Raw genomic sequence first — 59,177 nt, forward strand, 5'->3', positions numbered from 1 at the left:
CCTGGTTTTCGCACACACCAGCCTGTCTTCCCGGGACCTGCTCGGTGTGGAGTCCCGAGCTGACGCCCTGGAGCCGCCACCAAGTGGAAAACCTGGACGGGATTTCAACGCTTCTTGGAGCGGAATCAAAGGGCACCTCGGAGCAGGCGGCCGGCACCGCGGCCCTGCGTTGCTTCGAAGCCGCTGCCACCGGGACCGGGTCGCACAGCGCGGCGGGACCCCAGGCTCCGGGCGCGCAGCCGGAGGGCGCGGCGCCCTCGCCGCGGGGGCCGTGGGCGGGCGGGGCGCGGGGCGCGGCGGTGCCCTCGGGGCGGCTCGGGGCGGCGGCGGCGCGGGCTGCAGTGCGGCGGGCGGCCGGCAGCGGGCAGCAGCGGGCACGGGCACGGGCGGCAGCGGGCGGGCGGCGCCGGCGGTGCCCCGGGCGCGCACTCACACACACACACACACACACACACACACGCACGCACACGCCTCGTACACACTCACACACGCTCCGGCACGCACACGCAGCGCGGGCCGGAGGGAGGAGGCTCGGCGGCGGCGGCGGCAGCGTGCTCGGCGGCGGCGGGAGGCTGGCGGGCGGCCCCCGCTCCCCGGCTCCGCGGCCCCGTGCAGCCCGCGCGGCCCCCGCCCTCGGACCCGCCCCCGGGGGTCGCCGGGCCCCATGCCCTGCAGCGGCGGCGGAGCAGCGCGCGGCCACGGGCGGCTGTGAGAAGCCCGGGGGCAGCCGGCGACGAGGGGACCATGTACCGGGACCCGGAGGCGGCCAGCCCAGGTAAGCGCGGCCCCGCGGGCGGGGTGCCCCGCACCGGCGGGCAGGACGGCGGCAGCGTGGGGCGCCGTCTCGGAGCCCAGCCCGGGCCGCCGGAGCCGCGCTGACTCCCCCAGGGTCATCCCAGCCGCGGGCCCGGGCGTGAGCGACCGCGGCTCGGACCCCGGACCCCCACCCCCTGGGGTCCGAGCCCTGCCCGGCGGGCTGCCCGGCGCCGGCTTCGCAGTGTCCCCACAAGGACCTCCCCCCGCGCCCCGCAGCCCAAGGACAGCGTGCGTGGCGGAGCGAGGCGCCGGCACCGGGAGCGGGCAGTGCCGCTGGCATCCCCGGGTCCCCAGCACCAGCGCCCCGAAGGGGAGGTGCCCGCGCCAGGAGACCCCAGGACCAGGATCCGGGGAAGCTTTTGACCAAGGCTGCGGGCGCTGGGGAGCGGTGCCATTGGCGGTGCCAACTGTGAATTGAGAGGGTGCCAGGGGGCGAGCGGGAATCTGGTGCAGCCGCAGGGGAGGGGGCTGGGGAGCCGCAGGAGCGAGGGGCGGGAGGCTGGAGCACCTGGGGAGAACGCGAGCAGAGATGGATGAGTGTGGGGGTGCCAGGGGGCTGTTCTCCTGGGCCTGGGGCGGGGGACGCCGAGAACCCCAAACTCACTCCGGTCCTGTGGGGGAGGGCGGGGGAGGGGCCGCTCCTTTGCGTTTCTCCGGAGCTGAGCCTGGGGAGTGGCCTGGAGCCCACGTCTGCTCGGCATCCTGGCATCCTGGCATCCTGGCATCCTGGCAGCTAAGCCAGGAACCCTCCTTCCTTCCTTAGGCAATTGCCCTGCCATTTCCTCCTTGGCTCCCGATGCCTCCTCGGGCAGTGCCCACCTGTAGGCAGGTCCCCTCCAGCTCCTGCCCAGGCTGGTCTCAGCTCCCTCCTGGGGTGCCCCACCCCAGGCTCGGCACTCCCAGCCTGAGGACTCGCTCTCAGAGGAGTCTCTGGCGTTACTGATGCCGGTGTCCCCCGGGGGTGGGGGCCCTGGGGGCGGGAGCAGGTCTCAGACCCCTTCTGTGGAGGCTCAGGGCACCAGTGGGCCCCTGCTCTGCCTGCTCTTGCCCCGGCCCCACTTTGCAGGTTCCCTCGGGGCAGCCTCCTCCGTCTGCCCTTGCCTCCTGAAGAGCCGGCTCTCGGCCCCATCGGGTCATTGCAGCTGCCTCCACCGGGGAGACCTGGTGCCAGGCATCACCCTCCCTCAGCACTCAGGCTCCCTCCCCGGAACCTCATGCCCATCTGCGAATGCCCTCTAGGGGGTGGCTGAAGGCACCTTGCCTTTGAAGATGCCTCCCTTCACCTGGACCCAGGTTACCTGCCCTGGCACCTTCCCCCAGGAGGCTGCCAGCTGCCAGCACCTGGACCAAGGGCAGAGCATTCTGCTGCTGGGCTCACCCGCTCGGAAGCAACTAGCTCAGTGCAGAGACCAGCTCTGGGTGTGAGGATGGAAGGGGAGCGGCAGGAAGGACACCCCGGCCCCTGCCCAGCCCGGCTGGCAGCCCCTCTTCTGTTAGGTTAGTGGCCCGGGGCTGTTCCCTCGTCCTCTCTCCATCCCTCCTCTCCTCTCCCAGGCCTGGCACCATGACAACACCGCTCCCCACGCACCCCTGCCCTCTCCACGGACGCCAACTTTCTGTGTTTGGCATCTTCTGGGTGAAAGGCCTGGAGCCCAGTGCTGGAGCCCCTAGACCATTCCCTCTCCCCCTTGGCAGTGGGCCTCCCTGTCTTGCCCACTCCCACTGCCGCTGCGGGCCCACCGGTGCCATGGCAGGGGCAGCTCGGGAAGTGACCGGGCCTGAGGTCTACTTCTCTCTGGTGTGGGCACTGGGCTGGGTGGGGTCAGTCTTAGGCTAGAGATGGCAGCCTCTGCTTTTGCTCCTGGTTCCCTGGGGAACTCTGAGGGACAGAGACCTCACTCTGGCCTCTGTGTCCCAGCATCCCTGCCGACCTCCCATAACCTCACAGTTCCAGGCTAGACTCCCCCTCCCCCCTCCAGCTCACCCCAGGCCGCCCCAGACTCTGCTCCCCCAGCCGGGCCTATGTGTCCCCTATTTCCGTCCCCCCACCTTTCCTTTGGATGGCACCAGGTGGGAGTGAGATACGCAAATTAGTTCCTGTGGGATTCAGGCCAACCTCTCTGGGCCCCCAGGACCCAGTACCTTTTATATCCTGAGCCCTTCTCCCCGCTCCCAGGAACACCTGTGGCCCAGCCCTTGAAAATGCATTAATCCCCTGTCCTGTCCCGCTCCCCTATGTCCCAAGCTGTCTCCAGAGGGTCCCTGTGGTACCGCCTTCCTCAGCCCACTCACTCAGCATGTCCCCGTAGGGCTCAGCCTCCTACGAAGACCCTTACTTAGGGGACAGGGCAGGCGCAGCTCCCTTCCCACTCGAGGCCCTGGTCCCCGGCAGTTCTTGCCCAGATCTCTCAAGGCTGGAGCAAGGGACTGTGGGGGAAAGCTGGAGCCCAGTGAAGAATGAAGGCTCCCATCAGCGTCTGTCCAAACTCTGCCTGCAGACTCGCCTCTGCCGCCCCCTAGCCATGCAGCCCTCTCCCCCCTCCCTGTTCTCAGCTTTCTCCTGTGTGTCCCAGGCCGGCCTGGCCTCCCTGTGTCCCTCCGATGCCTGTCCCCAGGCCGGGCAGGGCCTCCGCACGCCTGCAGGGGTCAGCGTTGCAGTGGGCAGGCAGGACGGCAGCAGGGAGGGAGGGAGGGAGAGGTGACCTTGCAGTGAGTGAGTGATCAGGGCCAGCGAGGGGAAGTCTGAGCGCCTGCAGCCCAGACCGGGTCCTGAGGGTGGCCTGCCCTGCCCGCCCGCTGCCAGCTTATCCCTGGGGGTAGCAGTGCCTGAGGTCCCATCTGCTCCACCTGTTAATGCTCTGCTCCCTACAGCAAGTCGGCCAGGCAGGCCCTTCCTGAGAAGTATGGGGGGCACACGGCATGGGCAGGGGGGGCCTTGGCACGGTGAGTCTCCTCTCTGGAGGCAGAAGGATCCACGGGATTGCCCAGGCCCCTAGGCACGAGTTAGGGCAGTGGCTACTGGGTGCTGTGTGGGGCAGGAATTGGGGGTATGGCTGGAAGAACAGATCAGGGTGTGCTGTGAGGGCCATCAGGGTGAGGGGCCAGGGCTGGGATGTTGGATGGCCCAAGGAGGCCTGGCTCTGTCTAACCATTTCACTGGCAGACTCTCCCCCTACCTTCATCTACCCATCCATTCCCCCCAGCCCTCCCCTGCCCCACCGGCACAGGCCCAGACCTCCCTGGCCTGTATCTGGGCTTGGGTCAGAGTCTAGGACTGAAGTTCAAATGATCTGCCAACAGGCCATGACCTAGAGGGGCCCCTGAGGCTGAGCAGGTCCGGAGCGCAGGGCAGGGCAGGAGGGATGGCTTCTGTGGGACTCTGGTTAGGGTGGCCCGAGTGATCACGTTTCCCACGGAGTCAGGACCCCTTGGTTCATGCTGTTCAGAGCGTTGTGGGGACAGCTTGGCCGATGGGCTGGGCGCTCAAGGCCTGTGGGGTGGTGGGAGGAAGACAGCCTCCACGCCCCCCGAGTTGGGGGAGAGGGGCTAGAACAGGCTGGATTGGGGTGGGAGCTCACAGGCCAGCAGGTGACAGGTGAGGCAGCTGGGAGCATGGGGACAGGGAGGTGTCAGGTGAGCAAAGACAGGCCCTGAGCAGCTGGGACCTGGCTGACCCCAAACTCATGCCCAGAGGTCCTGGGAGGCCAGCGTGCCCGTGAGGGCTGCCCCTCACCCTCCCGCCTGCGGCTGCAGGAGGTCTTTAGGCAAAGGCAGGGGAGTGGGTGGTTACCGCCTTTCTCCCCACGCCCTGCCCACCCCCGTTCTCTCAGGGGCTCTGAATCCTCATTGAATCTGATGGACCGTTTTCAATAACTGCTCCCCCCGGGGAGTGAGGCGGGAACAGCAGGGAGAAGGGTGGTGAGGGAGCCTCCTGGAGGTGGGCGGCCGGGGCTGGAGCAGGGCTGCACAGCCTCCTCAGGGCACCGAGGCCGCCCGGTGGGCACAGGGCGCCCTGCTGGGAGCTGGCCCCCTGCTCCATGGGCAGCGCCCCGCAGGTGGCACATGCAACTGGTGAGGTCAGCTCTCTGTTGGGGCAGTCGCTGGTCTGGCCAGGTGCCAGAGCCAGCCTGTGCCAGGCCCAGCCCGGGTGCCCGCCTGCCTTGCCAGGGAACCCCAGTCAATGGTGCCAGGCGGACTGTGCCAGTTCCATGGACATGGAAGTCGCTGACTTTCCAGGCAGCAGGGGCAGCCTGGCTGGGCCCTGTCCAACTTGTGTCTGGAGGGCAGGGCTTAGGTCTCACCCAGCAGGATCCCCAGGGGTCGGAACAGAGCTGGCAGGCAGCGCGGGACCTGTGGAAGGGGCTGGATGGCGCCCAGCGCTTGCTCCTGGAATTCTGGACCCAGTTGGTTGGAATGTGGGCTGGCATGCCGGGCCTTCTCCGGGGGGCTCTGCAGCTTCCACCTGGCAGGGCACGTGGGAAGGTGTCACCGGTGGGGCTGGGCTGGGAGCCCACTTGCATGGTGACTGTGTGGGGCCGCCAAGCAGTGGAAGGGAGGGCGGGGCCCGAAGGGAGAAGCAGCCAGCTCCGTGGGCACCTGCGTGCGGGCGGCAGCTGGACGGGCCACCGTAATCGCTGCGCTCATCTGCGTGCCTTGCCCGCTGTCAACAGCAGCTAATGAGTGTATTTGTCGCGAAGCTCGGGGAGGTGCACAGGGAGCTGTGACGGAAGGCATTGGGGGAGGGTGGCTCCCTGGCCCTGGGTCCCTGTCCCAGCCAGGCGGGGCCTGTGCCCTCCAGGGGCCCTGCCTGTCCCCTGCCACGCCCTCCCACCTGCCGGCTTGGCTGCCTCTGAGGCCTCCATCTGCTGGGAGCAGGGCCTCGCCTGGCTGTGTGGCATGCAGGCGTGCGGGGGTTGGAGCTTTGGTGTGATGGATACAGGTATTTTCATGACAGCGTGTGGGTCAGTCAGCATGTGTGTGTGTGTAAGACTGCACCCCCATCTTGGTGGCCCTGCTCCTTCAGTGCCCTTCGTGGAGTGCAGGAAGCTGGGGCTCTCAGACTAGCTGGGGAGAAAAGAGGGTGACCCACTCTGCCCTGCAAAGGAGACGGGAGCGAGAGGTCTGAGCCGCAGCCCCAGCGGCTCCCATATTTGCCACTTGCATCAGAGGAAGGGGAGAACTTGGGGCCCACAGAGCCCAGCCGGCCCTCTGGTTCTGGAGCCCCAGGATGAAAGAGGGGGGGTGTCAAGGCGCCGGTCCTAACAGGCGGGGGTCCCCCAACGCTGGATGGTGCCGTGCGCGCCCTGCCCCGACAGGGTAGGGTGGCATGGGGTGTGGGAGGCCACGAGGGGTGCCTGCGTGAGGCCCTGCAGGAGGGGAGCGGAAGAGAGCTGTGTGGCTAATATGTCCAATTAAATTACTTCAAACCCTGCCGCGGCAGCTGCTCCCGGCGGGGCCCTGGGTACAAATTGGATCCGGCTCATTACCACGGGGTAGAGTCAGCGGGACCGGAGAGTGGCCAGCTCCGCAGCACGCAGCATGCAGCACGCCCTCCCACTCCGCCCGCCCTGCCCGCTGTGGCTCCCCTCAGGCTCCCTGGGTCCACCGGGTCCTGATATTGGGGCTCCCTGCACACCTCTTTACTATCCTAGCCCCCAGAGCAGCTCAAGGGCTGCCCTGAGCCCTCACTTCCTTTCTCCAGGAATGGGGACTTCAGGCTCAATAAGGGGTGCGGCTTAAGGAAACCCCCTCAGGACACTCAGCACCCCCGGTGCCCTCCCCTGGTAACAGTGCAGTAAAAGCAGCGCGTGTTTGCTCGCTGAGCACTCGGCATGTGCTGGGCACTTGCGTCCGTGCCAGGGCTGACATGCTTAAGCTAGGTCTCTGCGGCCAGCAGCTGTCTGTCCGAATCCTGGCAGAGACACTTGCTGCTGTGTCCCTGAAGCAAGTGACTCTGCCACGCTGGCCTCAGTTTGCTCCTCTGTTTAATGGGTGTGATGGTGCTTCTTACCTCCCAGGGGTTGGAGGATGGGAAACGTCTTCAGCAGAGAGCCCGGCACGTAGTAGACGCTCAGCCAACGGCAGCTGTTACCAGCATTATCCCGGATCAAGTGATTGATGTGTGGGCTGAGGGTTCCGGAAGCTCTGAGGAGGATGAGGCTGGCTTCGGCCCTGGTGGAGGAGGAGGAGGGGAGGGCTTCACCCAGGTAGTGTTAGTCAGTTGTCATCAGAACAGCTGGAGGCGGAACTTGCCCTTAAAAGCCTGTTTGAGGCCTGGCCGGTGGTGTTCAGTGGTTGGAGTGTCAGGCAGCACACCACGGGGTCTCAGCTTCGGTTCCAGGTCCTGGGCATGTGCCTGGGTTATGGGTTCAATGCCCAGCCCTGGTTGGGGCTCGTGCAGGAGGCAACCGATTGATGTGTTCTCTCTCGCATCGATGTTTCTCTCCCTCCTCCCCCACTCCCTGCCTACCTTCCACTCTCTCTGAAGATCGTGGAAGAAATGCCCTGAGGTGAGGATTAACAACAACAACAACAAAATCAGTTTGAGCCCTTGCCCGTATGGCTCAATTGGTTGGTTGCTGGTTCAATTCCCAGTCGGGCACGTGCCCAGGTTGCAGGCTCGATCCCTGGGTGGCGTGTGCAGAAGGCAGCTGATTGATGTTTTGCTCTCATATTGATGTTTCTCTCTCTCCCTCTCCCTTCCTCTCTCTCGAAAAAATCAATTTAAAAATCTTAAAAAAAAAAGTCAGTGTGAGATTCCAAACCCAAGTGTGACCAGACCCAAGTGTGACCAGACCCAAGTGCACGCTTTGGGCCCAGGGCCCTGGGTCTTGAAGGAAGAGGAAGAGCTTGCCCTGTGAGCAAGCGGGGTGAGGCTTTGGGTGTGGAGGGGACCGCACGCGCAGAGGCCAGAGGTGGGACACGTCTCGGCCAGCGGAGGCAGCAGCGAGCGAGCGAGCGAGTGAGTGAGTGAGTGAGTGAGGCTGGAAGGGAGGTCCATGGGGTCGGGTGTAGGAGTGCAGGCTTGGGAAAGGTGGGTGGGTCAGGTTCTGAGGGGCCTGGCATTCTGAAACAGAAAAATTGGATTTTTGAAGGAGAGCCATGGAGAACCATGGCCGGCCTTAATGCCCGGCAGTGCGGAGGGCCTCTCCCCTGCGCAGGGCTGAGCTGGGCACCCACACCAGGTCTGCAGCAGCCACTGGCCTGGGCCCCTGCCCTTCCAAAGCTTGTGGTGGGTCGGGGCAGTCAGGGGCCGGCCTGGGACCAATGGGCCTGGATGGACCCCCCCCCGGGGACCTCCTTCGGGAGCTGGGGGCCGGAGAAAGCCTTTCCGAGAGGGATGCAGAGCCGAATGGGCAGGCCCGGGGCCCCGGTCACACTCCCGAGGTTGGATCTACACCCCACCCCTCAGCCTGGGCGTCAGGACCGGGCCCTGGAGGAGCCACATAACTCCTACTCCAGCTGCCAGACCCCATGAGAGCCAACCTGTTTCCATGGCAACGAGGCGGCCACCCCCCTCTCTGTGCCCAGGTGCCCATTCCCCTCAGGGCCTGGGTCTGTCTTCTCACTCCCTAGGGTCGCCCCTGGTAAACACTCACACCGAGGCGCTGGCCGCACTCTCCGTGCTGGGACTGGGGTCCCTGTGCAGGAGTGTGTGTGTGTGTCCCGCAGCAGGGAGCAGGGAGGCGGGGATGGCCTCCAGGGCGACCCTCCTTAGCTGGGGCTTTGCTCCCCTCGGGGGGATTGTCAGGGAGCAGCACCAGGGGGCCTGCTGCCAGGGTGAACTAGAGGCCCCTTCCCAGGAAGGAGGAGCGGTTCGGGGGGTGCACAGGTCATGGGAAGTGGCAGGGAGAACCTCCTGGCAGTGCCTGCGGGGTCCTCAGACCACAGTGCTCCTCCCTGCAGCTCATCCTCACCGCCGTCCTGTGAGGGGGTGTCGCTGGCACTGTGTACAGAGGGGGACACTGAGGCCGAGAGGCGTGGTGTCTTACCAGACCACTGAGTAGCACACAGTGAGATTGTTTCCAGTAACCACTGGCCTGCGCGGCCTGGCGCCTCCCTTATCCCACTAGGACCCAAGCCAGCCCGTCTCTCGGCTCATCGCGGGGAGGGAGTGCTGGAAGGGGTAGTGGCTGCAAGCTGGACGCCGAGGGTGTCCCCAGCGCCTGCTTCAGTGCTCAGGGTGTCCCCTAAAGCCTGCGTCCCCAGGCCTCGGAGCGGGGGGCGCCTCCTTCCCACCCTGTCTCCGCTCCCGCTCTCGGGCCCCGTGGAAGGATGCTCTGGCTCAGGGGAGGCACCCCTCACCCCTGCTTGGCACCTGCCAGCCCCGGAGGAGCCTGATGAATTGGCTGTGTGCCCCCCCAACCCCATTCCTCCTCTCCAGCCCCCGCCTCGCTGGGGAGGTGCGAAGGGAGCGATTTCACAGCCTGTCAGCTGAGGCCTAAAAATACCCAGAACTCCAAGATGCTTGGGCAGGGGGAGGAGAGAGCAGGGACCAGGGATGGGGTGGTGGGGGTGCAATGATAACTTGGCCAGAGGAGCCCTGATGGCACCACAGCCTTCCTGGGAGGGATGGGCCGAGGTCCCCAGGTCCCCCGTCTGGCCCCAGAGCTGGCAGCGATAAAAGGGGGACTGTCTCTAGGGTCCTGAGAACTCAGCTCTGGCATTCAGCCCTAAGGGAGGCTCAGTCTCAGACAGTTACCATGGCCTCCAGGGGCCCCCGAGCCTCCGGTCAGTGCCTCTCCCTCTCCACCCCTGGCCTGGCTGGCATCTTCGGGCCGTGGGAGCTGGGCGTGTGCCCGCTTCCTTCCTGGAGAAGGTGCCACTGCTGTGAGGGGCGAGGTGTGAGGAAGGCAGCGTGGATGGGGGAGCCGGCAGGTGCGCGATGTGACGTGTGAGTCACCAGGCGCTAGAGGGGGGCAGAAGAGAAGGGGTGTGGTAACCCACGTCACTGCCAGGTGGCTGTGTGCTGAGGTGTGGCCCGGCCCCCACGAGTCAGCCCGGGCCCAGAATGGGGGGCGTGCGTGCGAACCTGCCGGGCTGCCCTGTGCTTGGCGCTGGGGTGCCTGTGGGAATGTCTGAGCGAGCATGGCTATTCCCGGCAGCGACTGCGTGACAGCACGGGAGCAGGTGTGGAAGCAAGCACATGCCACATCATGCAGACACATGACGGAGTGTGTGCCTCTCATGTGGAAGCCTGAAGGCAGGTGTGCCTGTGCAGAGGGGCACCAGGCGGGGCCTGAGAGTCACTGGGGAGACAGGGGGAGTGACAGACAGAGCGGGGGCTCTGGATCCGAAGGAGCGGGGCTCGGGCCTCAGCTCGGCCTCCTATTGGTTAGCCGTGTGACCCTGGGCACGTCCGACGCGCTTCCTGCCTGTGCACCTGCCTCGGAGGGCGGCTGGGAGGCTCGTCTGTAAACTGCCTGGAACCGGGCCCGGCATCAGCGTTAGCGCCACGTGCGTACTCGATCCTGGTGTCTGGTCCTCCCCTTTGGTGACATAGGTGCCAGCACCAAGTTCAGAGAGGGCAAGAGGCCTGCCCAAAGTCACACAGCAAGTGGGGCAGAGCCAGGACTAGACCCCCGACTCCAGCACCTTAAGACAGAGCTTGTCTGTCTCGGCTCATCGCGGGGAGGGAATGCTGGAAGGGGTAGTGGCTGCAAGCCCCCACAAGGATACTGCCCCCCTTCAGGCCACCAGAAGCCCCCACAACACAGGACTGTAACCCCATTGGCGTCCGGGGCCTAGATTCTGCCCAGGGCTAGGCTGGGACTTGGGAACTCAGGGGCCTGAGCATCATTCGATAATGCCAGGATGGAGGCATCCCTGGGGCAGTGGCCAGCCACCTGGCAGAACCGTGGCACTGTTAGCCTGTGGGTTTGGCCACATACCCAACCCTCCTGAGTCTCGGTTGCCCCCTCTAATGGAATAAGAGTGGTCCATGCTTCATAGGGTTGTTGTGGGGGGTAAATTAGATCCCGCCTGTAGCATGTAAGTGGCTGTAGCACTGTACGTAGTAAATGCTCAATAATGTCAGCTAACCGACGTGGAGCCCTCCCCCTGTGCTCCCTCCGTGGCGACTTCCCCTGCTTCCCCTCCGGCCCCTGCTGCCCTCGCCCCCTTCCGCCCGCCGGCCCAGGCCTCAACGGATCCGGGACTGACTGGCTGGCAACCAGGACCTGCCTTTGTCTCCCGTTACTGGTTCTGCCCAGGAGGGAACAGGACCCACCTTTGGGACTTAGCCCCTGAGCCCTCTGTATCCGCCTCATCTCGTACTTGCTCCATGACCTTGGACAAGCACCTTTTCATCTCTGGGCCTTGATCCTCCCTCGGTGCAGTGGGAAGGCAGGACCACCCAGTCCTGGAGCCGCGTGGCCCAGGAGGGTCCCTGGCTCAGCCCCCGGGAGGGGGTGGCAGGTTGGCAGAAGGAAGTGGGCCGGCTGCCCTGGGTGAGTGGAGCATGCGGGCCCGAGCTGGCTGGTGGCCTGCCATATGCCTGCCGGTACCTGTGGGTGCGTAGGAGGCCAGGCAGGCCCAACTGGCTGGGCCCTGACATTGGGGGAGGCTCAAGGACAATGACAGAGAGAGAGCCTTTCCTGGGGCCCTGGGAGCTGCCACTCCAGCCGTCCTCCCCGGCTCTCCAGGGCTTTCCTCCAGCAGTTCCTCCTTCCTCCCTGCCCTTCCTCTCTCCTTCCCCTTCCTGGAGTCCCCCCCCCCCCATCCACCCTCCACCCACCCCCGTCTCTCCCGCTTCCCGCCTCTTGACCATTTTCCAGGTGCTTCCTTCCTCTCCCTCCCTCTCCCAAGAGGGGAGAGCCCCCTCTTGGTCTCTCTGCTTCCCGAGGTCCCTCCTGTCTACAACATGACATGTTCCCCATTTCTCTGCACCGTCCTGGCTCCCGGCTCCTGAGCCTAGGCCTCCCCTTGCCCTGCATGGCATGTCTAAGCTCCTTCCAGCTTCCGTCCCCTGCCTCTCCCCCTTCAGAGCCCCTCCCTCCCCAGCAGCCCCTTCCCTTCCTCCAGTTCCTTGGCCCTCGCTCCCTATGCCGCCACCAGGCCCCTCACCCGCCCTCCAGAGTTTCCTGGCCTCCTTGAGTTTCTGTGGCTGTGGCTGCTACCCTGTACCTCAATAACCGCCCCCACCCCTGTGAGTTGAGAAAAGGGGTCAGCCCAGGGCCCAGGGACTGGCAGCCTTGCCTCCTAATTAGCAGGAAGTAATTGCCTGGGAAAAAAAAATTTCATTTAGAATGAGAAATCGAGACTTCAAGTCAGAGCTGAGCCAACTGACAGCCCTAGGGAGCAGGAGGAGGGAGGTGGCCCAGGTCATGGCCTTAGGAAGCCCCTCAGGACATGAAGGCCCATTGGACCCCCGCCCCCTCCCTGGACCCCAGCCTCGGGGAGGAGGGCGGATAGCACTGGGCTGGGAGTCCCATCGGCTTCACTACTCATGGGACAAGCCACTCATTTCTCTGAGCCTTAGTTTTCTGTCCTGTAAACTCAAGCGAGGCCCTCAAGCACAGTGAGGGGGGACTTGGACGGAGGCTATAAAAGCCCTGGGCAGGCCGTAAAGAGCGGCGGGACTGCGGCGTCCCTGTCTTCCCCCGCGTGGCTGTCCATCTCTGGGATGTGGGGATGGTGGAGAGGTGGCCTTGGGAACCCCTAAGGGGCAGCGTGGCTTCCCGAACAGGTGGACCCAGCTGAGCAGCAAGATTCAAGGCAGACAGGTGCGGTGCCCGGGCCAGGCTCCACACGCACCAGCTGGGCCCCCCTGCGTGGTCCCCTCGCCTGTCTGAACCCTACTTCCGTCATCTGTAGGATGCGGGTCATGGTGCTTCCTACCAGGGGGGTTGTAAGGCCGAATGCGGTCATGTGGGCCGAGCTCTTACCGCAGTGCTCGGCCTGGAGTGAGCGTGCGACACGCGGCAGGGGCTATAGTATCCACTGTAATTAACGGCTATTGGCCCTACTCCCTCCTGGCTCCACTGAAGCTGTGATTTTGAGTGTTGTCTTCAGGTGGCTATTTGTTTTGCCTTTTTTTTTTTTTGAAGGAGAGGAATTTTTACACCCAGTGAGGCTAGTACGAGGCAGTCCTATATAAACACCAAGCAGATTTGCTTCTCAAAGAGCCCCCACCTGTGGGGTCGGGAGGCCGGACTGGGTTGCAGCTGTGGCCTTCTCTCACCCCTACTTTTTCCTAGGGAGGGGCTGTGGGCAAGTTTCTTATTTGGGTGGATGTGCGGTCCCGCGCCTCTGCCCTCAGGGAAGGAACATGACAGGCCTTTGTGTTCATCTTGGTAGGACTGGCCCTACAGTGGGAGGAAAGGTCGTGTTTAAAGAGGCGTATCCCACGCACCTTGGAGGAGGGAGCAGAAAGTTTGTCCTGGTCCAGTTGTCTTCGCGGTGAACTGGGCAGCATCGCACCCCAAGGCCACCAGACACAGTCAGACAGCCAGGAGCACCGGTGCTGGGCAGCGCCGCAAGCTCCAAGCGCCAGATTGCCCGGGGAAGGGTGAGGGGGCGGTGGGGGCGGGACAGTCTGCCACTCCTTCCCCATTCGCCCAGCACCACCAAGGAGGACCTCCTGTGCGCCTGCTCTGAGCGCAGTACCCGCGCCAGCCTCCAGGGGGCAGTGCCGCGGGCTCCCGTGAGGGAATGGGAAGTGGCATTGACAGTGGTGGGGAGGCTCTTTGTGTCTCAAGTTGGGCTGCTGACTGGGGACCTCACTGGGGAGAAGGGAGCTCCTTAGGTCCGTTGGTTGCTCGGCGGGGCTGCAGCTTAAGGCTGGTCTGGGAGGAATTGACAGTGGAAGGTGGGGCCGCTGTGCTGCAGCCCCAAAAAGGGTTCCTGCGGGTCAGATCCTACTGGCCAGGGGCAATGCGAAGAGGAGGGCTCAGTCCCAGGACCCTGTCCTGTTTCAGCACCAAGGACAGAGGCAGCGGGCTGGTGGCTGTGTCAGGACCACGGACAGATCTCAGGGCGCGTGCTCAGTGGCCCTGTCCTGATACTGGCTTGATATCCCTGAATATGGTAGAATGGCGCCTTGTTAGGATCTAGGGAATCTCAGCTACCCTCTGTCCTAACAAGGCGATTTAGGACCAGAGACGTGAGTTCGTTCTAAGGTCACACCGCCATCGTGACACAGCGAGTGTCCGAGCTGCACGCAGATCCCCAGCAGTCTCTTTCCACCGCTCCCACAACTGCACGCCCACTCGTTCCGCCCCTCCTTCCTACACACCTCTAGGATCTGCCCCTAAGAGCGCTCACGCGGACACAGATGAAGTGTATCTCCACCCCCGGGTCATCAAAGCCCCAGGTCAAGAGGCTGGACCTCAGGGTGGATGATCCCTAGCCCCCGTGGCTTTCGTGGCCGTGAGCCTCAGGCGGGAGGGTGTCGGGGAGCCCGTGACTTGGGGAGGTAAAGTCGAGGCATCTGCATGAGGAGCTCTTAAGTGCTCCGAGGACCTTGAATAAAATACTGCGTACCATTCCCACCCCAGCTTCTTTGCAGCCGTGTATTATTCATAACAATACGATGCTGATTTAGGCAGAGGCACAACAATGTATTATTCATAGGAGTAGCGAGTGGTCAAGGCCTGTACTTAATCATCACATGGCCCTGGTCCTGCCCCGCGGCACGCTCCTGGCGGAGACGCCCTCCAGCGGAGCCCTTCCTCTCCCGGGCTCCCTGCTCAGAGCTGGCACCTGGCCTGTTCGTCCTGACTTCTGGACTCAGTAGGTCCCTCTCCCCCTCTTTTTTTTTTTAAAAAAAAGTATTTTTATTTGATTTCAGAGAGGAAGGGAGAGGGAGAGAGAGATAGAAACATCAATGATGAGAGAGAATCATGGATCGGCTGCCCCCTACTGGGGACTGAGCCCACAACCCAGGCATGTGCCCTTGACCGGAATTGAACTTGGGACCCTTCCGTCCGCAGGCTCATGCTCTATCCACTGAGCCAAACTGGCTAGGGCTCCCTGTACCGCTCTTTTGAGGCTAAAGATTGAAGCCTTCCCTAAGCCTCGAACTGTGGGAGGTGGGAGTGGCTGTGATGTGGGAAGGGGTCACCAGGTAGAAGATACCCCCATCGCCTCCCTTAAATACGGCAGTGGAGGTGAGACCCTCTGTAAACTCCGGGCACTTTGCAAACTGTTCTGCACGGAACAGATGTGAGGCATTGTTACCAAGGCCATGTTCTCTGCTGGGAGGGAGAGAGCAGAGGTAGGGAGGGGCGGGTGAGGCCCTTGCAGCTCCCAGACCTCGCTCCCTGCTGAGGAGTCAGAGGGCTCGTGGATCCCGACATGTCCCCATCCAGTTTCTTGCTGGAACAGCTCCTGGCCCATCCGGATAATCCCTCATTCGCTGTTTACTCATTTAGCATCTCCTCTGAATTCTAAACCGTCTGCATCCAGCCGGCCTCGGCAGCCCCTGCCAGCCTTCTCTCCCTGGCTCGCTCACGCATTATCTGTTTTTATTACAGTCAAGGTTGAAGAGGCTTGCTCGTTCTGAGCCCCTATTTCCAGCTACTTTTAACTTTCCCAAACAATTCCCCGAGGGCCTCCTCGGTTTCCAGCCTCCTTCCCACCCTGGAGGGGCCCGAGGGGTTGTGGGTGGCACCTGGCTTCTGAAGGACACTCAGAGAGCCCGTGGGGAGGGCATGGGAGTGGGGCCAAGGCCCAGCTTTCGGGGGAAATGAGTGCCTGGCTCGTTCCCTTCTTTTCCATTTTCCCTTCTGCCCGCCCATCTCATTTTATTTTTTCCTGTAGGAAGACATGAGCTGCCCCCATTCCCAAGGTGGGTGGCCTCGAGCGGGGAGTTTCAGTGTGGAGAGAAGGCAGGGTACTCATCATGACAGGAGGCCTGGCGTTTTGCCTGGCTGTCTGGGTTCAGAGTTTAGCTCGTTGGTTTTCTGTTGCTATCTCCCAGCTAGGCCTTTTTCTGGCTTTTTTTGTGTTGGGTCGGTAGGAAGGAGGGAGGTGGGCTAGGCATCAAACATACCCTCCCCTTCTCATGCCCAGCTAGTCCTGGGCTGCAGGCTCTGCACCTGTAAATCACCTCCCATCTTTTCCCACTCCCAGCTGCTCACATGCACAGGAAGGGATGCTTCATATGGAGACCTGGGACTCTGGTTTTCACTGCCTTCCACCCGCACGTCATCCTGCAGCCACCAAAGGATGCGGGGAGGTGGGGTGCTGAAGCATAATACATCCTGGTGCAGAATCAGGTGGGAGCAGGTGGGTCAGGAGGGGAACCCCCTGGCAGATGTAGCCCCAATCGCCTCCAACATCACTCTGCTTTCTCTCCGAGATAGTAGGTGCACCCCAGTCAGCACAGCAGAGACAGGGTCCTGGGCACCCCGCCCTTCTCTCTGCTCACATTCTGGCCAGCCTCGGCCACTCAACCGCCAGCCTGTCCTGAGACCTGTAGGCTGACTGAGGCCAAGGTCTGGTCTGGGGGAGGGAGGAAGGAGCCGGGAAAGGTGTGTGTGTGAGAGAGTGGGAACCTCTGAAATGCTTGGGGTAACTTGGGCATGGCTCTCTGGTCACATTTTTGGCTGCTCTTGATTCTGTGTTCACTTGATGTCTTTCTTCTCTGCCTGCTCCTTCGAACGACTTGTCTGGAGGCTCAGCTCCCCGTGGGTGGAACAGAGAGAGAGCTGCAGGGTTTGGGGTCTTACAGGCTCTGAGTCCAATCCTGGCCGTACCTCTCTTCGGCTGTGGGCTCTTGGGCAAATAGCCCTTCTGAGCCTCGGTTTGCTTCTTTGTCAAATGAGCATAAGTGTTTCCCTTCAGAGGGGTGCTGGGGGCTGTGAACGTGACTCAGTGTTGCGTGTACATTAGTCACTGTGAGTACAGCCTCTGGGAAGGAGAGCAAGGGCCTGGGATATGGGGATGCAGGAGAGGGGAGCCGTCTAGGTTGGGAGGGGGTGGCGGTGCGACAGCTTTGGAAAGGCTGGAGAGAGGGAGTGTGCATGTCACCATCCGAGAGTACAAGAGCAGATTAACTCCGGGGGCAAGCGCCTATGTGCACAGGTTTCCAGCACATCCAGCAGCTTCCCTGTATTGTGTCCTAGTCGGTGGGCTAGGGGAGACCCCAAGCAATGGGGAGACAGGACTTTGCCCTATTGGCCCTGCTTGGGGAACAAGACGATTCTCAAGAAGGGGGAGGGTGGACAGAGGGGCAGTTCATTCAAGTTTGGAGAGGAAAGGGACGGCTGTGAGTGCATGTCATCAGGGAGGGCTTCCTGGAAGAGGCAGGCTTCCCTGCGGCCTCGAATAATTTCAGGCTTTTGTTCAGCCCTTGTCTATCCAGCGTCTCCTTCGTACCAGACCTTGGGCTACAGAGATGAGTGATCTGCGGTCTCAGCCCTCCCGGTGCTCCCAGTGGGGGAAAGACATAGAACGTGCTAATTATTAACTCAAAGAAGAATTGCCGTAGGTACAGGGGAAGCAGAAGGAAATGTGGGAGGGAACGGAGGCCATCTCTGTCTGGGGACCCTGAGGGTAGAGAAGAGAGGGAGGGGCATTCCAGCCTGAGAACAGTTTATGCAAAGCCTCAGGTGTGAGAGACCTCGGCCTTCCAGAAGGCAGGGTAAAGCGGGCTGTGGCTAGGTTGTGCCGTGCAGCGGTTTACAGAATCTCATCCCATCCTTCAGCTCAGAGGAGCCGCTGGGAAGGGACAGGCTCGGGCTGCCTTAATTCCCCGTGCCCACCTTCCTCTGTGGACCGGGAGGGACGTGGTACAAGGTCGTGGCGATCACACAAAACGGTGCGGCTGCACTTCCTGGCACAAAAGGCGTGCGCTCAATTAATGTGAACTGTTACGTGATCCTGACAGGACCCCAGCAGGGGAGGTCGGGGGTTATTATCATCATTTACAGGGAAAGCACTTTGGCCCAGCATGGGCCCTTCCAGGGTCACTGGCCAGGGCCGGGGGTGGGACTTGAACCCAGGTTGTCTGCCTTCACAGCTGGTTTCCCTCCCACTGCTCTGCCTCAGAAGGACAGACAGAATCTGAGTGGACAGATGCTGGCCATAGGGAGGAAATTCCAGGCTGAGGAAGTGCATGAATGCCAAGACCCCGTGGATGGCAGCGTGGGCTGGGCATCTGCTCATGGCTATGACCATGTGTGACCACGCATGGGGGGGTGTGAAGGTGAGCATGGGTGTTTGTGCAAGGAGTGAGTCTCCGTGGCTTGTGTGTGTGTCCATGCATGTGTATGTGTGTGAGTGTGAGCATGGGTATATGCAAGGAGTCTCCGTGGCTCATGCGTGTGTGTGTGCATGCATGCATGCATGCATGCCCATGCATGTGTGTGTGTGTATGAGCATGGATGTCTGTGCAAGGAGTCTCCGTGGCGCATGTATGTGTGTGTGTGTGTGTGTGTGTGTGTGTGGTGTGTGTGCATGAGGGAGAGAGGGAGAGAGGGAGAGAGAGAGAGAGAGAGAGAGAGAGAGAGAGAGCGCGCGCCATGGTGTCTGTCTGTGGCCTGTATATGTGTGCCTGCTCCTCTGGCTCCCTTCCCACTCCCCCTGGGTAGCTGGTGAGCTTGCCCTCAGAAGTCCATTCCCTCGCCACAGCTCCCCGGGGCATCCCAGCAGCCAGCGGCCCTGTTTGATTCTGTTCATCCATAAATCATGGCTTGCTGAGGAGATGAAAAAAATTGGGAGCGGGGGCAGATCCCTGGCAAGGGATGGGGTCAGGTCTTCAGTGCACACCTGAAGCCCAGCCTGGCTTCCAGCGGTCACCCCACCCCCGCCCCTCGCTGCCTCAGCCCTCCCCACTCGTTGCCCTACGCATTCAACTGATGCTGCTCTTGTTCAAGCCCTGGGCCCGTCCGTCATGAGTCAGGGGCTGGACGGGGGCGGGGTGCACGGAATTGAGTAAGACGTGACCCCCCTGGCCTCCACTGTCCTTTGGGGAAAACTAGATGTGTATCTAGCTCAGTATTTCACTTTCCGCTCATTGAGTGCCAACGCCGTGCCCAGATGTCTCCTGCGCGGAGAGGTGGCGATGCTATGATAATAGCCAGCACTTACTGCCCACTTATTCTGCATCGGGCACTGTGCTAAGCACACTCTCTGTGCTCATTCCTTTAAACCTCACAATTGTCCTGTGAGGCCTGGACTATTACGAGCCCCCACTTGCAGATGGGGAGACCAGTGCACACACAGATCAGGTCACATGGCTTGGAAGAATAAGAGCAAGAATCTGAGCCCAGACAGCCTGGCTCCAGAGCCCTGGCACTTAATCACTGCACCCTAACGGCAGGCAGGCCCCCTGTGCGGGGAGCCCCGAGGCAGGAGTTCATTCCCACTGAGGAGGTGACGGAGGGCTCCTGCAGGAGGCGCTTCTCCTCTGGCCTAGAAAAATCAGGGACTGCCAGGCAAATGCCCTCGCCCGTTCGGCTCAATGGATAGAGCATCGGCCTGTGGCCTGAAGGGTCCCAGGTTCGATTCCGGTCAAGGGCACAGGCCCGGGTTGCGGGCTCGATCCCCAGTGGGGGGCATGCAGGAGGCAGCCGATCCATGATTCTCTCTCATCACTGATGTTTCTATCTCTCTCTCCCTCTCTCTCTTCCTCTCTGAAATCAATATATTTTTTTTAAAAAAAGAATTGTCAGGCAAAGATGGGCACAATGGAAGAACGGAAGGGGTGTGTGTGTGTGTGTGTGTGTGTGTGTGTGTGTGTGTGTAAGAGAGGTTCTCAAACCCTGTCCCTGCAGCCCCTCCCGTCTCTGCTCTCCCGTCTTGTTTGGGTGACATGAGGTAACATACACAGGCATTGAACCTTCAACCAATGTTTACCGAGTGTCAGCCTGTCACTGAGGATCCTGGGACAACAGAGCAGGACCCCTGCCTTCTCGGACCTTGTAGTCTGGTACACAGTAGGTGCTTAACACATAGTAGCCTCTATTATCATCATTATTCCTAGCGGCCTGGGACTCCTCCCCACCCGTCCTGGCAACAAGCATTTATTGAGCACCGCCTCAGGGCTCGTCTCTGTCCTTGGAGCTGGGCGGACAGAGGGGAAGACAGTGGGTGAGGACCTCATCCGCCCTCAGAGGTGGGCCGCCTCCTGGGGCGCCCAGATCAGACCCCGCGAGCTCCTCGGGGAGTGGCCTGGTTAGCACAGGCTCTGCCCACAGGACGTGGCAGGGCCTACAGGTCTCCGTTAGATTGTCATGAATCCTGAGCTCTGACCGGCGGACACACCCACCACAGGCCTGGGCACAGGGTCAGCAGTGTGCCCGAGCTCACCCTCCCTCCCAGGACACCCCTGGGATGGGACCCAGGAGGCCTGGTCCTCCTCGCTCCTGCCTCCCCTGCCTCCCAGGTCTCCTGATGCCCTCGGTCTACCCTTGTCTGTCCCCCCCGCCCCCCAGGACCCAGGACACATCCTCTGCCCAGGGATAGGTCGTGGGACTCAGCGCTGTCAGAAGGCTGGTGAGGGCGAGGGTGGCAATATTTTCTTTCCTCAAATGTGAATATGCTGACGCTAAGGGGACTTGAAACCATGCATGTCATCGGAGGGAGGTTTCGAAGGGCATGGGCGGCTTTGCCTGGGGACGGCTGGAGGGGACATGAGAGCTGTCAGCAAGGATTTGGAGGCTGCGTGTGGCAGAGGGAGCCAGCTTGCTCCCAGCAGCTCGGAGGGCAAGCCCAGGACCACGAGGGAAGGTTCTGGGGAGGCGGGTTGGGCTCAGCACAAGGCTCGGCCGCCCTCCCCAACGCCCGTCTCTGGAGGCCCGTCTCCTGCGAAGCTGCTTCCTGTCGCCGCCCCGCCTGGGGGGTGACCCCTCACTTCCGAGGTCCCTCCAGCCCCAGACTCCAGGCCCTGGGGATGGTTCACTCTGGCTGGCAGGTGAGGACGTGCTTGTCCCCCCCCCCCATGGCAGCGCCATGCATTGGCCGAGGACGTCGTGTCACTTACTCACAGCATCGGTGCAATTTGCAATGGCAAGCGTTTCACCCCGGCCTCGCGGGCTGTGCAAGGGGTGCTGGGAGCCTGGTGGGGAGAGGTCACTGCCTGGAAGACGATGGCGTCCGCCATGCTGCCGGGGGGTCCCAGGGTCCCTGATCCCCGGGATGGGGCTCAACATTCCTCAGCAACACGCCCCTTTTGTCCGTTGTCTGCAACACCCCACGACGGGAAACAGAAGGAAATGGGCGGCGTGGGTTGAAGAGGACTGTGGGGCCGTGGCCTCATCTGCTCAGCTCCCCTCCCTGGCCCTTGAGGGATCCTGGGAGCCCCCGGTGTTCCTAAAAGTGCACAGAGCAGAGGCTAGGCCCCGAGCCAGGCTGCCGGGTTCAAACCCCGGCTCCCCCACCTGCTCTCTGAGTGACCTTGGACAAGGGGCTTGACCCCTGTGTGTCTCAGTTCCCCGATCTGTAAAACAGGGATAACTGTAACGCCGACTCCCGTTGCCGTGAGCACTGAGTTGTTGCCTCACGTGGAACATCTAGGACACCTGCTCATCATCAGAGCGAGAAGGGTGCGCTCTTGCACAGATGAAAGCACTGACCTCCTTTGCTCTTGCTGTTCCCTCTGCCCAGAATATGCTACCCTCACCTCAGCCCCACCCCCCAGACCACACCAAAGACCCTCTCCTCCGGGAAGCCTTCCCAGATAGCTCCCTCATCCGGCAGTCCATTCATCTGTGTGCTCCCAGAGCCCCCTGCTTATCCCTGAGACAAAGCTAACACCAACAACCTTAGTGAGCATCCCGATCTATTGCGTGCTAACAACCATCCCAGAGAGCGGATGGCATTTTTATCTTCTCTTCGGTATAAAGGAGAAAACGGAGACACAGCGGTTAAGGCACTTGTCCAAGGCCACACGGCTGTTAAGAAATAGAGGCTTGTCAACTCTAATTGGAAAATAAATTTAAAAGGATATATATATTTTTTTTAATGAAATAATTATTTTTTAAATGAGGCAGGGGCTGTACTCACACGTGGGTCCTTTCCCGGGTGTGTTGGAGTCTGGAGCTCCAGGCTGGTGGCCTGCCGCTCACCGGTTCTGGGGCTCCTGACGCGCTAGGAAGTCATCGCCGGATCCTTGCCTGTGCCCTGTGCCCTGTGCCCATGGTAGATGCTCAGTAGCGAGTAGTTGAAAGCTCAACCCGAGATGGAATTTATGTCACTGAGGAGGGAGTTCGACAAAGGAAGGTGTTGTGCCACCTGCTCTCCCCCTCCCCCAGGCCCTCCCCGTGGAGGGAGCTGGGCAAAGTGCAGGCCCTCTTCCCAGAAGGCACCTTGCCCATCGCCTCACCACAGCCCTGCCTCTCGGGGCCCAGGTGACGTGCCTGCGGAATTGTGGCCGTCACTCCTCCCCGCCCCGTCCTCCCTCGGAGGCCTGAGGTTGAAGATGGAGGCCGTCCATTTGGCCTGAGAACTTTGGCGAAGGTGCCTTCCTGCCCGCGGAGGGAAGGGCACTGGTTCCTTGGTGTCTGGGTGGCCTGGGCCAGAGCTCCCGGGAGCTGTGGGCCCTGAGGGTGACAGTCGACTGGCTGCAGGGACTTTTGAGGGCCGAGGCTCTGGACTTGGGACAAGAGGAAGTTTCGTTGGCCTGGCAGGTAGATAGATGGGGGACAGGTGAGGGCAGCCTTTTCCCACAGCTGGGAGGCTCCGGAAATGGGGAAGGGAGAGAGGAGGCTCAAGCAGGATTCCAGAGAGAACAGGTAGCGAACCAAGTGCCCAGGGCCCTGGAGTGGTGATGGGGGGAGCCCCGAGGGCCCTGAGAGCTGGGGGTGACCTCTGGGCCCTCTCTCTGAGGCCCCACAGTAAAGCAAGAGGATGAGCCCAGCACCTTAAACCACAGGAACCAGGACCAGACAGACAGCTGTCACCCACTCTCAGTGACCATCCCCCTGGCACCGGAAGTCCCACGCAGGCTCCTCTGTAAACAACCGCGTCTCCTTGACTTTCGGACGCATCCAGCGCACGCAGCTTCACAGAGCACGTGTGATGGTGCCGCTCTCACCTGACTCCCTCACATGACCGTTTCGGTCAAATTTCGCCTTCCTGGTGTCTGGTTTGGGCTCGTGTGCACAACCACCTGTGCGACGGCAGGGAGGAGGTTTATCTGCATTGCAGGGGAGCACACGGAGCGGGTATGTGACTCGCCCTCAGCCACACGGCGAGCAGGAGCCGCCATTTGCACAGAAACCTGGCGCTTTCCTCGCCGAGCAGGCCCACGAAGACTCCCACCCTGAGGTCCAGGACTGTGGAGAGCCGCTACAGCGTTTGGACAGGTGCAAGCCTGGGCCTAATGAGAGGGCACGATCCCCTCTCGTGGCAAAGCCACGTGCAAGTCCCAGCACAATTACAGCCAAAGGCTATGGCTGTGAGCTTGACCTCATGGCCCGAACCTGTGGCCCCACGTGGCTGAGTGATGTGGGCTGCGGGAGGGGCAGCAAGTAAACAAAGCTCGGTCATGTGCCTGTGATTGAGTAGATTCGAAATCCCCGAGAACGCTGTAAACATCTTGACCCGCCCTCACTGTGCCTCGTGGAATCTGCTATAAAATGAAGACTCGGTTTGCAGCCCGTGGCACTGTCTCTCTGGTCAGAGGACAGCGTCCCACCCCGCCCCAGCTTTATTCTCCCGTCTGTCTTTCCTAATCCTTCACGCACCCCCGCCCCCAGGTTCACCCGTGGCCGTGCTGGCGTGGCACACAGGACCTCTGAGCTCTTGGAATGGAAGCCACGGCGAGCGCTCGGGAGATTGTCCATCACGGGCCCAGCGACTCAGGGAGGGGAGGGGAGGGGAGGGGAGGGCGGGCGTGCAGACCCCGTTGGGTGGGCTAAGGGGGCCAGGGCTGGTCAGAGGGTTCCAGAGATCTCGTTCTGGACTCTACACGTGGCTGTTGAGCCGCGGCCAGACACTTAAGAGTCTGTCCGTGCCCACAGGGCAGATGCCTCGGAGGGATTGTAGGAGCTGATGGCCCTTTGGGCGGATTTGGCTGGAGTGGAGCTCAGAGCCTGGAGGGGGGCCTGGAGAAGCAGTGACTGTCTTAGTGGGGTGTGGAGGCTGGGGGAGTTGGGGGGGCTAGGGGCACGCTGGCTTCTCCCTTGGAGGGTGTCAAGTTTGGGGGGTGGTACGGAGCCTGTGGGCTCACACAGGCCCGGCAGGGAGAGAGCAGTAGAGGTGTCAGCCGGCACAGTTGCCTCCTTTTCAGATGAGGGAGAGGCGGAGCCCTCCAGGGTGGGCAGAGCTGTGGGCTCAGAGCTGTGGGCTCAGAGCTCCCAGGCTGGGGGTCAGCTGGAAGGGCGGGCAGCGTGGTTGTTCTGAAGGCTCTGGACTGAGGGAGGGTGGCTGGCCCTGGCCAATGAGGGTCTGACCTGTGCATGTCCTCCCTCCCCAGGGGCGCCCACCCGCGACGTCCTGCTGGTCTCGGCCATCATCACCGTCAGCCTTAGCGTGACTATCCTTCTCTGCGGCCTCTGCCACTGGTGTCAGCGCAAACTGGTGAGGCTCCTGCACCCCGTCCCCCGCCCTTCGCCCCCCCACCCAACTGCAGGCTCGTGAAGGCTCTCCAAGGCCCACCTGTCCCCTGAGGCAGGCGCACCTGAGGCATTCACACCGCACGTGCGCACTGCGCTGGCCTGGGTGTGGGCCGCGTGGGTCCCTGTGGACACTCAGAGCCACACCCCTGAGGACATTCGTGGAGAGACCGGGGTCTCGCGGGCGATATCACGCGCGCAACTCCGCGCACACGTGCCCCGCCTCCCGCAGAAAGAGCCGCAGGCACACGCGCTCGGTGCAGGGGAGCCCCCTCCCCTCGGCCCGCCGCCCTCCCCCCTCCTCCGGGGCGGGGCGGGGCCGAGCCGGGCATCCTGGCCAATGAGATGCGGCGCCAGCCTCGCCCCACCCCCGCGCCCGCACATTCATCCAGGCTCCCCGGGTTTGGACAAGCACAAGCGGCCCCTTTTCCTCGGTAGCGAGGCTGGGCAATCGGCGAGCGGATCGAGCATCAATAAGTAACGAGCCGGTCAGGGGCACATTCATCACCGAGGGCGCCCGGGGCGGGAGCGGCCCGCGGCCGGGAGGGCGGCTGCCCCAGGAGACCCTCAGCCCCTCCCAGAAGTGCGGTGGGGCTTGGAGGAGCTGCGGGGGCGCCCCCGAGGGTGGGCCTGGAGGCGGCCCAGGTGTGGGACTTGCCCGGGGTTGGGTGCAGAAGGGTCCCCGCTCAGCCGCAGAGGCGGGAGGCTGTGGCCGTGGGCACTCCTAGGAAAGAGAAGGCGCAGACGCCCCCGGGGGCCCCGCACGCTTCCTGCAGGAAACGCGTGCTCAGGAACTGGGGACGTGCCTCTCCTTCCTGCCCACCCCCACCCCCGTGCGCGCGTGTCCGCGGGACGGCTGTTCCCCGCAGGTGGAGCCAGGCTGGCTGCCCCGCATTGTTCCTGGATCTCCTGTGGCTGCCGCATCTCAGAATTCCAGGGGCAGTGGAGGGTGGCCCCGTGCCTCTGTGCGCGAGTGTCCTCGAGGCTGTGGGCGTGGCTGAGCACTCACTGCAGCCTGCATGTCTTGTTGGGCTGGCTGTCTGTCTGTCTGTCCGTATTGGACGGCAGGTGAAGGTGTGTGAGCAGGTGCTGCTGGTGCCCTTGAGTGCGTGTGTGGGCGGGGGGGGGGGGGGGTCTTTGTGTTGAGTGTATCCACTTTGAGGGTATTAGTGCAGTGGGTGTCTGTGTGTGTGTGTGTGTGTGTGTGTCTGTAGTGAGAGCCTCACCCTGTCCCCACTCATCTGGGGGCAGGAGTTCAAGGACAACAGCTTTTGTAGCAGGTGGGCAGCTGAGAGATGCAGAGCCCATCCACCCCCACCCCCTGTCCAGCCTGAGGAACTTCCCCCAGAGTCCAGTCCACACTGTCCTTTCTGACTTCTTTCTCCCAGCTGCCCAAGCCCTCAACCTGCTACCACCCCTCCCCTGCCCTCCACCCGTCCCCCCCCCCCCCGGGCTGCAGAGCCAGGGAGCCCCTTGCCCGGGCTGTCTCCATGCCCCATGCTTGCCCGCCTGTCCCCTCTGCAGCAGCGACGTGGTGCCCTCACAGCCCAGATCCCATTTCCAAACATTAACAACTTCCTTAACCTCCAGCTGGCTTTCCAGCTCTCCTGCCAAGTCCTCCCTGCCCAGCAGGCTGGTGGCATGGGGTCTCTCCTTGCCTCATGCACCTCCCTGTCCCCCAAACCAAGTTCTGCCCCAATGCCGATCCCCCTAGCTTCCCGGCTCCACTGCAGTGGCAGCTGCAGCCTGAGGGGCGGCTCTCTGAGCTGTGGAAGGGGGAGCGGCCCTGGGGACACCAGGGGCCAGCCCACCCCAGCCCTCCCCGTGCCTGGCCTGGGGAAGGACCGCAGCCGCCTCAGAAGGGGGTGCTTATGGGCAAGTTCCCTGCCAAGACTAGGAAGATAGAGGGGGAGAGAGAGGGGGTCCTCAACCAGGGCCTGGCACGGCCTGAAGTGCTGGAGTAGTGGGGGCGGGGCTCCCGCCTGAGGGTCACCCCAAGAAGGGCCCTGGGCCACCATGGACCAGCTGGAACTAGGAGTGTCTTGGGGTCAGAGCTGGAGCTGAGAACCGGTAGCTCCGCTGGTAACTCTTCAGGTTCTGGCTCCAAGGCAGCGGCCAGGATGGGGGGACCCCAGAGGGCGCTTCCAGTTGATGGTTTAGGGAACTGCTGGGTACCAGGTTCCACACCGAGTACGAGAGGCCGTACAGCCGTCCCTGGGGTGAACTGCCCAGGGTGGGAGCTGAAGTCGGGAGGAAAGTCACAGCTGTGCTGAGAGGCGGCAGCATGGGGCCCGGCTCTTCCCGTGACGTCACACCCACTCGGGAAGGAAGGGGAGGAGGGACCTGATCAGGCTAACACAGGAGCATGAGGCCCTGGGACCAGGATCCCGGCCCCCCGGAGGCCTAGGGGTGCTGAGGGGGGATGAGGCCCCCCACTCCACACACCCCTGCGGGGAGCTCCGCTGCCACTGTCCCTCTGCAGGTGGCCCTGTGCCCAGGAAGGGGCTGCAGTTGGCAGGAGCGCCAGGGAGCACAGCTGTCGCTTCTGTGTTGCTTTGGGGCAAGGGGAATGATTGACTATTGTGGCTCTGGTGTCGGTGCACACGACTGCACGTGGAGAAACGTGTGTGTGTGTGTGTGTGTGTGTGTGTGTCCGCTGGGCAGGGGCAGGCAAGTGTCCAGTGGGAGAATGGTCTGTGAGGGCAGCTCCAGCCCTTCCATGGCCCCATCCCCCCGCCACCCACACCAGCCCCGGCCTGGCCTAGACCTGTGGCCCCCGGGCGCACTGAGGACGCGTGGTGGCAGCCAGGAATGCTAATGGTGCCAGGCTCCGCATGAACTAAATTTAGAAACCCAAACCAAGAAGGTGAATGGCGCTCACCTTCTGGGCAGCAGGCCCAGTTGCCGCTGCAGCCACGGCCCTCCTTCCAGCCAGGGATGGGGGGTGCCCCCCCCCTGTTCCATCCTGCCCCTCCCCGACTCAGGCTGGAGTGAGAGTCAGTGGGCTGCCTTCTTACGAGGGAGCATGTTCAGGCCCTGCCCCGCCTCCCAGCCCCAGGCGCGAGGACCCCAGGGAGCCCCCAGACAGTGAGGGCCACAGCCTGGGCAGGACTGGGCACGGGCCTTCTCCCCACCCCCGCGGCTCACGTCACTGGCTGCTGCCAACCTTGCCCTGCAGGATGCCGCCCCCACCATCTGGGGGCAGTGACGTGGCCGGTGTGACGTAGCCAGGGGGATGTGGCCTGAGAGCCATCTGTCTGTGGCAGAGGGAGCTGCGCTTCTGGGAGCCTGGCCAGAGCAACAGGACGGGAGAGGCCCCAGCCTTGGGCTCAGGGATGGGGTGCAGGTCAAGGGGGTGGGGCAGGTCTTGGGACCCATTGAGGCCCAGGAAGTGCCAGCCAAAGAGCAGGTACTGGTGAAGCTGGCACCCCACAGTTGTGACACCCTTGACCTCTGACCTTGTTGCCAAGGCTGGGCTCCAGTCTACCCCGCTACCCCAGGGGAGTATCCCGCTACCCCAGGGGGAGTACCCTGCTACCCCAGGGGAGGACCCCGCTACCCCAGGGGGAGGACCCCGCTACTCCAGGGGGAGGACCCCGCTACCCCAGGGGGAGGACCCCGCTACCCCAGGGGGAGCCCGTTCTGTGGAGGCAGGGAGGGTGCAGCCCTGGGTCCCGGGAGTGACGGGTGCTGTCTCCGTAGGGCAAGCGCTACAAGAACTCCTTGGAGACGGTGGGCACGCCCGACTCGGGACGTGGGCGCAGTGAGAAGAAGGCCATCAAGTAGGTGCCAGCCTTGGGGTTGGGGATGGGGGTGCAGGCAGCCCAGGTGGGAGGAGCCCCTGACCCTCCCTACGTCTGCATCTGCCACAGACATCAGTCCCCCTCAACCCTGTGCCATGCTCCCCCACACACACACTCCCTGTGCCTCGGGGTGGCTCCAGGCCCCGCCTTCTCTGCCGGTGCCCCCCAGACCCTCACCGTGTTCCAGGCCCCCAGCCGCATTTCTGGCTGCCCTCCTGGCACTGTGTCCTCCCTCAGCCCGGTTACTGGTTCCTCCATCCACCTTCACGTCGCACACACCCCGCCCAGCCCCCCACTCTTTTCTCGAACCCTGTCAGTGTTCTCAGGGTCACCTGGAGGGGTGCAGCCCAGCGCTGGGCTGCTCAGGGGACGCTGGTAACGGGGAAGCTCCCCTGCCCCATTCCCAGCGAATGTCTTGCTGCCTCTGACCCCCCATTTTGCTCTAAGAGGCCTTTCAAGTAAGCAGGTCAGCCTTCCACTGTGGACCACCTGGGCCAGTCCACTGCGGAGGGCCCCTGGGGGACACCAGGAGACGCCCCTCTGCCCCACCCGGCCGGGGGCTCTGTGCCCTCTGGCCCATGGCCTGGTCCCTAACTCGAGCCGAGGCTGTGGGGCCAAGGGCGCCGCCATCTCAGCCTGCCAGCTAAGGGGCAAGCTGCCCCCGGCCTGCCCTGCCCCCTCCCCTCCCCTCCCGCCCCTTCCCACTGCCTCATCCCCCCACTCCCTCCTCTGTCTTCCTCCTTTTCTCTCCTCCTCCCCTTCTTCCTCCCCCTGCTCCTCAGGGCTCCCCCTCTGCCCCTCCTGCCCCTCCTCTCTTTCATCTCTAGCTCTGACCCTGTGGGGCCTTCACAGAAGCTGAGGGGGCGTCTGCAGGGCGGGTTAGTGGAGAGGGGGCCCGGCCAGGTTGGGGGTGGGGAGGCACGGGAAGCCTTTGAACCTGGTTCGGCTGCACCCGCTCCAGTCTTCAAAGCCGGAGCCCGCAGGTCTCAGGGGTGGTGCAGAGCCCGGCTCCGCTCGGGGCTTCCTGAAGGCAGGGGGACAGTGTGGGGGGTGGGGGAGCACCGGGCCAGCCCCCCAGCTCAGCACCTGTGCCGCCTGCAGGCTGGCCCCTGAGTGTGCAGCCGTGTTCTCGGGGTGGGGGGGGTGGGGGCGGGGGGGGGGCCTGTCTCTGCCAGGTGACCAATAACCTCCTGGACGGGGGGGGGGGGGGGGGGGGGGGGGCGCGGCAGGGCCCAAAGTCTTGGAACGGGCCAGAAGCAGAGGGGATTCCACACAAGGGGACGGGTGGGCAGCAGGTGGGCAGCTGGCCCTGCAGGCTCGGCCAGCACCTGCCAGGGCTCTGACAAAGCGAGGGCGACAGTGGGCTGTTCCCCTCCTGCAGCCCATGCCCAGCCCCGCCTGCTGCATCGTCAGACCCTCTGCCCAGGGGAAGGAAGCCACCCTTCCTTTCTCGGTGCCCCGGGTTCCTAGGCCTCCCCTCTGGCCAGGGCCCAGAGCCAGGGGAGGGGCAGGAAGCGGGGCCCAGGGCTGCACAACCTGCCGTGGCCTGGGGCCTCCTTTAAGGGGGGGGCTGGTCAGAAGTCCTGGGGAGTCGTCCTTTAGCAGCGCTCCCCACGCTGTTCCTCAGAGCACTCCTAACAGCTTGCCACAAATCAAGGGTTCCGTGACCGACCAAGTTTGGGGAACACTGTACACTATTATTGGCACCTTAAAGGCGCTGGGTTTTGGCTTCGACCCTGGTCACGGGGTCCCGGTGAGACCTTTCCAAGGTGCTCTACAGACAGGCTGCCCACCAGGGAGGCCCAAGGGGCGTGTGGCGGCTGCTCAGCGCCTGTCTGTCTGCTCTTTGTTGAGAACTGAGGTCAAGGTCAGCTTGTCCTTGGCTCCTGGGGTTTCCGGGCCAAGCCTCCCGGCAGCTGGGGCTTCTGCCCCCGGCCTCCCACGGAAGGGCCCCCATTCTCTGTGCTTCCATAGGAGGCATCCCGGAAGGGGGGCGGGGGGGGCGCCGACATAGGGAGACCCCGCGGCCACCTCGGAAAGGGGCCTGGGCACAGGGAGAGGCTGCCCATTGCCCCTTCACACAGGCCCAGTACAGAGGACCCGAAGGGCCCCGTCCCCTCAGCAAGGCCCGAGGCCTGGAGATGCTCCCGTGGGAAGGCTGAACCCCAGCGTTTGCCGTGGAGGGAGAGAGCAGAGGAGGCTGGGGGACCCCGGGCCAACGGGAGGGGGAGCTGGGCCTGCCCAGAAGCGCTCAGTGGAGGCAGGTGGAGAGGGGAGGATGTGGGGTTCCAGGACTGGGGCCTCCACACGCCATGGGATAGCTGGCGGCTCAGCAGCCACAGCAGCAGTGACGGACAGGCGGGGAAACTGAGGCCAGAGGACGTTGGCAGCAGGGTCTGATCTGCATTTCAGCTCTTTCCAGCCAGAAACCAGCACCCCCTCCGCCTCCCACTCCCCCTGCATCTCGCCCGGCCTTCTCCCCAGGCCCTCTCCCCTCTCCCCTGCTCTCTCACCATCTTTCTCTCTCCCACCAGCTCCCCAGGGTGCCAGGCTCCAGTCGCCCTCCTGCAGCGCCTCCTCTGCACCGCTCCTCCCGCCCGCCCGCGTGTGTGTGCCCCCGTGAGCGTGTGCGCGTGCACGTGTGCAGGGGCGCCGGCTGGGAGCCCGCCTGCCTCTCTTCCTCCCGCAGGAGCCAGCCCGGGCCCACCTGCCCTCTGTGTGCCCAGACGGGCCCTCTGCCCCCCAGGACTGGCGGTTCTTGTTTCTTCTTGTATCTCCCTGTTTTCTCCCCTCTCTCTCTGCCCCTCCAGCGATCTAGACAGAGACTTTTGGAATAACAATGAGAGCACAGTGCAGCAGAAATGGAGCTCCTACCCTCCCAAGGAGTTTATTCTAAACATTTCACCCTACGCCCCTTATGGCGACCCACGACTGTCCCTCAAGTGAGTGACTTTACCTGGTTTGATCCTATGTACCCGAGTCTCGAGTCTCTGCGCACGCCCTCCTCCCTCCGGTCCCTGCCCTTCACTCTCCTCCCCCACCCCCCTCCCCTGCAGCCCATGGGCAGGCTGGCCATGGAGACGAGCAACCCCTCCTGCCCCCCTCGCCTGCCCGCCCCTCACCTGTCCCCACCCCCAGGGCCGCCAGGCAGGAGAGCCCCCTCTGCAGCCAGCAGCCACGCGGCCCCCACGCTGGTCCCCGCGGCCCCGCCCCTCGCAGTCAGGATGGGGTTGCCCGTGTGGGTCCCTCCCCCCTGGTGTGGCTCTGCTTCCCTCCCCGCTGTGTGCTGCTGCCCTGGCTGCTGGTGGTGGTGGTCGGTGGTGGTCGTGGAGGTGGTGGCGGTGATGGTGCTGGTGGTGATGAACTCTGACTAACACGGCTTTCTCTCTCTCCCTGCCTGGGGGCCTCCTGGCCTGGACAGCCCGCTCTTCCTCCGTCGTTAACCCTCCGTTGTCCTGTGGGATAGAGTTGGAGGTGGCTGCCCTCCCCCACCCCCACCGCCCCTGCCCCAGGCGGTGGGGAGGGGCCCCCTCCACTGTCGTGGTGCGTTGCTCTCCAGCCCCCGCCCGCCGGCCCCTCTCTCCTCTCTGCAGGCTCCGCTGTTAACACACTCGCAGTGCTGATGTCTCTCTCTCTCTCTCTCTCTCTCTCTCTGTCTGTCTCTTGTCCGTCTGTCTCTCTCCTCTTCTCTCACTGTCTCTTTTTTCCTTTTATCTGTTATTGTTTTTCCTCCTCTTCTACCTTCCCACCCCCACGTGTGTCCTGCCCTCTCTCCCCCACCGCCACCCCTGGCGCCCCCTGGCCTGGCTGCCTCCAGTGGCACCCTCCTGTCCGGCGCCAAAGTGGCCGCCGCAGCGGGGCTGGCGGTGGAGCGGGAAGGCCGGCTGGGGGAGACGCCAGCGCTGGTGCCACCACCCGGAGAGGACGCCTTGAGAAGCGGCGGCACTGCCCCCAGCGAGCCGGGCAGCGGTGGCAAGGCGGGGAGAGGCCGCTGGCGGACGGTGCAGAGCCACCTGGCCGCAGGGAAGCTCAACCTGTCCAAGTGAGTGATGGCCCCGTGGCCGCCAGAGCCCAGCGCTCAGGCCGCCCCCGCCAGGGTGGACAGCGGGACCCCTAGCATGCCCGCTGCTGCCCCCAGAGGGGCCGTCCTCGGCCCCTGGCTCATCCCATCCCTTCACGAGCCACCCCCCATCGTCCTTGCCATCAGCACAGCTAACAGCCATCCGTGTCGCCTCTCGGCCTCTGGCTGCTGCCCCCGTCAGTCTCTTCCTTTGCCCCATGACCAGGTCATTTCATTTTCTGCCCCCAGGCAGCTCCATTTCAGTCCTCGGGTCATCCCAGCCTCTTCGATTGGCCCCCCCATAGCAGCAGCCAGGTCACCCCTCCATGGGCGGCAGGCCCGTAGCTGCTCAGCCATCGGACCATCCCATCCCTGGGGAGCTGGCCCGCTCCCCGCCTGTGTTTATGCCACTCATCTGCCACTCACCGGGCCTTCCCTCTTACGGCCAGCAGATGGCTCTAGACCCAGAGGTTGAGCCCTGCCCATTCTGACCACCTGGTGACTCCATTGGCTTGTCTCAGTCTTGCTCACATCATCGCACCGCCTGTTCGCAGGCCCCACAAAGGCCATCCTCATCTCAGCCATCCCCACTGGCTGTCCCCGGCTTGGTCAGCGGGTTGGCGGCTGGCGGGATGCTGTGTTCTTGGAGGTTGGGTTGTCGAGCCCCAGCTGGCTCCTCTTTTCTGACGAGGGTGGTCCGACCTCATCAGACGGTCAGTCCCGGTCCTGGGCGATGGCTGTAGGGCTGGCCCTACTCTCAGCAGGTAGCACGCTCCCCGCTCCCCCACTAGGGGGCAGCCTTGTTCTCATCTTGGCTTTTAGACCCTCCTGTGGCCCCAGGCTCTCAGGCCCTGGAACCATCCTCACCCGCTGGGACATAGGTTCCAATCAGCTCCTTGAACTGCCTGGCTCCCGGCCGGCTGATGGGGCAGCCTCGCTCTCAGGAGGCCGGCAGCCCTGAGCCCTGCTCAGCTCCTGGGCCCTCCTGGTTCTCCCCCCAAAGCCCGGGATTGCTGCTGTTGGTGCACGGAGGCCCCCTGTGCTGAGAGCTCTGTGCTTTCTGGCCTGAGGGGACACTGGCCGAGGCCCCCTGACAGTCCTCGCGAGAGTCGGGAAGGAAGCCCCACCCCGCCCCCTCTGAAAGCAGGCCCAGCGCGGCCCTCCCCAGGCTGCTCCGGCCACTGACCCCAGGCTGGCTGAGGCCTCCAGGCCACCTGCCGGCTCCGGGCCCCGGGAACCGCTTTTCGTTTCCCGTGACTGAGAGGTTGTAGACGAGACTAGTTTGGGATATGATAGGAAACCAAAGTGAGGTCAGCAAGGAGGAGGCGGCGGCCCCCACCTCTGCCTGCCCCCGGGGAGCTGCGGGCCTACGTGGCCGCCCCGCCCGGGCCTGCCCCTGGAGGGGGCCCCCACTCCAGGCCGGAGCCTGGCATGGCTGCTGCCCTCCCTAGGACCCCAGCGTTTTGCTTTTTGCTCTCTCTTTCTCTCCCCTCTTTCTCTTTCTCTTCCTCGCTCTCTCTCTCTTTCTCTCTCTTTCTTTCTCTCTCTCCCTCTCTCTCTCTCTCAGCCCACAGGGGCAGGCTAACTGTTGTCCTTTGGTTCCCAGGGAGGCTCAGGGCGTGAGCAGAGCTGAGGTCTGACTGCAGTGGTGAAAGCGGCTCCAAGGGCCCCCCCCGCCCCCCCACCCACCCCCCAGCAGCTCAGGGGTGCATGGCTACCTGTAAAGGGCCAGCTGAGGAGTAGTTGGCTTTACAAGTCTCTCCCACAACCACTCAGCCCTGCCGTCGCGGCCCAAAGCAGCCAAAGGCCGATGTGCAGCAAACCTTGGAGATGAGCACTCCCTGCCAGACGTTCTCGCCATAGAGCGAATGTCGCAGTAAAGTGGGTCCCACGCCTTGTGCGGCGGCTCCCCGGTGCGTACAGAAGCCACGTTTGCACTCTGCCGCGCCTAAGTGTGCAATAGCATTACGTCTGCAAGGAATGTCCAGGCTTTAATTGAGAAATACTTTGTTGCTTAAAAAAATGGCGCTGATAGACCAGCTCAATCCAGAGTTGTCACAGACCTGCCGTTTGTAAAAAAAAAAAAAAAAAACAACACAGTGTCTGCAAAGTTCGCAAAGCAAAGCGCAGTAAAACCGAGAGGCTGTAAATTAATGACAGCGGCCGTTTCCAGTAAAACGCCGTTTACAGAAACCAGGGGCCGCGAGCCCATCTCTTGCCAACCGCTCTCCTAGCCCAGGGGTTGGGAGTCGGAGGGAAGGGGCAGAGGGGGAGGTTGAGATCTCGGGCTCCGGCCCTGCCTGTCCGATGCGCTGGAATCTCCAGCCGGGGCACAGCAGCAGGGCGTCCGGGAGGCCAGGGCTCTCTCACGCCTTCTCCCTCCGTCTCCTGAGACCTGGGCAGCTACCACTGGCCCGGGAGCGTGGCCTGGACCGCGCATCCCTGAGTCTGGCCTCAGCAGGTCCTCACAGCAGCCCTGTGACAGAGGCAGCTCGGATTGCTTCTCACTCCCATTTTACCGATGGAGAAACTGGGAGGTGGACTCACCTTTCCAAAGTCCCGAAGTTCAGAAATGGCAGAGAGGGGGTTTGGACCCAGGTCTCTGACCTCACCCTGCCTCTGATCGGCCGTGTCCTGCCTCCGGTCTGTCCTTGTCCCCCGCCACCCCCAATCCCAGTGTTTTTCTGAGGTGCTGGTGGGCCCGTGCGGTGCCCTCTTTCAGATGCACACAGGACAGGGCAGCCATGCTGTTTTCCATCAGAAACATGCCAAGTGGCCAGACAGGTGGTTCCTGGGGCTCCCACCTCCTCTGCTCCTTTGCTGGGTCCCCTCCTCTGATGAGGAATCATTGCCCAGGAGACCAAGAGGGAACACTTGCCCTCAGAAACGGGAACCCAGGAAGGAGGGCGAAGATGGGCCACAGCTGGAACCCTGAGGTAGCCCTGGCCACGGCGCAGAGGTCTGGGGGCCCGCGGACACCCCTGCCTCCGTGGACAAAGCACAGACTGGCCCTCCCCGGCCCTGCACCACCAGGCCAGCTCTGCACTGGCCTGGATTCCGCGTGTCTCCACGGCCAGGAGTGCTTAGGACACAGGGCAGCCTCTCCTGGGGTCCCCAGCGAGACGGCAGGAGCGGGCAGCAGGAGGTCCAGCCACCCCCTCCCGTCCCAACATGACAGGCAGCCACGGGGCCTTGGGGACCCGCCTTCACCACGCAGCAGCCTCTGACGCTTCCGTGGCCACGCAGACCAGCCGAGAGGTCTGCTCAGACAGGAGGTACCTGGGAACTAAGCTGAGCCAAGGCCAGGGGGCGGGCGGGGCGGGGCCCTCGGGGCCCTCAGGGTGGGCTGGGTCGTGGCGGCCTCCTGGGGGAGGTGGCAGCAACAGCAGCGGCGAGGACTGCGATGGAGGCCTGGCAAGGTCCGGCAGCGCGCGCCCTGCACCCGGGCCTCCTGGCCCTGGCTCTGGGCTTCTTTCTTCTCCACTGTGATCCCTTCACCTGCTTCTCCTTTCTCTCCTCTCCTCCACCCACCCCAAGTTTCGAGGACTCCACCCTGTCCACGACCACTACCCTTGAGTCTATCCCCAGCTCCACGGGAGAGCCGAAATGCCAGCGACCCCGCACCCTGATGCGGCAGCAGAGCCTGCAGCAGCCGCTGAGCCAGCACCAGCGGGGCCGGCAGCCCAGCCAGCCCACCACCAGCCAGAGCCTGGGCCAGCTGCAGGCCCACGCGGCCTCGGTGCCCGGCCCCACCCCCCGGGCCTCTGGCCGGGGCCAGGCGCGGCAGGGCGCCTCGGCCGGCTCCAAGTACCGGGCGGCCGCTGGCCGCAGCCGCTCCAACCCGGGCAGCTGGGACCACGTGGTGGGGCAGATTCGAACCCGAGGCTTGGACATGAAATCCTTTCTGTAAGTCCCCCCCCTGAGCCGGCGGCCCCCACTTCCCCGCCCCAGCCTCTTCCCCCCACATCTCCAGGGCAGGTGCCAAGCAGGCTCGGACACCCCTCCAGTCTCCTGTAGCTCATGCACACGCCCGCAGCCCCCCATGGAAGGGTTCATAGCTGAGCCGCCCCCCTGAGGACCCTGGTGTCTCAGGGCTCGGAGAAGGTCCCCCCTAAAACTCAGTGGAGACACTAGAGAAGCTGCTGAGGTCCCCAGATCGGTCTCCTCCTCCGGGCTAGTCCTGGGGGCTGCTCGTGGCCTTCCTGCCAGACTCCCCCTCTCCTCCTCCTCTGACCTCTTTTCCTCCCTGCTCCCCGGTCTGGCCTCCTTCCACCCCTCGCCCAGGCCCTGCCTCCTCCCCTCCAGGTACTTCTCTGCCCTGTAACTCGACTCTGCTCCCCTTCCTTCCCGCACCTCCTCCCTCCCCTCGCTTCCCCTGTCCCTGCCTGGGCCCTGTCCTCTGCCTCTGCGACCTTCCCGGCCACCTGCCCTCCAGCTCCCGCCCGCCCGGCTCCCACAGTAACCCCTCCCCTGAGGACGAACGTGGGATGTTCCTCCCGAAGCTTCAGAGAACGTTGTTTCTGAAAGCAAAGCCTTGTCTCGCGTCACAGATCTGAGAACCTCAGCCGTCCCCCAGCCCCTGCCCCACCCCACTGGTTGGGCCCCCGGACCAGGGCACCCTCTCCCCCATCCCTCTGGGCACCTGTCTCCCTCGGAGCCCAGGGCAGGTCTGGGCGTCCGTCCCTGCCATCGCCACCTCCGGGGCCTGACATCACCTTCCTTACAGGCTCTGGGGTATTCCCTCACCCGGTCTCTCCCGGGAGCACTTTTCCCTGAGCAGGCGGCGGGCACACTGAGCCTGGGAGAAGAGGGGGAGGAGCAAGGGGCAGGCCCAGCTCCCTGGCACGTGGTGGGACCCCTGGGGCAGCCCCTCCAGCTGGACCCCGGCCCGCATTTCCAGGGCAGACGGAGTGCTGCCTCTGGCAGAGACACCCACCAGGAGCAGCTGCGCCAGCCAGCTTCCCACGCTCCTGCCAGGGGCCCGGGCCCCACCCGGCGGGACATGCTACCTGGGACTCTACTTGGCAACGCCGGGCAGGGCATCTAATGGGGCTCCCCCCGACCCGGGGCCCTGGGACCCCGCTGGACTCCCGCATGAGAAGATGCCCAGCAGAACCTGCTGGTCTCCAGGTTACAGTTTGCATGGAGACAGGTGCTGGGGCGCCGGCGAGGATGCGGAGCGTCCAGGGAATCGGTTCTGCCGACGGGGAAGCACCGAGAGCCAGCCGGGCCTGCCGCTCTCCTCCTGACCGCGTGGCTCTGCGCACGCCCCCGCCGGGGGCCGGCCAGCTGTGTGAGGGCCGTCATAGTGGTTCAGGCTTTGCGGGACACGTGTAGTCTTGATCACAGTTTTTAAAAATACATCTTTATTGATTTCAGAGAGGGAGAGGGAGAGGGAGAGAGAAACATCAATGATGAGAGAGAATCGCAGATCAGCCGCCTCCTGCAGGCCCTCGACCAGGAATCAAGCCCGCAACCCGGGCCTGTGCCCCGACCAGGAATCAAACCTTGGCCTCCTGGTTCATAGGTAGATGCTCAACCACTGAGCCACACCGGCCGGGCTTGATCACATTTTTAAATGTACAAACTGTTCGTGGCTTGTGGGCTCTAAAAACATAGGGCACCACTGTAGTTTCTCGACCCCTGACCCCTGCCTGATGGTTTAGTTTTCGAGGCCTCTCATTCACCCAAATGCTGGTGGCCGGGGTGGAGGGTCAGGGTGAGGGCTGGCCAGGGCCACCCCCAAGACCCACCCCTCTCTCGGGGAGGGAGGCGTCCCTCCTGCTCCATGGATGTGGCTGCCCACCACCACCAGCTCCCACCACCAACCTCCCCCTCCTGGCCCCCCTGCTCGCCCTGGCGGCCTGGCCTGCAACCTGGAGAGAATGACAAATTGGGAATCTATGCAGAGAAGCCGTTTGGTGTTCAAGAGGAGCCGAAGGAATATCTGAAAAATGCATTAACCAGGGAACAACGTGTTGTTTTCACTGGTTCGCCTTCCTCCCAGCTCAGCCAGCTCTCAAACAGCCAGATGGAATTTTACCAACTCCAAGACAGTGCCGGTGGGCAGGGGCCGGAGGGAGCGAGGACTCGTCCTGTCCCCAAAGGCAGAGGCCAGCGTGAGTGTCAGCCGGGAGTGACCGTACGCAGGACAAAGAGAAGGCCGTGGGACCACCTCCCTCCCTCCCTCCCTCCCCAGGCTCCCACGTCCGAGACCTCTGCGCCCGCCCGCCCTCGGAGGCCCAGCGCACCCGCCACAGTTCCCTTGTTGGCAGGCTCGCTGGGACGGAGCCATCGCCAGCTGCCTGTCACCCCCCTGCCCTCCCGGGCCCGGCATTGGCCTCCCCCCGGAACATGGAACGTGCCGCCAGCTTACCGTCTTCCCCTGGACCTCCTGGAGATGTTTCTGTGCCCGCCCCGTCTGCGCACCCCTCTCCTTCTGCCAGAGGAAAGACCCCACGCTGGAGGAGCTCCACGCGGCACCCAGGAAACGCTGCGAACGCCGACGCTGCTGAGGTCCCTGAGAAATGCGGGCGGCCCTGCGGGTGCCCAGGGATGCTCTGGGAACGCTCCCCACTCGGCATGGACCCCTTGGCCCCCGGCCCCACGCGGCCGCCCACGGCCACTCCAGGAGGTCCCCGCCGCCTCCTCGTCTGTTCTCGCGGCTCTGCCTGGACCGCGCGGCCTCCTCCACACCGCCGTCTCCTCGCTGCTCGCACAGGCTCCCTGCCTGGACTTCTCCCGACTTGCCAGCTTCCTGCGCTGCCCAGACTCCGTCTTTGCTTTGTGGTGCCATCTGGACCGCTTCTCCACGGAACGGCTGGGCAGTCACCTCCGGGGACACAGAGGGCCCGCGTGGCACATCCACCGTTTGCCGGAGGGACTCCCATTTCCCCCTGATGGGCTGCGTGTCCAGGCCCCCGGGCAGGACGCCTCCGGGCATCACGCACGCCTGGCCGGCCAGGATCGGGAGATGTCTTCGTGCGGGGCTTCCATAGGCTCAGGGTGCGGGCCCACTGGGCTTGCACACTTCCTAAGAACCTCCCCGCTGGGAGCCACAGCTGCCTGCACAGCCCGGAGCAGGTGGCCGCAGAGCCCCTCCTCTCCTCCCAGGGCCCGATGTCAGAGCCAGAGCCCCTGGCCTCGGTTCAGCGGGCGGCGAATTAGCCTTGGACATGCTCCGCTCCCCTCAGCCTCCCCCAGGGTCCCCTCAGGAAGCCCCAGGCACATGCCCTTCCCCGTTCTCCTCCAGAGAATCTTGCTCTGGCCCCTGGTGAGCTGGGTCTCAGGCCACGGACACCTCCCCTCCATCCCGCCCCCGCCTCCCCCGCTCCACCCCCCTCTGCTCTGCAACTGTTGACAGTGCTGAAGTTTGGTTTCTCTCCTGCAGGGCCAGATTCTTACGCTTTTTTCTTCTCTCTTTTTGTCTCTGTCCCTGTCTCTCTCTCCTTCCCCTCCCTGCCCTGCCCCGCCCGCGGGGCCTCCTCCGTCCCCGGCTGGTGGGCTGCCCACCCGGGCAGGGAAGGCCGGATGGTGGTGCTATCCTTGGTCTTAGGGCTTTCCGAACAGGATGACTTTGCCAATATCCCTGACCTGCAAAACCCAGGAACCCAGCAGAACCAGAACGCTCAGGGGGACAAGAGGTACGAGCTCGGGCGGCGGCGGCAGAGGAGGAGGCGGAGGCAGAGGGCTGCCTGCCTGGGCCACCCGGCCGCTGGACCTGGCGGCGGCGCCTTCAGCGGATGCTGGAGCCGGAGGCCTGCCTCCCCAGCCGGCGCCCTCACACGCGGCCACCCCGGGGGTGTCCCTGGGTCTGAGGCCAGTGCGGCCGGCCGTCCTGGGACCATTCTGGATCAAGCCTGCTCCCCGGGCATGCCCGCCCTCGCCCGGAGCAAGCCAGCCTTTCTGCCCATCCTCCCGCTTGCTCCCCGCTGCCCCTCATCTTCCATCTCCCCTGGCCCAGAAATCCCGTTTCCCCGGGGGTTGGTGGGCGGGGGGGATGTTAGGGAAGGGGCGCCGGCCCGTTCTCCCTCATCCCCGCCACCTCAACCTCCCTTTTTCCTGGAGTGATGGTCCCCTCAACCCCCAACCCCCTGCTGCAGAGGTGTGGCCGGCTGCTCTGCTGATGGGAGTCCCTGGTGGGGAGAGGCAGGGGCAGGGGAGAGGCCTGGTGACCAGAAAGGCAGCCCTTGAGCCTGAGGTACCAAGAGGAGGGAATGGGAGGCGGGGCGAGAGCAGCTGCTGGCCCCCGGGACCCTGTGGGGACAGGGACAGGCCCTGTGGCCACAACACAGGCTGAGCCGAGGGCTGGGCATGTAACCGTCACCAGCTCCCAGGGAAGTACCTCGGTGGGGTGCTCTGGGCGGGAAGCGGGGTGTACAGAGAGGTCCAGGGCTCGGGCAGCATCACAGGGCAGGGCAGTCCTGCACCTGGTGGCCGCCTCCTGTCACCTGGCCTTGAGCTGGGCAGGCCACACACCTGTGTTCCTGGGAGAGGCGCATCCCTTCGGTCAGGCCCGCTGGTCAGGCTAAAGCCCTCACTCTGTCCAGCCCGGGGCATGTCTCCGCCCCTGGGCCCGTGTCCTTGTCCGTCAGATGAAGGACTGGACAGGGTGGCCCCTTCCAGCTCGGACATGCTGAGCGTAACGAGGGAGCCGGCCCTCGGCTGGGGCAGCGGGCAGACCCCGTCAGCGGGCAGGGACCCCCTCTTGCTCCCTGAGGCCCTCTGGTACGGAAGGGACTGTCCCACGCTGCTTGGGGGTGAGGGGAGGGCAGGCCGAGTTAGAGAGCTGGCTCGCTGCCCCTCCGGTGGCTTCTGGGGACCAGCCCTGTGTGCTGGTGGCCGGGCCACACCCAGGGCCATGGCTTATGTCTCCATGTCTGGCTCTGGTCTCACAGCTGTTCTACCGTAGCCTGTCCCTCTCGTGTCTTCCCGTCCGAGCCCACAGTGCATGTCTGTGGTGGGCAAAGCGACGTCCCCACAGAGGGGAGAGCGGGGCACGTTCTTTCACTCGGGGTCACACCCGGAGCCCAAGGTCTGGGGGACGGGAGCATCCGATCCTGCCGCCTCCAACTCACCCGGCGCCAGGGGTCCCGGCTTCCCAGGCTGGGCCAGGGGAGGGCCATGCTGAGGGCGAGAGGCTGCGGGAGGGGGGCTGGGCCCCCCAGAAGCCTGCTGAGCTGAGCGCCTGGCCCGGCAAGGTGTGCTGCGTGAGGGAGCGATGCAGGCTGGAAACGAGATTTCGCATCCCCCGTGTCAATTCCCGGCTCCATTTCCACCCCTGGCCTATTTTTACCCCTTGTCCCTCAGGTCTCACTCCATCTCTTCACACCCTGTCCCTTCTGATCATGACATCAGCCCTCCCCTGCCTTCCTGGGAAAGGTGGGGGTGGAGGTGGGGGCCAGGCCCTCGCCGAGACCCAGCCCGACTTTCCCGGTGGACCCATGCCAGTCCTGCCCGGCCACCCCACCCACCCCATCTGGGACACTCATGGCTCATGGCCTGGGGGCGGGGGCTGGCAGGGCGCCCCGAATCCAGCACTTCCTTCCCAGCACTCCCCACCCAGCTTGGCATTGCTTCACCCGCGGGGCACCAGGCCCCTTAGGGCTCCACCCTCTGGCCCCTGCTCCTTGGGCGTCCCAACGGAAGGCGTCGGTCAACTGTCCCTCCCTCTTCAGCTCCCGCCTCCAGGCCCAGCCCCCCCTTTCCCACCCAGTCTCGGGGTGAGGGGTGGGAGCCCCTTGGCTGCTGTTGGGGAGGACATTTGGGGAGGATGTTCAGCCCAGGGTCTGTGAGCACCAGTTCCCGGCAGAAAGGGGGAACAGCAAGAGAGGTGGGGGTCCACCTAGCAAAGAACTCGAAGACGGGAGGGTTGGTCCCCGCCCCTGCTTCCAGGATTCTTGGGGCCTGGGAAGCCCCCATCCAGGCTCTCCCGGCCCCTGGGCCTCCAGGCCATGGCCCCCAAGAACCTCCGAACGCTCTTGGGCCCGGGAGGGAGCGGGGAGGCCCAGGCTCCCCCGCCCTGCATTCCGCCTTGACCCATCGGCCCTGCACCCACCCCGCCTCATCCGCTCCGCATCCCTTCACCACCGCTTCTCGGGATCCAGATGGTTTCCACCATGGCCCCACCCCCGCCCGCGTGGGGCCGGGCCAGGGCCTGACCACCCCATCGCTGTCCTTGCCCAAAGCCACCATGTCTCTCCCGTCACGGTGTGTCCCCCCGCCTCCTCTCCGCCTCTCCTCTGGCCGCCTCGCTCCTCCTCGTCCCCCGTGCACCCTGCAGCCTTCACGCGTCTCCAACTAACCTTTCTTGGCCTCTCTCTCCTGCCTCTTTCCTCCCATCTGCTCCTCACAGGGAAGGCCCCGGGGCCGCGAGGGGCCCCTCCGCCTCCCCCGCCTCTCTGCGCACTTTCTCTGTCCCGTCACCTCCGACAGCTTCAGTGGCGCTGACCATCTCTTCCCAGGCGGCCCCAGTAACCGACTCATACCTCCAGCGTCAGCCTCCGCGCTCCTCCTCTCCTATTTCTAACCTGACTTTACCTCTCCAGCTGTTTCAGCCTCCTCTTCCTCCCGTGCCTGCCTGCGTGAGCACGTGTCCACCCGTGTGTCCATGTGTGCATCCACGCATGTGTGTGTGTGCGCACGCGCGCACGTGAGCGCTGCTGTGGCCGCGCCTCTGGGAGGGGCGCCCTCGTGTCCCCGGGTTGGGTGGGGTGTTGGGCGTGGTCCAGGGGAGGCCACGCCTCCACGGCAGGTGCCTTGTGCATCCGACTCCTCCCTGCCTCCTCCGCACACCGCGGCATGCTGGGTCTCCCCACATGTGTTTCCTCTCGGGGTCCCGGTGTGCGCCTCCCTGTGTGTCATCGCGCTGCTCTGGTCGGCCTGCCTGTCGCTTGTGCCATTCCCTCCCTGGTCCCCTGGGTGTCTTCTGGGCGTGTGTGTTTGTGTGTGTGTGTGTGTACACGTACGTACGTGCACACCCTGCTCCTGGGCCCTGGTGCCCCTCCAGGACCTGCATACTCCGTGCATGCCTCTGTGCCTGTCGTGGCCAACTGTGTGCTGGTGGCCGGGCCACACCCAGGGCCGTGGCTTATGTCTCCACGTCTGGCTCTGGTCTCACAACTGTTCTACCGTAGCCTGTCCCGAGCCCCACGCTGCCGTCTCCCCATCTCCATGCTGCTGCCCCCCTCCTCCTCGTGGGAGGCTCCAGCTGGTCCCTGGGGGCCTATAGCACCCCCCCCCTGTCCAGAGCCCCCAATGGCCTCCCTCCCAGCTGCCGGTGGGAGAGCCTGGCTCCCTGGAAACAGCATGGAGGCAGGGTGCAGACAGGGCCTCCCGTGGGACGCTCAGATCCGGGGCTTCTTGGTGGTACCCCGACTTTCTCTGACGCTGGGGGAGCCTTCCCGAAGGTGCGCTTGCCCTGTCCACTAGGCGGCTCTTTACATCTCAGCGAGTCTCAGTCCCACGGGTTTCCAGCTCTCAGCCATACTGGCCACTTCTCACACGCTCAGCGGCCACACAGGGACAGCGCGGACACGGAACACGTGTCGGCATAGGCAGTTCCGCTGGGCAGAGCTGCGAGGGCAGGGGGCCTGACCTCACCCGGTCGGTCTGGCGTCCGAAGGGCACCTGTGTTCTCGCTGAGCCTGGGCCAACACAGGTGGGGTGTCCGGGGGAGAGGCACCCTGGGTGCTTGCAGAGGGTAATGATGCAGAGAGCGACGAAACAGAGCGTTCACCACCCGAGCCTCCGCCCCTGCCCCCCGCCTCCCGCCCCCAGGCTCCCGCCCAGGCTGGGGCAGCAGGGAGGCGGCCCTGGGGAGGGAGGCAGGCAGGGATGGAGGGTGGGGGCTTTCTGGGGAACAGGTACAGTCCAGGCAGCTCACACTGGGGCGGGCGGGGCGGGGCGGGAGCAGGCCTCCCGTGGACAAGAACACAGTTCCTGCTGGCCTGCAGGCGGCGCTGCTGGGGGCTGGGAGCGGGCCTGCCGCCTGGCGCCCAGCCCTGCCCGCCACCGCCAGGCTCGCTCATTCGGACCCCCCGGCCCCCAGGTTGCCTGCAGGAGGGAAGGCGGTGAACACAACCCCAGTGCCCAGCCAGACGCCGCACGATGAGTCTGACCGCCGGACCGAGCCGCGCTCCTCCGTCTCGGACCTCGTCAACTCCCTCACCAGCGAGATGCTCATGGTGAGAGGCTGCGGGGCGGGCAGGGGAGGGGCGCGTGCGGACGTGGGTGGCCCCGTGGGAGCTGTCCACGCAGGCAGGGGACCCAGCGTGGTCACCAGCTCTTTCATCACAGCGGCCTCTCGTGCCTCAGTTTCCCCATCTGTCAAGTGAGAATAGGAAGGCCCCTCGTCCCCCCGCCTCTCTCTGGACTGAACAGGGGCCTAAGGAAAGCTGCTCGTGGGGGAGGTTTTCAGGGCCCTGGAGGGAAGGCGAGCGGACAGAGGACGTGGGCAGAAGGCGCCCTTCCTCTGAGCGGCAGCCCAGTGAGCAGAGCGCCCTTCCCTCCCAGTGGAGCAGGTCTCAGATCCCCCTCCCCGGGATCTCCCAGCCTCACCGCTGCGGGCCCCGCTGAGGTCCAGAGAGCCGAGCGCAGGCACGGCCCTGGTCCTGATCCCTAGGAGGGGACAGCTGTGCTGGTTCTCCTGTCTGCGCCCCCCACCGGGGTCGCAGCCTGTGGTTCTGGGGTGCTGCTTTTTTTCACCAAGGCAGAGGCTGTGGCTTCACCTGGCACCCCCTGGTGGCAGCATCCGTGGGACACAGCTATTTGCCCCTCTGCTTTCCAAAGGCAGGAGCTAGTGGGAGCTGTGGCAGCTCAGATGCGCCAGGAAGGCTGGGGGAGGAGGGAGACCCAGGGCCAGCGGGGTTCCTACTGGACATGACCTGGGACAGGTCACTTCCCCTCCTTGGAGGAGGCCCCCTCCACCTCCCCCATAGCGAGCAGGAAGGGGCTGGGTGGGCTCCCAGGCCCTGGCCAGTGCTGACATCGGGCAACTCAGAGTTCCCTGCCCACGGCCTTGGCACCAAAGCCTCCGCCCTCCCTGAGGGCCCCAGAGCCCCCAGAACCCTTTGCCATTTGGGGTTCTGGCCGGTTCTAACCATCCATCCCCACTGCCCTTTTGTAGCCCAGCCCAGGGATCTTGTGAAAATGCAGATTCCCCAGCCACCCTGGCCTGTGTGGCTCAGTGGATAGAGCATTGGCCTGCTCACCGAAAGGGTCGTGGGTTCAATTCCGGTCAAGGGCACATACCTGGGGTGCCGGTTCAATTCCCAGCCCCAATCGGGGCGCATGCAGGAGGCAACCAGTTGATGTGTCTCCTCACATCGATGTTTCGCTCTCTCTCCCCCCACCCCACCTCCCTCCCTGCCTTCCACTCTCTCAAAAAATGAATGGAAAAAAATACCTCTGGGTGAGGATTAACAACAAAAACGCAGGGTCCCAGTCGGCAGGCCTGCGGTGAGCCTACGCGTCCACATTTCTCTGGGGTGCAGACTAGAGTGTCCGATCTCCCTGCTCTAGACCTGGTCTCCCTCGGGCCTCCTCACCTGCCCCTTTGCCCCGCCCTCCAGGCCCTTGCAAGCCTGGCTCTCCACTGCCCTGCTGCCCTCCCGACTCACGCGGATGGACAGGCCTTCCTCTGGACAGGCCTGCTCCCTGCACAGGCTCTTAATCGGCTCCAGCTTCCCGGTAGCCCGGTTCCCAGAAGGGACAGCCTTTCCCAGCCAGCCCACCGGCGGTGCTGCTCCCAGGGAGGGCGCACGGCCCAGCAGAGGAAGGCAGTGCAGCCCTCTGCCCTCTCACGGGCCCCGTGGACCCTCTGGGTGGCCAGCAGGCCTACTTGCCCAGCCACAGGCAGGTCATTAGCGTCAGCCGTGCAGATGAAGGTGCGCAGGGCAGACGTAAGCTGCTGTCTGAGCCCCCGGCCCAGGCTGTCTGAAGCTGGGGGTCAGGAGAAGGCCTGGGCACCCACGGTTTGGCCAGCGAAAGAGTCGGAGAGGAGGCTGGGCCACACCCCCACCTGAGTCTCTCGGCCCTGGCACTGCCCACGTGCTGCTTTTAACAATTTATGGATTGATTGATTGATTTGCGAGAGGAAGAGAGAGAGAGAGACATCGATTTGTGGTTCCACTCATGTATCCATTCATTGGTTGATTCTTTTAAGAAATATTTTCTTTTTATTGATTTCAGAGAGGAAGGGAGAGGGAGAGAGAGATGGAAACATCGATCTTTGATGGGCTGCCTCCTGCACGCCCCACGCTGGGGATCGAGCCCGAAACCTGGAACCGTGCCCTGACCAGGAATCGAACCGTGACCTCCTGGTTCATAGGTCGATGCTCAGCCACTGAGCCACGGCGGCTGCGCGGTTGATTCTTATCTGTACCCTGACCAGGGATTGAACCCACAGTCTTGGGGTATCAGGACGATGCTCTAACCAGCTGAGCTACTCCGCCAGAGTCCAGATGCTTTCTGATGCTTCTGCCGGAGCAGGGGCTCCGGCAGCACCTCCCTGGGGGCGTGGTGGGGGTGGCCTGCTTGGTTGCCATGGAAACAGCTCCTGGAGCTGTCCCAGCTGGTTAATTAGGGCCCCAGGCTCTGGTTCTGAAAGGCTGGGAGCAAGCACATGGCACTGCCAGCGTCCATGGTGATGCCCACTGGCCCCTCCCCCCAGGCCACCTTGTTTGGGAGCCAAGAGCCAAGTGACCAGAGGGGCCTCAGGTGGGCGGGGTCATCTGGACTCCAGTCGCCCGGACTCCGCCCCAACTTTTGGAGGAAGGGGAGGGGGCAAGAGGTCTTTGCAGGCCCCAGAGCAGCAGGGCCAGGGGCCTGACTGCAGAGCAGGACCATGGAAGGGACCTGAACTATTTAACCCTCCCAGGAACCCCGCGAGCTAGGTCTCACGGTCCCATTCTGCAGATGCCGAAACTGAGGTTCAAAGGGAGTGGGCTGGTGTGAGGAGAGGGAGGGAGCACCAGGGAGAACTGCACCGGGGTAGGGAGCCGCACTCGCGGGGGCCTGGGCTGGCAGGGTCGCCTGGAGAGCCCTCCCGCTGGGAGGAAGAGCAGGGAGGCAGCTCCGCCCCGTCCAGCTCCAGGCGGGACCAGGGTGTGGTCGGCACCGTCCCGGGTTTGAGCTTCCACTCACCACTCGGCGGCTCGAGGCCAGGTCGTGACCTGCCTGGGCCCCAGACCAAACTGGAACGGGCCGCGCCGCCCCCTCCGGATGCTGCAGAGAGAATGAGGCCAGGCACCCGGCTCAGGGCCCGGCCAGGTACGGGGCAGCTACTATTTCCTGGGACTGGGATGCCTCTCACCTGGGCCGGCCAGTCCTCTCTGGCTTGGGGGGAAGGCTCAGCCTTGCCCTGGGACAGGGACCTGCTTTGGTGGAAAGAGTGGGCCTCAGAGGCAGAGAGGGTTCGTGCTGCTGTGCGATCTTGGGCGTGTGACTTAACCTCTCTGAGCCGGTCTCCTCAGCTCGAGTGGTGATCACGGCCTGGCCCGCGTTGTCAGGAATCGGTAAGAAGGTGACGTAAGAGTCTCCTGTCATGGTAGGTGCACCCTCCCCGTATTCTTACCACCGATATTACTGAGGGTCTCAGAGCTTGGGGCCACCCTCCAGGAGGGAAGAGGGGCCGCAGAGATGGCTCCCGTGGGGCAAGTGGGGAGAGAAAACGGGGCTCGGCAGTTTCATCTGGGCTGCCCCTGGCTCATCCCCTCACCCGAGGAGCTGTTTGTGCGGGAGGCCTGGGCTTGGGGAGCGGTCTGGGCTGGGACCCAGGAGGCCGGAATGGGCAGTATTCTCAGACCTCCCCAGATATTCCCCATGAGCAGCCACAGCTGAGAAGACTTGGCTGGAGGCCCTCCCCCCAGTCCCTTCCTATTTCGGTGTTGGCCTGGGAATGGGACCCCGCGCTGCCCTCCATGCACCTGTCCGTCTGTCCGTTGCTGGGTCGGCCCAAGTGCCCCCCCTGAGGGGTGGGGACTGAACCGGCGTAGTCTTCCCTCCCAGTGGCCCTCGCCTGGTGTGCATACTGGCATCTGAGGCTCCTTTTAAACAACTCTGCTGCCCACCACCACCACCCCCGGGTCCCCCAACCCCGTCACATCAGGCTCCCCAAACTCACCTCTCCTTTTGTAAACCACACCACCCTCAGAACCCCAGCCACTGTCCAAGGAAAGGCCCCAGGGGTGCACAGTCCCCTCCTCTGCTGGTGGTTGTGTTTCACAAAACACAAGAGCCCGCAGGGCTGTGGGGTGGGAAGCTGGCCGAGGGAGCTCAGGGCCCCAGGGGAGGCCGGGGCAGCCTGGGGTGGAGCAGGGGGGGCAGCGGACATCCAGGTGAGGCTGGGAAGTGGGGCGCGCACTGCCCTGGGGTTCAGGAGACGGGAGCCGAGCGGCTGCGCCCTCTCTCGCTCCCCCTGTGAGCCTGCGCAGGGCTCCCGCCCCGTCTGACATCTTCACCTGGGTGGGGAGGTGGGCGCCTCCCGAGCCCCGTGGGGACCAGAGGGACAGAGCAGCTCCCAGCTCTGGCCCGGTTTGGGGCGCGAGAGGCCTCCTGACGGGGCGGGGCTGCAGTGGGGGCTCCGGGAAGCAGAGCCCTCCCAACCCCGCCGGCCTCTCCCCGCCAGCTCTCCCCAGGCTCCGAGGAGGACGAGGCCCACGAGGGCTGCAGCCGAGAGAACCTGGGCCGCATCCAGTTCAGCGTCGGCTACAACTTCCAGGAGTCCACGCTCACCGTGAAGATCATGAAGGCCCAGGAGCTGCCAGCCAAGGACTTCAGCGGCACCAGCGACCCCTTCGTCAAGATCTACCTGCTGCCGGACAAGAAGCACAAGCTGGAGACCAAGGTGAAGAGGAAGAACCTGAACCCCCACTGGAACGAGACCTTCCTCTTTGAAGGTGAGGCTGGAGCCGCCCCGCCCGCCCGCTCGCCCCACACCTGGACACACGCGGCCACGGGCACACATGCACGTGTTCGGATACGCACCCAGGAGCATGCTTGCACACGCCCCCGCAGCACGTGTCTTGCCCAGCTAACCCGCTGCATGTGCGTCGCGCTGGGAGTAGGCTGTCGCGCCGAGTGGGGCCGGCCTCACAGCAGGAGGCTGAGGAGGAAAGCTGGGTGCTCCGCTCAAACACAGAACTCGCGCGGAGGAGGGCGGGCAGGAAGGGAGGCGCCCACAGGGTGCAGGGCTGGCCACAGTCTGGTGGTGAAGAGCACAGGTGATGGCCCCGGCTTCCTGGGTCTGAATCCCAGCTCTGCCACTTACTAGCTGTGTGACCTGGGCAAGTCCCTGAGCCTCTCTGCGCCTTGGTTTGCAATCAGGAAATCAGCAGATTGTAGAAGCATGTGGGGCGAATGCCCTTCCTGTCTCCGGCCGGCCCCTCTGTAGCTCTTCTCCCGAGGATTCGCAGTAACCAGGAAGCCGGGTGCGGTCAGGGCGTGATTCCTGCCCCAGGCCCTTTGGGTGCCCGGCTGACTGAGAGAAGCCATAGCCCTTTCCCCACAGCCCTGCTCAACCAGTGAGAACAAACCCGGGTTCCCTGGCTCTCAGAACCTCCCAAGTGCACCCCAGGGACTCTGCCATCTGACGCCCCAGCCATCTGGCACCCCACTCTTCTGCGAGGCGGCAGCCAGCTCACCCCTAAGCAAGTCATTGATGGGGAGCGCACGGGTGCCCCTGTGTTTCAGCGTGGGGGTCAGATGGTACAGCCAGCAAGAGGCTCAGCCATCTAGAGGGGTATGGAGCCAGTTAGTGGGGCGACATTTATGGGCAGAGCCCCAATCCGCCGGTCCCTGCTGCAAATATTTATCGAGCATTAACTCTGAGCCAACATTTTCCTGGGTCGGGGCGAGAGGGGGGTGCGGAGCTGAACTGTGGCCCTCGAGGCACCCTGGTCTAATGGAGGACATAGGCATGTAATAACTAAGCCATGCGCTGCTGGCAGGAGCTGCAGGAAGCTGGTATGAGCGCCCCTTGGTGGTGGTGAAGGGCATTTCCCAGAAGAAGGGCCACTCGAGAGGGGTTGTGATGGGTGAATAGGAGTTTGCACACAGCGGCCTGCCTGCTGCGGTGTTGACGGGAGCTAACACAGGTGCAAGCGCCTCACGGAGCCTCCAACATTGCCAGATCCCTCGTCATGCGTTCCACCTGAGGAAATGCCCAGGTCACCTGGGCAAGGCCCCGAGGTGCCCGAGAGGACCAGACAGGTACAGGCCCCTCAGCAGGAGGAGGGGCCCTGGAGGCACGGAGAGGCCGGAGGTTCCGGAACGGAGGGTTTTGTCCTCTGCTGCACCTGCTCCCTCCCGTCAGGGGCATCTCTGTGCGTCTGGCGTCCGGGGCTGAAGGTGCCGGGACCCTCCAGAGCCCTTCCTTCTCCATCGGTCCGGCGAAGCTGTTGTGTCCTCACTCCTTCCAGTTCATACCCTGGATCGCGATCCGATCCCTCAGGCCTCCAGGCTGGTCTTCGCCCCCTGCACCTCGCAGGCCGGCCCCTCCTCCAGCGAAGCCTCCCAGTGACTCCAGCTTCAGGCCTGCCCCTGGCTCCCCAGCACCTTCTCCATCCATCCAGCTCCTCCCCCGCCCCCCTCGGCCTCAGCTCCCGCTGCACCCGGCACACTCCTGCTCCGCCGGGCCATTCCACCGGCACTTACGCACTTGTTCAGCGATTGATTCGCTTAACAAATATGTATCGAGTGCCCACTACGTGCCAGAAACAGTCAGATGCTGGGCCCGGGGGCTGAGGACAGAGAGGCCTTCCTAGTGAGAGAGCCAGACTTGAGGACACAGACAGATCTCTATCGTGGTGAAAGGAAAGTGCTGGAGTGTAAACCGGGGGCCCGACCCCATCGGGGATGTCAGGAAAGAAAGCAGGGCGCGTGGAGGGCCGCCAGGCGGGAGGGGGGATGGAGGCGGGCGGCTGGAGCCCAGTCATTGAGCGGAGAGTGGGCACGAGCCCGGAGGGAGAGGACAGCAGGCCAAGTGGCAGGAGGGTTTGGAGCCAGGGCAGGCGCGGCTTTCATTCTAAGTGTCCTGGGAGCCTCTGAGAGGCTTGAGGCAGAGTGTTATGATGCGATTTCTATTTTTGAAAGCTCGCTCTGGCCGCCCCAGAGAGCGGCCTGCAGGGGCAAGCGGGCAGGGCAGGGCGGTGTGGAGGCTCTTGAGACTGTCTAGGCAAGAGGTGCCCGGGCTCGGATGCGGGCGGTGCAGGGGCTTGAATGGTCGCAGTGCTGCTCCGCATTAGCCGTGGGACAGGGGGCCAGTGATGGAAGCCATCTGAGCCTCGGTCTCCTCATCTGTAAGAAGGACAAGAGAGCATGGTTGGTGTGGCTCAGTGGTTGAGCCTCAACCCATGAACCAGGAGGTCACAGATCGATTCCTGGCCAGGGCACGTGCCCAGGTTGTGGGCTTGATCCCCAGTGTGGGGCGTGCAAGAAGCAGCCGATCCATGATTCTCTCCCATCACTGATGTTTCTATCTCTCCCTCCCTCTCCCTTCCTCTCTGAAATCAATGAAAATATATTTTTTTTTTAAAAAAAAGGCCGAGAGCATCTGCCCTGGAGAATTGTCACTGGGAACGGATGAGTAATGACAGTTCTCACTGCGGCTTCGGGAGGGTCGGATGCAGGTGTGGCGGGGGGGGGGGGGGGGGGGCGCGGGGGGGCAGATGGGCTGGGGCCGGAAGAGGCAGGACCTCTGCACAGGAGCCGCCCGCCCACGCCCTTGGCCAGCCCCGGCCTCACTGCGCTGTCTGTCCCCAGGTTTCCCCTACGAGAAGGTGGTGCAGAGGGTCCTCTACCTCCAGGTCCTGGACTACGACCGCTTCAGCCGCAACGACCCCATTGGGGAGGTGTCCATCCCCCTCAACAAGGTGGACCTGACCCAGATGCAGACCTTCTGGAAGGATCTGAAGCCATGCAGCGATGGGAGTGTAAGGCCCAGCCCAGGGGGGCGGGGGGGGGCGGGGGGGGGCTAGTGGGTCAGGCATGCTGTGGGAGGGGTGCCGATCCGCGGCCTTCCTGGGGCTGGCTCCCCGCCCGCTCACCCGCCCTGTCCCCCAGGGGAGCCGAGGGGAGCTGCTCCTGTCACTCTGCTACAACCCCTCTGCCAACTCCATCATCGTGAACATCATCAAAGCCCGGAACCTCAAAGCCATGGACATCGGGGGCACGTCAGGTGCGGGGCTCCTGTGGCGGGGGGCGGGGGGGGGAGGGCCCGGGCGGGGAGGGGACATGGGGTCATGCTGGGTGTGGACGGCGGGGTCCACGCTGTTCCCATCACCCCCACCCCCTCCCCCACCTCCAGTCCCCACTCCTCTGCCCTAGAGCCCTGGCTGCAGCAGCCTCCGGGGCAGGGGCCTCTCAGACTGTCCTTGCCAGGAGCATGAGGAAGGGACACTGCGGGGCCTGGCTCTCTGTGGCCTCAGGCGAGACCCAGCCTCTCTGGGGTTCGGTTTCTGCCTCCCTGTGCGCGGGAGGGCGACGCGGCGGCCGAGTTCCCCCTTCCAGCTCCTCCGTCCCCTCTCGCTGGGGGCTTTCCTGACCCTCTGCCCCCGCTGCCGCCCCTGGGGGGAGACGGGCGCCCTGGGAAGCCGCCCGCTGCCGGCTGACCCTGCCCCCCGGTGCTCAGACCCCTACGTGAAGGTGTGGCTGATGTACAAGGACAAGCGGGTGGAGAAGAAGAAGACGGTGACGATGAAGAGGAACCTGAACCCCATCTTCAACGAGTCCTTTGCCTTCGATGTCCCCACGGAGAAGCTGAGGGAGACCACCATCGTCATCACGGTCATGGACAAGGACAGGCTCAGCCGCAACGACGTCATCGGCAAGGTAGGGGCGAGGCGGGCGGGGTCTGTCCTCACAAGACGCAGGAGGGGGGGGTGGGTGAGCACAGGGCTGGGCCCTGGGAGAGAAGGGGCCACATCGGGTCCGTCCCTGCCCCCTCCGGGCCTCTGAGGGTGAGGGGGTTGGACATGTGGTGCTAAGGCTCGGTCGCCAGGACAGCCAGCTGGAAAGGCAGGGGAGGAAGGCTTGCCCGGGACCCCAAAATGACCTTCAGGGAAAGGACCTCGGAGCAGCGTCCCCCAGGGTCCCATCTGCGGAGGGCGAGCCGCGTGGGGCATGTCCACCTCCCCTGCGTTAGCCGTGGGCAAGCCCCTTGGCCTCTCTGAGCTTCACTGCTCTCCCTTGTGAAAAATGGAGCAACTGCTCCGGACCCTGCAGCACCCCAGGGTGGTGTGAGGGTGCCTGAGGTCTGTCCACGTTCTCCTGGTGAAACGCGGCGGCTGCTCCTCACAGATGAGCCGGAAGGTCCCTGCCTGGCCTGGAGGTTGGCCAGGAGGTGCCTCTGTGGCATAACCCTTCCGTTTTCCTACTTTGAAACAGCTGTTCCTGTTCCGTTATGGTTTAGTGTTAGCGTGTGAGCCTGGGAGGCAGGCGGCCTGGGGCCGGGTCCCGGCCCTAACTCTGAACAGTCATCGCCTTTCCGAGCCGCGCGCGCTTCCTCCTCTTACAACGAGTATGAGGTCCCACTGTGCCACAGGCCGGGCACCCAGGCTCCCAAAGGAAGTGGGCTGGCGGGGCAGGGAGGAGGGACAGGGAGGAGGGGCCTGGCGCGGTAGCTGGTCCCCGCCCGAGGAGGCCCCTTGGTCCCCATGATCCTAGGCAGCAGGGACACCCCTCGTGGAGCAGGGACGGCGCCTGGGAGTGCGCCACTGACGCGTCCTCTCCCCGCAGATCTACCTGTCCTGGAAGAGCGGGCCCGGGGAGGTCAAGCACTGGAAGGACATGATCGCACGGCCCCGGCAGCCTGTGGCCCAGTGGCACCAGCTGAAGGCCTGAGGCGGCCAGAGGAGGCCCGGGGCCAGGGGACCGGGCCCCCATCATGCCCGCACCACTTTATGCACAACGCCCGGCCTGGCCCCCTGCCGCGGGTGAGGGGAGGACCCTGCCGGCTCGGCCAGGGAGGGGTCCCAGAGATCGTTTGGGCCCCGTTTCTAGGAAGAACCAGCCCCCTCCCCCGCCAGGCCAGCTCTGGGGGAGGGGCTGTGGGAGCCATTTCCCTGCTTTGCCCCTTTACCTTCCTGACTTGCTGATACTAAAGAAGTGGGGGAGGTCACGAGAGCCAGACGGGCAGACGGGCAGATCCCTCCAGAGGCCCGCCAGGTGGGCACCGTCCCCCGTTTTCTTTGAGGCGGTGCCTGGAGTGGAGAGAGGCCCAGGAGAGGGGAGGCCGAGGTGCTGGGCCCCCGCCTGGCCCAGGGCAGTTTCAGGTGCCGGCTGGGCCCTGAATGCCAAGGACAGTACAGAGCCCTCGGGGGTGCTGGAGCCGCAGCCCTGTGTACTTGTGTTGTGTCCACCATGTGTGTGTATGTGTGTGCCCGCGCGTGCATGTGTGTGGGTGGGGGGCTCGCTCCCTGTCCCCCTGGGGCCAGCGGTGTAAAGACTGTGCAGAGAGGGCAGGGTTTCATGGAGTGAGGCGGGGCCAGAGGCCGGAGGGGACAGTGCACTGAGCCAGGGGCAGGAGAGGAGAAGCGGGGAGGGGTGCGGAGGGGTGGGAAAGAGGGGCAGACGCAGCTGGGCTGAGAACTGGGCTGCCTCCAGCTGTGCCCCCTTCCCCCCCACCCCAGGGCCTCCCTCTGCTCAGAGTTCTCCAGTAGCTCCTTCCCCGGTGACATCATTCATCCCTTGAGCATTGTTTCACACCTTTTAGGCACCTACTGTATGCATCCCATCCCGCCAGGACCCACCTGCACCCTTCCTTCCAGAGACACCCTTGTTCATCCCAGATCGCACAGCCCAGCCCCGCTGGCAATATTCTACCCGAGTCCCACTTTGTTCCCCTTCATCTCGCTCTGTCCGTGCAGACCTGCCTGCCCCAAACACACACACACTCATATATACACACACTCCTTCCCTCCATCCTCCTGCTTGCTCACCTTCCCTGTCACCTCTCTGCTCCTGCATCACCCATTCTTCTCCAGGAGTGTCTCCTCCCCTCGCCCCTGCACCCCGTCCTTCCGGGCAGCTCCTGCTCCCCTTCTCAGTTCAGGGCAGGGAAAGTTCCAGGGCCCGAGAGAGGAGGGACAGGTGAGGGGTGAATGGAGGAGGTGGGGAGGGAAGTGGTGAGTTTAGAGGTTTCTCCGCCTCCGCTGCTGCAGATTCCACCCCTTGGAGACAGCAGATTCCGGGTTCACCCCTGCTTAAGCCCGTGCATCCCCCTGCCCCCCCGCCCCCGCCCCAACAGGGCCTGGTATTGATACAGGACTGCTGGCCACAGCTTCCCAGCCCGGGGTCCGCGAGCCGGGACCTGACATTCCCGGCACTCACCGCCAGGTGGCGCCAGGACACCGCAGTCGGTGACCGCGTTCTCGGACCAAGGCCTGCCCCAGACGGGGGCGGCACCCCGGGAAAGGAGAGCCCCGGACAGGGTCCCCGTTTAGGCGCGTGGCATCAGCCTGGGCATTAGAAACCACCCTCCTGGCGTAGCCCGCCCCCGAGCGGGCCGTCTGCTCCCTGCCGCGGGCGGGCCGCATTCTCGCCCGGATCACATTTTGACATTGACGCCCCCCTGCCCCTTGGACGGAGGGATGTCACCCGCAGTCGGTGACTCGTGCTGTGGAGTGGAAAGTGCTCGTGTCCACAACTGGTCGCCCGCATCCCTTGTAAACCCAAATGTCTCTCTCGTGTAGCTTTGCTTAAACTGGGGGTCCGCCCCGTCCTCGCCGAGCGGGCTGGGGACCAGCCCCCAGCGGGGACGGGAGGGCGGGGAGTCCGGAGGCTGTGGGGGAGCGGAGAGAGGGTGCTGTCTCGACAGGTAGAGGGGTCCTGGGCCCCTGCACCCCGAGGGGAGGGGGGGCGGGGGGAGGAGTTGCACTAATTTGCAGAGTGGACCGGGCAAATGCAGCCTTTGCCCCCCAGCCCCACCCACTGGGTTCTCAGCCAATCACATGCAGAAAGCATCTCCGCGCCCGTGTCGGTTCCCAGTCTGACTCGCCCAGGCACCCGCCTGGGGTTCCCCACCCCCGTGACGCGCAGCCCGGGCGCAGGAGAGGGGCGCGCGTGGAGGGCCAAGGACCTGGGGGGCTGTCGCGGGAAGGGGCGGGTGGTCTGGGGAATGGGGGAACTTGAGGACGGGGGTGGGCACCGGAGCCCTGCCGCCATCCCAGGACCTTGTTGGGCAAATCGCGCCCCCCTCCCGGGGCCTCAGTTTCCCCACCTGTCAAATGATGGTAACAATACTTCACCTACCTCACAGGGGAGGTTGTGAGGCCGCCGCCACCGGGGGTCCAGGCGGGGGACTGGGAGGGGCCCCCCGTGAGCAGAGAGTTACTGCAGCCGAAGCCGGCCCGCCTGCCCCCCCCCCGCCCCCCCGCCTGTCTCCTCCGCTGCGTCCCAGGCCCCTTTCCGAGCGTCGTCAGTCTTCGTGGGCCCCTAGACTTAGTCGTTCTCTCGTCCAGGTTCCCTTCCTTGTGACCGTCTCCCCAGGGCGCCGCTGTACAAACCCCGCCACCCAGGTCCTCGCGCCTGCCCACCGGTGCCAGACACCAGGAAAACAGCCACAAAAACGCCCAGGGGGCCCCGGACCCCCAACCCGGCTGGGGCCCAGGGGTGGGGGCTGGTAGCCGTTGTTTGTGTTGTGTTCGAGTCCTTGAGCGCAAGTGTTTTATAAAAAAATAACCACAAAACAAAAACCCACTGTCACAAAAAAAAAAATGCAGTGAAGAGAGATGGAGAAAAACCGAAGGAAAACAAAAACAAAAAAAGGGAAAAAAGAACCATACAACAACTCTCCACCACACGCACCCTCTAAGCCAGCAAGACTTCCTCTTTGCAAAATCATATTTTTGTGGGCATGGGCCCCGCTTTTGTGGCGCGGCCCGTTCCGATTAATAAAGGATCGTGGAAAAGTAGGGCCTTGGCTGTTTCCTCGAGGGTCCCAGCCCTCCCTCGCCTCCCAGGGGAAGAGGCAGTGGGGTGAGGGGTGGGGAGCCTGGGCCTCGGAGTCTCCCCTCATCTTGTCACCTTGGCGATGAGGCCCTCGGATCTGGCCCATCAGCCCTCGCTGCCCGGGGAGCAGGGAGCAGCCGGTCGGGGCCCAGGCCTGAAGTCCCGCTTGTTAGGAGTGGAGTCACCGTGAGGTCTGAGGGGCCCCCTGTAGCACCCCTAGTCCAACACCCCCTCCCCCGCCTCCCAGGGGCCCTCACCACCCTCCAAGGCGGTCAGACAAACCCAAGAAGCCCCGGCCTCCCCCACTGCCGCCCGCACTCCCACTCACTGGGCCAGTGTTCAGGTCAGCGGCTCCTTCCCGCCCAGGGAGCTCCCACCCCAGTGGCTGGGCCTGTGGCTTCCGGCCGCCCTTTCTGGTTTAATCCTTTCGGGTTAGAAAAGTCTCTCCAACCCAAAGAGCCCGTGGCCAGCCCAGCCCGAGGGAACGGGCCAGGGCCCTGACCACTGTGGTGAGCCCTTTCCCTCCTGCCCTCGGGACCACAGAGGAGCGATGACCGTCCGGCCGCCCCTCCCCAGGCCGCCAGGGACACAGCGCCTGTCGCTCTCAGGGCCCCTCAGGACGGTGCTACCCCTGTTTCGGGCACGAGGGAGTGAGGGCCCTCGGTTGTCATGTGTCCACCCCCAGAGGGAGGGGGGCCATCGCACCCCCTGCCCCCCGGCCCCGGCCAGCAGCTGTGTCCTGCCCGCTGAGGTCCCCACGGGAAGCTGCGCGCCCTCTCCCTCCCCACCATGTCTGGCAGCCTGTGTAAACGCCAATTAAAAGGTGGTGGTTTCTTTCTTCTTCTGATCTCTGCCCTGGAGATCGGAGGGGCCCAAGGGTCAGGTAAGTAGCTCAGAGGGCCCTTCCCCGGATCGCTGTACGGGGAGATGGCCCCGGGAACCAGCCTACAGCAGGGACAGCTCGCCGGCCGAGGGACAGCCTCCCGCCATGGCTCCGGGCCTCCTGCTGGACTTCCTGCCTCGTTCTCCTGCCTCCACCTCGTCAGACCCCTTGTCATCCTCACAGATGGGCCCTTCCCTCCCCGCCGGTCCACTGCCCCCGGGGCTCTCTCCTGAGTCCCTCCTGGGCTCGGCACGCCATCCTGGGCCCCTCCGCTCTCCCGGCTCCCCACGGAGACACCCTGAAGGGCGATGCTTGACCACGCTGTGCCCCGGCCCTCGGCTCCTCTACCGTCTGCCTCCCTGGAAGGTGCCCCACGCCCTGTGTTCGTGTCCTGTGTGTACGTGTCTGTTGTGTCTCGTTTAGCTTGTGAGCCCCCTGGGCAGGGACCCCTGTCTGAATCCGTGTTCCGTGTGCACCCCTGGGTGCGCTAATAAACATCCATCCAGAACCACAAGCCACGTGTCTTGCGGAAGCGTCGGGACAGATGCTGAGCAGGCGCCTGGGAGGCCTGGGAGGCAAGGAGGTGGCTTCTGGGCAGGCCCGGTCCCAAGCACCCTGTTCTGCTTGCCCCAGCCCCTGATGGGGGGCAGGAAGAGGGGGTGGCGTGACAAAGCCAGGAAAGGGTCCCCCCTCCCCCCTCTCTGCTGCTTTGTGGGGAGGGGGGGGCGGTCCAGGAGGGAAGACTGACAACTACCACTCATCCCACACCCAGACCTGACTGCCAGCCAAGGCCAGAGGGGATCTCCCGGCAGGACTGAGCTCTGGGTTAGGAGGCCCAGCTCCCATTTATGGGCAAGCCCCTCCCCCCTGGGCCGGCCTCTTGCATGGCCACAGCTCTGCTCGTCCCCACTGCCTGCCCTCCTGCTCTCAGGCCAACTCCCTTGGCCTCTGCCCTCATGCCTGGCACAACCACAACTCCTCCAAGGCCCTCCTGACCCCCCCCCTCCACCTCACCCCCCGGGGCCCACACACTGCTGACGGCCCCGCACAACCTCCGGAACTGCAGACACAGTGGTGTTATAAGTGGCCCCTCCAAAATCCTCCCCCTCCTCCCGCTCCCCGGAGGGAGGCACAGGCAGCTAGCTGTGGGGGAGGGGCCCTAGGAC

General features: G+C 64.2%; 1 protein-coding gene across 6 annotated transcripts; it reads left to right on the forward strand.

The window, feature by feature from the left end:
* The first annotated feature begins 312 nt into the window (after positions 1–312).
* SYT7 (synaptotagmin 7) lies at positions 313–56,031 on the forward strand. Of its 6 annotated transcripts, XM_059710469.1 has the most exons (13): positions 313–775; positions 24,179–24,282; positions 28,020–28,099; positions 30,931–31,062; positions 31,938–32,162; positions 35,718–36,086; positions 39,701–39,823; positions 44,230–44,365; positions 48,808–49,078; positions 51,942–52,111; positions 52,242–52,356; positions 52,810–53,009; positions 53,916–56,031. In XM_059710469.1, the coding sequence occupies exons 1-13, from the start codon at positions 745–747 to the stop codon at positions 54,018–54,020; spliced, it is 2,061 nt and encodes a 686-aa protein (XP_059566452.1). In that variant the 5' UTR covers positions 313–744; the 3' UTR covers positions 54,021–56,031. The 6 variants fall into 6 exon arrangements, with proteins under 6 accessions (XP_059566452.1, XP_059566453.1, XP_059566454.1 ...); XM_059710470.1 differs by lacking the exon at positions 30,931–31,062 and having other exon boundaries at positions 315–775; XM_059710471.1 differs by lacking the exon at positions 31,938–32,162 and having other exon boundaries at positions 317–775.
* The last annotated feature ends 3,146 nt before the right edge of the window (positions 56,032–59,177 follow it).

The sequence above is a fragment of the Myotis daubentonii genome, chromosome 9 (genome assembly GCF_963259705.1).
Source record: "Myotis daubentonii chromosome 9, mMyoDau2.1, whole genome shotgun sequence".
Taxonomy (NCBI): Eukaryota; Metazoa; Chordata; class Mammalia; order Chiroptera; family Vespertilionidae; genus Myotis; species Myotis daubentonii.

What these genes read in the sequence shown, in the direction of transcription:
- SYT7 (XM_059710469.1), top strand. Translation starts at nt 745, where the DNA reads ATGTACCGGGACCCGGAGGCGGCCAGCCCAG. An exon ending in ACTGGTGTCAGCGCAAACTG is followed by an intron (nt 24,283 to 28,019) that starts GTGAGGCTCCTG and finishes CTGTCTCCGTAG; the next exon opens with GGCAAGCGCTACAAGAACTC. An exon ending in AGTGAGAAGAAGGCCATCAA is followed by an intron (nt 28,100 to 30,930) that starts GTAGGTGCCAGC and finishes CTGCCCCTCCAG; the next exon opens with CGATCTAGACAGAGACTTTT.